We start from the raw sequence: 72,089 nt of genomic DNA on the forward strand, positions 1-72,089 counted from the left end.
ATAAAACAGCCCATAACTTCTGAAAACTTTGTCTGATATTCATTTTCTTTGTGAATTTTTATTCACTGGTTTATGTCGATTGCAACGATATCTCATTTGTCAGTTTTCAACATTCTGTTCATATCTTATTTCATAGCATATGTGCAGTAGTTTTTTCGCTACTACTTTTGCAAATTAAGTCTTTTTTATGCCAGGCTCTGCTCACATAAACTTTGGAGCAATCCGCACAGAAATGACCAAACACATTTTTGATATTCTCTGCCATTCCCGAGAAATACCTGTCCAAAGTTGACTGTCCCTGTGACATTGTCTCTTCGTCATATTAAATTATTATGACTGTATTGTAACATGTTGTGCATTCCTATACAAACATGTTTTTCTTGAATTAAACTTTAACTCTTCTCACTTAAACTATCTGATTCTCATATAAATTGTAATTTTGTTATTTCTGCTCTGCAATGTCATGTCTGCACCTTCCTTCCTCCATTTGAATGCTTGCAGCTCTGAAAACCTTGGCTAGCTACACTGCCTGTGTAGCTCAGTCTATTAAATCGCATGCATCAAAACTCAGAGGTTAAGGGTTCGAATCCCATCTGATGCATGTGTTATGTTTTTCTATTAATATTTGTTTTGATTTTATTCTCACCTATTATTCTCAACCAGTCTGTTTTCCATGTTCTGCACGGCTTGTAATTTGGTGGCCAAGCATCATCACCAGTTCAAAAATGCAGTAGCGGCCATTTTGAAAAGTACAGTATTCAGTTTTTTTGCTACTACTTTTGCAGTGTTTGTTTAATTGTTACACAATTTGGCTCAGATTATCTTTGGACCGAGCCACATAGAAATGACCAAACAGAATTTTGATATTTATCTTTGTTCAAAAGTAATACATTTGTCAACAGGAATAACTTTTAAACCATTTAATCAACTAAACTTCTATGGAGAATATTTGATGGGGTAATCTATGCCTTCCCAGTAGCTCAACCAAATGCGTGATGGGCATGAAATCCAGAGTTTGCGGGTTCAAATCCAGCATAGGGCAGCAATTAAAATGGTTGACAAATTTGTGTCATGTAGAGTCAAATGTTCGAACAGGTTTGATTACCTACAGGGGATTTAAAAAAATATTCTGTTCTTAAGAAAAATCTCTCCAAACTTGAACATACACATTGTCACTACAGCAATCTAGCTTAAGCAGCTAGCTGTATGTATGTGGTCTCCCCTGTAGCTCAACCAGATGAGTGACAGGTGTGAAACCTGGAGATCATGGGTTCAAATCCTGGCTAGGGCAGCAATTGAAGTCTCTTACTTAAGAGTCAAAAGCTTCAATTCATTATTTGTATTTTACTTTATTATTTTTACAGGTTTTATTTAGTTTGTGCTCTTTTGGTTTAAGTCTCATGTGTAACATGTATGATGCTTTGGTGGTTCAATTGTTTTCTAGGTCAGCATTGGACTAATCGGTCCTTCTTTCAGCATGCAAATAAATATTATACTTCAAAATTTTTATTTTTTCATTATGTTCATTCTCATCTGAGTCCTGTGTGCTGATAGTTCCCATACATATCTGCTACATTGCATTCTTCAATTGCATGTCCTTTCAGCTTCGTTGCGTGTTGCAGGACCATTGTTGCTTGGCCCCGTATCGCTGTCTACAGCTATATTTTTATTTATGTTTAATATATAGGTCCCATAACATATACAAGGCCTGTTAGACAAGGCTGTTTGTCTTTGAGAGGTCTCTGACACTCCTGTTTCTACTGGGCCCTGTGAATACACTGTAAAAAATTATATAATCAGCAACCCATGGCAACATATTAGGTTTTTATTTTACTTTAACTTATTAAAATAGGGTAATTATATTTCAACTTATTTTTTTTAAGTTATACTCAACTTGATGTTTAAGGTCAGTTTAATCTAATGTAAATTGAAATTACTTTTTATTTTGATTCAACTTTTGATTCAAATATTAAGGCAACCCATATTTTACAGTGAATCCCTTCGAACCCCTTAGGTCTCATTCACTAAGCATGTGTACGCACAAATTTGTTTGTGAAATGTGTGTTTGTACGTTTTAATTAACAAATCATGAATCAACAAAAATGTTCATACTAAAATTTCTTCTAAATGTTTGCAAGAATGTAAGAACAACATAGACCACACGTGTGCAATAATCATGAACAAGGAAAAAACCTATAATATATATCTCTGTTATATATTTTTTTCCTTGTTTCCTTGGCCAGCTTAAATGTACAACACACATTGAGAAAAAATAGGCCTAATCAATCTAAGCATGCAACACAGGTCTTTATCCAAGTCATATCAAAACTTAATAATTTTAATAATTAATTTAATTTGGTAATATCTGTAATTTTTCCCAGGATACAGGATGAAACAAAGGTGTCTTTATTGGTATTGTCTGACTGGAACTTGAATTTTCAATGTATAGACGGTTTCATCGGATGCACGTGATACACGTCTGTATCCAAACTTTACTTCCGGTTTCGTTTTTTTAATGGTCTGACTAGTTGCTAAACTGATCTCTTGAACAAATGCCTCGTCGAAAATAACAAATGTTTTATTTCCTAGGTAATCTATGCATTGTTTTTTTGCTTGTTATATAAATAAATTATGTTTAAAGTACTTTGTGGTTATTTATTATTAGCGGAGTTTACCGGAAGTTACGTGCGGACCGTGACAGCCGCTTGTTTATGTTGTTACTGCTGAAACCGTCTATACATCAGCACATAGTTTTCAAAAATCTACTTGAACCCTTGTGCATTGTTCCAATTCTCTACCCTTTTGTGTTGTTTAAACGGTTGTAAAAATGTATCAGATGAATTTTCATGATTTAACTCCTTAATTGCCAAGTTTATAAGTGATGTCACTGATTTGTGGGGGAAAAAACACATAAAATGACTGATTTTCAATATAAAAAGTGATTGTGGACTGGATTTTTGTTCCACATTTTTCACAGTTTTGGGCATGCCAGAGTTTTTGAGCAGCATCAGATTTTATTTTTTTCTCTCTCATTTATGGTTTCTGGTAATTTTTGTCCCATTGACTTCCATTATAACAATGTTTTTTGATTGCAAAGCCCTGACACCATATAATCATGCATTCTTGTGCAAAAAACAGAGCTTAATTTCTGGTTTGTACATTGAGTTATATGGACTGCAACAGCATATTGTGTGTGTGTGTGTGTGTGTGTGTGTGTGTGTGTGTGTGTGTGTGTGTGTGTGTGTGTGTGTGTGTGCGTGCGTGTGCGTGCGTGCGTGTGCGTGCGTGTAGGGTTAGTTTTAGTATTAGGAGAGAGCACCTCCCTCGCGCACCAGTTGATGCTGCACTGGTAAGAGAGATTTAGTCTTCTGCAACTGTCCCTTCAGACACAAAGCCACAGAAACCAGCAGACAATCACTTTTTATATTGAAAATCGGTAATGTTTTGTTTTTTTCCAAATCAGTGACACTTATAAACTTGGCAATTTTTCTAAACATTTGGTAGTTTTGATCAGTTTAACATATTTATGAAAAAAAATTGAAAATAATAATCTGATACATTTTTTACAGCAGTTTAAAGGCAGGGTAGGCAGGAATTATCTAAAAAACTTTTTTACAAGTTTGTCTAAACTGTCTTTATATACAAATGCATAATTAAAATGTAAGTACTCTGAAAAAGAGAGTATAAAACTCGAGTGTCTGTAGACCTCTCACGACTGTGTTAAACACAGTTCATTATTTCCATCCGGGACGAAACATATGATTAGCTTGCTCAAATATCACTCTCTCTCGCGACCATGGCTCCACCCGTTGCTATGGGATCTGCCCAGACATGCGCACACCCGATTGATTTGAACGTGCACAAGGCAATAGGTAGAGCAATAGTACAGCAGAGAAATAGCATTCACAACTCACAGAAACTGCATTCACATCTTACAGTACCTGCATATCCAGTCAGCGAAGGCAAAAAAGGAATAAACGAAGCAATCAAACGAGAGTAAATATCGCGTGGCTTTTCCTCGAGTCGATGATGCGGTAGAGGTATTGTCTGCAGAGTGTAGTCCTCGTCAAAGTCAAAAATGCTTTCATCACAGAAACTCTTCCATGCAAAACACTGGCTGAGTGAGTACTAAAAGCCATCCGTTTATAAAAGCCATCTGTTTATATTCCTAGTGATAAAGTTAGGTGTATTATTACATGTGATTGTGACTTGATGTTATTACATGCACCGCGCTCCTTCCTCTCCGCTTGTCTGAGGTAATTCGCGCGTTCATGTGTTTTGGGGGCGTGGCTTAAGAAGAAACCCAGAAGGGAGGGGGTGGAGTGAATGGAAAAGTTAGCTGTGTTTAAAACAGTGCAGAGAGGTCTACAGACACTCGATTTTTATACTCTCTTTTTCAGAGTACTTACATTTTACTTATGTATTGATATATAAAGTCAGTTTAAACAAATTTGTAAAAAAAGTTTTTTTAGATAATTCCTGCCTATCCTGCCTTTAATTTAGTGGCAATTTTTGGTCACTAACAACACGAAAGGGTAGTAAATTTGCCCACGGTATATTGTTGAGTTTTTGAAAAATTTCAAAGCATTTTCCTAAAATATGTGTTTATATAAGATTTGTCACCAAAAATCATTCCATTTGCTGAAACACAGAGAAAGTTGTGGCCAAATTAAGACAAAATAAATAAATAAAATAACCAAAAATGGCCCAAACATGACACTGCTTTAACTGAACCTGAACTATTATTTCAACTCACTCCACTACAGGTTTCTTCTGACCATTTATCATTTGTAAATAAACAGTGCAATGAATGACTGAATACCTAATAATAATCACAAAGTAATCACGGTTACTTAACAAACCACAATGAGCTGCAACTCCCACAAACTGCATTGAGAATCAAAGCAAATCATCTACACACAACTTTGCTGTAGAGAAGCAGCAGTTAGTAAACAAGGTTCATTCATTTTTCAGCAAGGTATCTAGTCAAATAGTACTGGACTGGTACTATTGGAACAAATAAGAGTCAGCAAAGTGTTAGCAAAATCTCTACAGGTGATCACATAAAATGTTGTTATATACACTATTGTATTTCTGTTGTGCCCATACAAAGCATTAGAGGGCTAACAATGTACTAACTGTTTTTTTTTTCTTCAAAAACAGCACACCTATAAGCTCTTTGTTCATTTACTTTTTCTGCAGCGAAAAAAACTTGTAGACTACTTTGTGTCTTTTTACTAATGAAATGGCTAATGTGGTTTCTTTTTTCATCCTCTGATTAACAAATTTTAACTGGCAGAAAATACATTCAATAGTGACCAAGTTTAGGTTGTAAGGACAACATTCTTTAGAGCAAAGGTTACTTTGATGTTAATTTGGAGGAGTAGTTGGAATTAGAAAAAAATTATTTAATACATATGAAATGCTATTTTTGGTCTGCCTACCTATAAAGTATAATTTTTGATAGCTCTGACACCGTTTTTGAGCGTTGTCTCCTGAGAACTCGGATCGTTCCTGTTTTGAAATGACAAGGGTTTTGCGACCCTGATTATGCACTTATAGCATGTTAAGCAACTGCTCATACTTTATTAGTATTATTACTATTACAGTATCATTAAAAACGAATGCGTTATTGTCTATGCGTATTAATATAAAGTGTTACCAACAGATAGCGAAGGAAAGCACGTTGTTTCCCGGTAGAGATTGATGAGCATTCCCCTCCCCAGAGCTCCTGGTGTTTCTATAGTAATTTCCAGCCAATGATCAGTTGGTGTCCACATCCCCATCCTCCTCACCTCAGCACCAATCAGCCACACACAGCGACAGGAGACACCTCACCTCCAGTCTTTGCCTCACAGACAACAGGCACAGCCAGGACGCCATTACAAACGTAGACCTTTCTTTTGACTTTTTCTTTCATCAGGAATGGTGTATCCGTCCGCAAAGATGGTGTTACTGTAGCGATCGCCCGATGCGAGTTTATTGTGTATTCAACGCAGTAATGTACTGCTCCAGTGTCTGGATTGTCTGGTAGGTGATGCGCTTTCATTTTTTCTCGCTAAGCGATAGCGGCGCATGCTTTTTGAATGTCTGCCGTTTTATTATTTATTTCGAGGGCTTTTGAAGGTATCATAAGTCTTATTGTCCTATTTGATATTAATATCTCCGCTGTAACTGGTACCACAGCAATACTATCGACCGCTTTCGGTCTCCTCCAAGTACTATCAACTATTTTATGATAGTATGTCATGAACTTTGTTTACCGCGTAAAATAGGCAATTTAAATAGCAGGACAACAATAACAGGAACCAATACTGATTAATTATAAACGAATAATTTCCATCAATATTGCATTGTTAATTAACACAAGACATCTCGGCGGTTTTGATGTTTGTTACCCTTATGTGTCTTTGTTTTATTTTACTGTTTGTTTTCAATGGAAAGTTTTAAAGCAGCATGTGTCTCCTTAAAAAACTTAATTAAGAACATCAGTGACTTTGTGTGTGTGAGGTATCAGATCCTCAGATAAACAATAACAGGGTCTTCTTAACACATTTTAAGTTCTTATTGTTTTTGTCTTTACTGTGGTGATTGGCTTCAACGCTTCATATGGTAGATCTGTGAATTGCTGTGGTTTTACAATGTGATGTGCTTAGGTAGTCAGCGCGAGAGAGTATAGTGAATGGTAATGCAAGCAGAGAAAGAAGTGTCTAATGGGCTTTTATCTGTGGCAACAAAATCCAGTCAGAATGGGAGATCGGAAATGGATCTCCCCCCCACACACTACAGTTGTCAAGGTTTCAGACTTGGTTGGAGTAAGTCAAAACATCTTTGGGTCACTGGGTAAATAGAAATGGCAAGATTTGTACGTTATTCTCTAAAAATACATGTTTATAAAATCTAAAATTGTTGCATTAAGGCGCTATTTCTATTAAATCTAAGTTCTAGTCCTAATAAATAACATTTTTGACCCCAATACAATCTGTTCATTTAGATGTGAAGCACATTAGGTTACCAAGTTTGAGGTTTCTTTTATGAAGAATGTCCTGTTTACATTAACTTTACATACAGATAAAGCAGATTTGCATTCATGTTTGTCTGGAATTTTAACATTTCTCTAATATCTCTATTCAGAATATGAGATTGGTGGCCATATTTCATAGAGATGGCTTTTAAACATTTAAATGGTATCATTGTAAAAAAATATTTTTTTTCTTGATGTATTGAAATAGTAGTGTGTCATATTTTGTCAAAGTATAATGCATACAGTAAAATTAAGATTAACATCCCAACTCTCAAACAACAGTGATACATTTTGTTGTTAGAGCAATACTGCAATGAAAATTATGAATGCTTGTCACTTTTTTCTGTAATTGTTGTTCTCTTGTTTTAGTGGAGGGAATAAACCAGGATGGTAACGTGTTGTGTCTAACCAGCTTCACCTTGCCAACAAGCAGCTACCCACTCTCCAATATTTTACGTGAGATCTTAGCAAGTTAGCAACAGTCATGTCTAATATTAACAATTCACTTTGCATCGAGAGCGGACAAGGCACAGACGTGTCACTCTTGCAAAAGGATAATCTTCAGGATGGTGGATTAAGCCAGCTGTTTGATTACAATGCGGAAATGGAAAGGTACAGGTCTTTTGCGAACTTTTATAAAACCAATGGGGCATTTCCACAGACTGCTAAGATTGCCCGCATAACGACACCAATTTTTCCCAGCGCTAGAATTGGCGTGTCCCCTTGGAACTGTGATAACGGCATGCTCTGGGGAAGGAAATCAGCGTCAATAAACCCTAATAGGACCAGCATGCATAGAAACGACTCCCCAAGGCCGGGGAAACCTGGCGTGCCGCCAGAGACGCTGCAAATGGCAAATAATAATTTCCTCTCTAGCTTATCCCCTGAACACTGCAGACCTTTAGCAGGAGAATGCATGAACAAGCTGAAATGTGGTGCTGCCGAGGCAGAGATAATGAATCTCCCGGAACGCGTTGGAACTTTTTCCGCTATTCCGGCTTTAGGGGGCATCTCATTACCTCCCGGGGTCATCGTCATGACAGCCCTTCACTCCCCCACAGCCTCGGCAGCCGTTACAGACAGTGCGTTTCAAATTGCCAATCTGGCAGACTGCCCACAGAATAATTCCTCTGCATCCAGCGGAAACCCAGCGAAAAAGAAAAGGAAAAGGTGTGGGGTCTGTGCACCCTGCAGGAGACTAATCAACTGTGGAGTGTGCAGCAGTTGTCGGAACCGTAAGACGGGTCACCAGATCTGCAAGTTTCGGAAATGCGAGGAGCTGAAAAAGAAGCCTGGCTCATCACTAGAGGTGAGACAACGGCTCAGACACCACACTCCCCCTCCCCTCCTCCTTTGCCGTGTGCGCTCAAAAACATTAACCTTTCCTTCTAGTCACGTTTCTAAGCCCTTGAAAATTGTTTCCATGCCCACCCATGCCTGAACATCCCCCCGGCTTCTCAAATCTGCCTACCCGCCTTGCCTAATTGGCAGTAATTAGGGGTGTTTGTGCGGAGCGCAAGCTGAGCTTGGCTCAGACACCCCTAATTGCTGCCAGTCAGGCTGGGGCTGGAACGCATCCGAACAACCCTGGGCTTGGCTCTGCTCCAAGCTGAGCTGGGAAATGGTTTTCAGCAGAGAGCCATCCTTCTCTGCACTTGGTCATTTTAACCAATTATAGAAACCGTCTCCTGACGAGGCCAGTCGATCTCCCCCGCAATCAGAGCAATATGAAAATTCCTCTTCCTGTTTTGCTCTGGATTCCCTTTCAGAGGTCCTTATGAAATAGCAAAAACATTTATATGAATCAAACCAATGAAGCACTTCTAAAAAAATATTTGAAATGCTCTATTTTCAAGGGCTCAGATAGAGTGATTCCTCCAAATTTTTGCACGTTGTAAAATGTTTAATCAGCTAGCCTCTGAAAAAATACATTAGAAAATAAACATTTTGTGTATTGGTGTACACAGTTTGTGTTTATTTTAGCATAAGAGTGGAAAAACAGAGGACATATTTCTTAAATCACTAGAATTTAGTGATTAGACATGGTATTTAAATTTTGGGTGAAGAAGTGGGCAGTGCTAAACCCAGGTGTGAAGACATTCCTTAACATACTATATAATCATTATGCCAAAATAAAGTAGTTTTAAATTTTGCTGGCACCCATTTGACTGAATATTTGGAAATGGTCTGGATATGCCAAAATATTTTTGACGATGACATCAACTTGCAGTGACATATTTTTGTGACATACAGTTATACTACAACTATATATAGTATATGTAATAGTATCACTTATATTTAATGTGTGTGTGGTGTTGTAACAGCTAAGTATAGTATGCTTAGTTAAGTATAGTATGCATTGTTCTACAGAAACAACTTTACTGTATTCATATAAATTCTGAAATAATTTTTCAGTAAATGGTCTTTTTTGGGACCATGGACTTTGTTTTGAGGTCTGTAACACATATGATTCAAAAGGTCATAGACTAGGAAATATTATTATTTATGATTTTCAAAATTGTTAGTGGAATCTCAGTATCATATATTTTTTTTAAATGTAATGCGAGTTTACATTTTCTTATCTTCTTTGAATGGGCTAAAGGTAAACATATTTTGTATGCTCTCTGTGATGCAGGGATTCAAGGATTATCTCTAAATTTCCCCCTAGACTACTTAATTAATAACGGTTATATTATATTTAATCTATGACAGAAGTGCAGAGAAATACAGGTGGAGCTGGGATGTTGAGGGATGCTGGAAGAATAGGCATGGGAGCAAGCTAGGCGTCTGTTTATGTTTTCATGATAGGATAAATAAATAAGCACTCTCTGATAACTTTTATTCACTGTAGAGTATTCTACTTGTTGAGTTTGTGTTTTAATGAATTTCTTTATTTGGTCTATATTGATTGATACAGAGATGGATTTTATTATTAAAGAACTGCAAATTATTAGTAGGACCGTAATACAGGTTTAAAGGATATTCATAGCTGTAAACGGTTAAAAGCTGTTTTAAGATTAGAATTCTCTAACATTGCTGTCCTATTTATTTTAAAATCTTTAAATCTGTAGTAAACAGTGGAAAGTTTATGATAACCATTGTAGAGCAACCTGACCAAATTTATAATGCAAAATCTTCAGTGTGTCGTATTCATTGTGGACTATTTGATGCAGTGGTCTGCATTTGAAGACAAATAAGATGATCTGTGTTTCCTGTAAGACTGATTAGCATAATTTCTTCATTATATATATATATATATATATATATATATATATATATATATATATATATATCAAACCAACATGTGCGATGACCAGTACAGAACAGCCACATGCCTTTATAAAAACCATCTGCACATAGATTCAAATATCCTCATTCCGTTTAGGTTTGTAGTTTATCTCCAACTATAAGCTTGCTTGCCTTGGACAAAGACATAAGCACAACACACAAACACTCTGACTCACACACAAACACCCATAGACCCAACTGATTGCACCTTTAGCTGCTAACAAAATGATAAATTCCCAGTAAGCAGCTGGATGTGACTGTCAGTGTTGTGCACCTGGGAATCACCCAGAACTAATTATATCTTAAGCGGCGGTGGAAGATGCAAATTAGAATTTTACTTACACCCCTGAAATCGGAGAGCCAATTTAATCTAATACCGCCTTTAATTTAGCGCGCTAATGCAAGGCCCTGGAGGATTACCCCGTGTCACTGTTCTCTCTCTCTCTCTCTCTCTCTCTCTCTCTCTCTCTCTCTCTCTCTCTCTCTCTCTCTCTCTCTCTGTCTGTCTCTCCCAGACAGGAGAATGGATTAGTCTAGCAGAGTCATCTTATCCTACCTAATGTTTCCCAAACTTGCTGTGGGTCTAGTAATGCTCTAGGTTATTTAAGTAGTCTGAGCATGGGCTGAGTTTTATTTACAAACGCATGTTGATCATAAGTGACAAAAAATGATTGGGTTATCTTTTAATCAACTATAAACACTATTCTATTTCTATGACACTGTTTTTCTGAATTGCTAAAACACTAAACCCCATTCTTTGAACCCCATTCTTCAGTGGCCTGAACCCATCTGTCAAATCATTCACTCAAAAACCTTAAACAAGTTTAGGTAGTTAGACACTGTTTGCAAAACTCCAAAACTCACCCGGTTTACAGCGTATTAGTCACACAAGATACATTTTTAGGATTTGTGTACGTAAATTAATTGTTACTTTTGGTGTTATTTGCAATGTTTATGTTTTAATCAGGGAGGGTAAGGGATTTATAAAAATCTGAGGTTGAGGTGAATGTGTCTGCTGCATTCAGTTAATTTCACCGGTATAAATAAATTTTTGTAACATTAAGCTACACGGTCAGCGTTATTTCTCTGAATAAGTTTAGGTAACTTGTAAAGATAACATAATTACAAAACTAGCAAATTATTGCATGCACATACGGTACAAAGCATGATTATTTATTTCGATTTCAGAATGCGCACGTTTGTCATTAATACTAAATATGCTGCGATCTGTCCGCTGATCTGATACTGTAATAAAGATGAATGTATACAACTTTCAGTAAGTAACTATTTGTTTAGGCTGCTTGCGTTGTAATAATGTACAAGGAGACTTCAGATATAAAAAGGGAGACTAGTAAAGTGATGTTTTATCATTAAAATCTGATAACTTCCATTGATTTAATAGAATATTTGGGCATACCAATATGATGGTGCGCTGGCTTCAGAATTGTGATGTCATACGCAATCCAGTCATTCTTATAGATCAGTGGTTGTAACCTAGTAATTAGATTGTCTGGCTTGTAATGCCAGTTTGAGGCTCACGGCTGGCGGGTTGTGACCAAGGCTTTGAACCGGTTCAGGGAACGAAAATGAGACCCAGAAACTTTTGATGTTTTGAAAGGAACAGAAACGAAACCAGAAACTTTCAAAAAAGATATGTTCCGGAACAGATTTATTTATTTAAAATAATGGTAACCGGTTAATACCGTTATTTTTTCGTTCTTTGACAAGATTGCTGTGCAATACTCGATGAAGTTCACTTCCGGTTGTCGTTGACTCATCAGAGAAATGGGAAGCTTTCCACCAGCAAGTAGCCTACTAAAGTCTCTAATGCCCAATCATAAGAGGTAAATATTGTAGGCTATTTATGTCCAAAAAACCTGCATTTTTCTACATGTAACAAAAACTGCAGTATTACTTAAAAAAAACTACAGTTATCTTGTGTAAGGGTAACACACAGTTAAAAGAAAAGAATCAGGACCATTATTTGTACTATTTTTATGTTACAGTTTTTCTCGATTGTTAACACACTATAACTGATTCAGTTAGCCAAAATTCCCAAACCAATAATTTAGTTCTCTAAACATAAACACATTTTTGATTTCAGACAAGTTAATGTCTTTTGCAAAAATTACCTTTTGAAAACTGACTCAAGCAATCACAAGCTGAACACAATCAACACACAATTGTGCATGTGTTAACACCATGTAGCAAATTTAATGACAGATCCAACAGAATCTCAAGTAATATATAAAGTGCCACTGGTGATTATTTGCTTTGGAAAATAGACCATAACAATGGTTAAACAGCTAAAAGGTGTATGGTTAAAGAGCTGAAAGATGTGGGGGAAAAAGAGGACGGGACCAAATAAATTTTTTTTCTGATGAAATACAAGCAACACTCTTATGTTCTTGTACATGGGATGACCATCAGGTGAAGTTGGCCAATGAGTTTAGCTGAATGTAAGCCGTTATACAGTTGCATCATTCAAACATTTGGAGAAGAAGGTACAGTACCTGAAGTTAGCTGAACACACTGCAGTAATTGACAGGGTTTTTAAACTATGGTACTTAAATACAGTATACAGTTGAAATTTAGATGAGAGAACCTTTATTCTTCTTTCTATGTATCCATGACATGTGAAGCAAAACATCAAATGTTTTGTCAACTTTGTTTCAGTTTAGTCCAGTGATTTTTACTGTAATAAAGTGTTTTATTAAACACTTCAATGAACACTTCTGTGTACATTTCTGTGTCGTGTGCTGTAGACCCTTACAGTAAACTCATAACTTTACAGTAAAATTGATTTTTTGCTCAGTGCTGCTATAGTTCGACCAAAAAACTGCCATTGTTAATATGGACATTGTTACAGTTTTTCTAAATTTCTAAAACACTAAACCCCAATCTCTGAACCAAATTCATAGTGGCCTAAACCCATTTTTCAAATCATGCATTCTTTTTGCAAAACTCTAAACACAAACTCCTCACTTAAACACACATTTTACATGGCAATGCACTTATAAATGCTAAACACAGGCAGTCAAACGTTAAACACAACTACAACACAGCTGTTACCAACCAAACACAACAACTCAAAATTGTACACACTTTTTATCTAATGGTATTTTTTATTGTGTGAGAGGCAGATGAAAAGTATGAGGAAGAACAGAACACCAGAGACGATGCAATTGGCAAAATTTGCAGTTTGATTGCTGACTTTTTACAAAATACAAGTGCTTCTTACAGTAATATTGAAAACTTACAATGACTTGCAGTACTTACAGTAAAGTATTCACTATATTACTGAACTAAACTTGTGATGACAGAAATAGAGATTTTTTAAGAGTATTTGTAAGTGTGCTGTTATATACAATAAACATGCATTTTTCTGTAACCAGATGTCCTGGATGTTGTGGTGTGTCCTTATTTTTTTTTAAAGTAGTGTCTAATGGATGCTCTGTAGTGTTTATTTTATTGACTCATGTGTGTATGATCTGAAAACTTGGTTTGAATTTGAGTACAGGTAAAATGGCTTGGAAGAGATTGTTTTATTTTACTAGAAGAGTCAGGGATTCTGTGAATTTAGTTGGAAAATTTGGATTTGTGTTTAATGTTTTGAGTAAATGAGTGCTGGTTTTTATAAATGTGTTTTGCAATTCAGAAAAACTGTAACATTAAATAGGTTTGCCTTAGAGAAAGCATTAACAATACAGTAAAATTTAAACAATATATTTTAAATAAACACTTTTTTAAACATTTTAATAATAATGAAGAAGAAGAAGAGATTCGTAGTATTTTGACAGCTTTCACCCCAGTGGAGAGTAATTATGCGAGGAATCTCAGCTTAAATACTGTATAAATTATTCAATCATTGCTTGAGGAAATAAAGTACAAAGCAAAGCTTTTTTTAGTTTTTACCTGTGAAGTATATTGGGAGCACGAAAAGTTTTGTGTTGCAAACCCCAAGATATAAATAAAACTTCCAAAATGTGCATAAAAATATTTATACTTGTTTAAGGTAGGTTTTAATATTTGGTTAATATTTAAGTTTATCCAAATAAATTTACAACCACTGATTGTAAGAACCTGAAATGCCTGAAAGTCAAAAATGACTCAAAATAATAAAAAAGGTAATATCTCATTGATTTGGCATTATTTTGCACTAAATTAATACTTTAAATTTATAGCTCATTCACATTCAGTATTTCAACTATGAAAACAGATGAAGACTCAAATTTTGGAAATATGCTCACAATGGAATGATATTCAGTTTAACATTTTCTAAACTGCATTTAAGCACCCTTGAAGAGCCCTTTGCAAAGGGGATGCCACATAAACAGTCGCTGATAGGGATGGTTACTTCCAATTGGAATTCACCCTGTACACTCTAAAAACGTTTACTATGATCTACTCAATTTTTTGGTGAAACATTTTTACTCTTAAAAATATTGAGTAAATTTGAACAGTGTAAATCTAGTATATTTCAATAATTACAAAAAATTGTTGTATTTACTTAATGTAAGGTGAAATTATTTCATACTGAACCATAAATGATAGATGATAAACTAAGCAATTGTACACACGCTATTTTATTGAACATAAGTAAAACAATTCAATTTTATTTATACAGCGTTTTTCACAATTGTTTAATTGTTTCAAAGCAGCTTTACATTAAAAAAGCAGGACAAAACACAGAAATATCGATGGACAAGATAAGAAGCAGAGTAAAGCGGCTAAGATTAAATCGTACTAGCAAGCTTAGTATTAATGGAACGTATAGAAGAGTGTTTTAAGTTAAGCAGATGTCAGCTGACTCCCTATGGGTTAAAAAAAACTCCTAGGATAAAACCCTATTTAAAAAAGTCCTAGAAAAAAGAGAGAGAGCCAGACATATATGATCCTATAGAGGATATACTATTAGGTACTATATTATAAAATAAAATTTTATGAGAATTAAAATATATAAATAAATCAGATATCGGCTGGGCATCACGTTGAAAGAAGGCCAGTAGATCAGTGGTGTGATGACCTTCCTGGCAGCAAGAACTAGGTCTGTTAATCTCAGTGTCCTTGGGATCAAGAAACAAAATCCTATCAGCATAGGGGCCATTCGCATGTAATGCAAGTGTCATTCAATATAATGTGGTTGAATATCTGCTCGGTTCCAGACAAGCTAACTATTGCGGCATAAGTATATTTACTAGACAAATTATATGAATGCTTTGTTAAAGAGATATGTCTTTAAATTGATCGACTGTGCCAACTTTTTGAACATTGTTGGGTAAATCATTCCAGAGCTTAGGGGCTAAGTAGGAAAAGGATCTACCACCTTTAGACACTTTTGATATTCTAGGAATAATTAAATGACCAGAATTTTGTGACTGCTTTATAGGTGATTAGCAGTATTTTAAAATATATGCGATATTTAACTGGTAACCAGTGTACGGGTTGCTTCGCCCCTGGCCCCCACATGTTAGTTACACAAGAACCTGTGGGCGGGGCTACAAAAGTAGTCGTTGCCATTTCAACGTTGAAGGTGGTGTTTAAAATCTCTACATCATCACATATTGGGACATTCCTGAACCAACTGTTTTCTGGGCTTGGTTCCAAAAACTTTTATATTTAAGTAACAAGAACATTTTCAGGTCTGAAACTTGCAGGATGTTCGTTTAAGTACGATGACCTCTTATATAACAAAAAAAATCTAGTTAAAATTGATTCTTTGATTCACTGCTCTTTCTGTCAGGTGTATTTTCAATCAGCTTTTGCTCTCCCGATCCCATGGCTCTGCACAATGTGCTGCTATGTTGTCACCTAATTTATTGGTTTTACTGCTACCAATTAGGACTGACACATAATCAGACATGTCTGGTCTGTGCCCTTACTTGTGATGCCTGTCGTCTCCTCTGACCTGGCTTGATTTAACATCCTCAGTACTGTGGCCAAAGGTGGCTGTTTTCTAGGATGGGGACGGGTGGTGGATCAGTGGAGGATGGTCAGTGTGTGAAAGTGCAGGTGCTGGGAACGCTAATGTGTGGCACTCTAAATTTTTAACAGGTGACTATAAATAATTGATGGCAGCAGAGGCTGGAAAGTTAAATGGTTCCTCATCATTGCAGTGACCTGTTTGAAAAGATGCAAAGAAGCAAGGGGCCGGCGGTGATGATTAGGCCCACAGGGTACATAATATAATAACATTTCATGCGTTTGTGTTCAATATAGGATGCATTTTAAAAACATCACCTACAAAAATAAAGAACACTGATAGATTTCAGTGTATTTTTCAGGTTAGATATGTTTAAATTATGTTGCATTAGATATAGATGAATCTAGTCATCAGGAATTACAAAATTCATATTACATTTAAAGGTTGATATTTACTTGAAATATCAATTTGACAAAGCAACAATAAATTGGTCCTCTTATTTGGTTACACTTATTAGCCTGGGCCAATAAGATTTGGGTTTGGATTGGGGATGACATGTACACCATGCAGCTGTTGATGAGAGTATGCTCAATCCCATGTTTGTCTGAGTGCTAAGGTGTCAGTATAAAGTTGGTTTGTGGTGGTCTATGTGGATGGAAGCGATGCGTGGTTTGTTTTCTGTGACAATAAGCTGAGGAACTAAAAAAAGTAATCATGGTGTTCTAGGTGATTGATTGTTGCGTAAAGCATTTTGCAACATTTAGAAATGCATCAAGCACCAGGGTTTAAACCACCCATGACCTTGCCTGGATTAGGTCATATATCTGACAAACGTGGTATTGCTACCTTGGACAAGACATTGGGCCTTATTTATGAAAAATATTTATGAAAACCACTTTTACACATGTGTAGTATAGTAGTTCATACAACTGGACAGTTTACACCAAATTGATTTATGAATGATTTGGGGAAATTAGTTCAGCTCTTGTTTCATAAATAAGGTATGTTGTGTTTATGCGATAACAAGATTTTTGACTGCTACAAAAACAAACTACAACGCAGGAGCTACAGTACCCAACTACTACCCACAATAAGAAAGGTTGAAGGTATATTAAAGATTTATTTAAAATTCAAAGGATAGGTCCACCAAAACATGTTTTTGTTTCAAGCGAAAATAAATGTTTTAAGGAATAGTCACAATGCTGTTTACATTCAATGAAACTCTCAATGACCAATAGGTCAATGACCAATGGGTCAGTGGGTGTAAAGCACAAAGAAGCACTATAAAAATAGTCTACTTTGTAAAAAAATGCAGCATGAAGATAAAGCAACTTGGTTTTGCAAGTCAATTCAACATATTATTTTAAGTTTTTACTAGGGCTGTCAAAAGATTAATCGCGATTAATCGCATCCAAAATAAAAGTTTGTGTTAACATAACCAATGTGTGTGTACGGTGTATAATTATTATTTATATATAAAAACACACACAATTATGTATATATTTAAGAAAAATGTATTATATTTATATATAAAATATTTATATTCATATATAATATAAATTATATAAATGTATATACAGTATTTAAATGCAAATATTTCTTAAATATATACCTGAATGTGGATGTATTTATATATTTAGACACAGTACACACACATATGTTATGTAAACACAAACTTTTATTTTGGATGCGATTAATCGCGATTAATCTTTTGACAGCCCTAGTTTTTACTAGTTGACATAACAAAGTTAACCATCATTTACCATTTATAATAAAAAAAACATTTAGTAAAGTTAATATTTGCTTTATATTTTGAATGTTTTGAATCCATATGAAGAGTTTCGTTGCAAAACGAGATAAATCTAGTTCTAGTTATTTTTGCGACTGACCTTATTAAATATCTATTTGTAGGAGTTTCCCTTTAAGACGCAAATTTATGGGAGCAGAGTTTTTAAATGATTCATGCAGCACGATTTACTAATGTTTGCGCGTGTTTTACTGGTTTTTGCACCATTATTTAACACAGAAAAAAGCATATCTTAAATTATTTCGTGCTTAAAATGGCTGACAATGTAGCTGACAGAAGAGGCATCAGAGAGCACGTGGTACAAGGCAAAGGATTTTGTAGCATGTAACAGTTTATTTGGAAAGCCAGAGAAACATATTATTAAAAAATATTCTTTGCCAAGCCATTTTTTTATTTGCTGTAGGAAATAAAAGAGTAGTCACTAGGAGAAGTCACACAATACCAGATGTTTCAAAACGTATTGTAAACCTTCACTTTTCAGTGTCCTATGACTTCGTTAGCTGTGATGTCCGTGGTGCTGAACTCAAGCACACCTCTCTGCTTATTTGAAACCCTGAACTAATTTGCGTTGCTCTTAGTAGATTGCGTTGGTCATTATGGAAATCACCTGTTGCACCTGTGTTATTTAATTTGTGCCTTTTTAGTAATTAACCCGCAGATATTACCACAACTATCGGCGCTATTTTGCCCAGTTTAGTAAATCTGGCTTGTAATCTACTGAAAATCTTCTCCATAGCTCTCCTTTACACAAGAACAATGCTTTAATAAAAATGTTTTAACTTTTAGAGCATTTTGATAATTCTACAATAGTACACCCTATGGGTGACTAAAATAACCAGTGTGAGAAAACTGACATTAGACACTCTCAGGGTTTTACAGACAAAGGGAGGTTTAGTTTAATTACCTTAAAATATTAGTGCTCCCCAAGAGCATGTCCACCATCGCACACATATGCTGGTGAATCTGTTTAGAGAGGAAAGCGGGTCAGTGTTTTGCATTTCAATTTAACATTTCAGAGAACAGGCAATCTGTTTAGATCGCTTAGCCTTCGCACCAATACACCCACATGGCTCATCGCTATGCTGCACTCACTCGCTCTCCTGTGCCGACGCCAGTGACTGACGTCCCGCTGCCACTCTTTAAAAGGCCTGCGGGCCGCCACAGGGAGAGAAGCTTCCCACAAAATGTCCCCTGACAGTCTTTAGAAAGCACCCCGCCGCCACAGTCTTCCTCTCAATTTTTTACCCTCTTTTTTCTGTACACTCTGTTCTTGTGTCTCTCCATCTTATTCCAAAAAATTAATGTCTTATCCTCTTTTCTTTCTCCCTCTTTATCTTAACAATCAACAATGACGTCAGTTACTTTTCTCTATTTTTGTATTGTTTACCCCTGTTTATTGGGTTGCGGCATATGTGAGCAGTGATCGTATAAGTGCTATAGAAGTGCTCTTACAGAATGCTGTGTTGACACTGTCATGTCGAATACTTACTGAATACTAAGCAGCTTTAAAATATAATAAATATGTTTTCCTTAATCAACACATTTGAATCCTTGCCTGGAAGATATTAAAGATATCTAGGTTTTTCATAAAACGTAGTGCAACTGTAGAAAAATTCTTTATTTTAATTTTTTTGTCTACTTGTCGCTTCATATAGAGTATGGTAGGGATTGGGATAAAGGCTAGAGGTGAGAATAGATGATGATGCAAACCAAATTTGATTTTAAAAGCTACACTGTAAAAAATTATGTTTTAATTTTTAACGCATTGTGTGTGTCATGCCATTTAACGCGTTATTTCGTGTTAAAATAAATGAAAGGGACAACACATGCCGTGCCAAAAACAGCGATGGGAGCAACGCGCCACAAAGCAATTTCGTTACTGTAATTCCACTACTTTTAGCGGTAATGAGCATGTAACAAAGTATTTTTTTTAAATCAAGTAACGCAGTTACAATTAGTGAAATTTAAATGAGTTGGTTACTCGCGTTACTCTATTTTGTGAAAAATGAACACTTGCAGACAAGACATTTCTGATCTTATGTCACAGGACCGTGGTGGACGGCACAATGAATAATAACACAAAAGGTTGTAATGGTTTTGTTCTGTGTTTACTTGTGTTCTGTGTATTTTTGTATTTTGGACTTTTATTTTGATACCCTGCTCTGTTCTGACTTTTATTTTGATATTCATCATGCCATGTCACAGTTCACACTTCCTGTCTGTCTGTATATAAGTCACTTCCTGTACACCAGTTCCTGGCTGATTATTACATCGCCCCATCCTGTTAGTATCTGCCTGTTACCTGAATTCTGTTAATCTGTATCTGTATATCTGTATCCTGTTACCTGTATCTGTTCCTGTTTTGACCCGTGCCTGTTTATCTGGATTCTGATTGCTTTGCTGCCTGCCCTGAACCTTAGCCTGTTTGTGGATTACGTTTGTTGGATTAACCCTGTTTGGATTTGGTTGCTGGCCCTTATTGGATTTTACTTAATAAACACCTTTTGCACATGGATTCACTTCTTCATCGCTTTCTTTAAAGCTCCCGTTACAGAATAATCAGCCACAAACCGGAATCCAGCAAAGGTTTGTAATCTCCCACCAGCACTATGAAACCTGTTTTTGCACTGCTTGCACTCCGTCAAAACCACCGGCCCATTGAGGATTATGTAAGTGACTTTCTGGAATTATCTAATCAAGTACATTTTGATGAGGACACACTGAAACCCATTTTTTACAATGCGTTGGATGAATGGTTGCGTCTGTGTATGCCTCATGATATGTCTGCCTGGTCCCTGGAGAGTTATATTGACTTTGCCTTGCTGTTGTGTGGTTCTCCGTTCACTGTGGGTGTGGTGGATAATGAACCTGGGAATATTCACCACACACCTAGCCATGTTCTGCCCGTTCTGCCCAAACCTGTTAAAGTCATGCCTGATCACAAAATGGCCGCCACCATGCCTGCTCCCAAAATGGCCGCCACCATGCCTGCTCCCAAAATGGCCGCCACCCTGCCTGTCCCTAAAATGGCCGCCACCCTGCCTGTTCCCAAGATGGCCGCCATCCTGCCTGTCTCTGCACTCGCACCTGTTTTGGAGAGAGCTACTGTTATCCCTGCACCTGAGACTCAGAGGGCCATCATCACAACCACACCTGCACTCATGAGGGCTACTACTCATCCAGCACCTGACGTCCAGATGGCCACCCTGCTTGAACCGAAGACCACAGAGGTATGTCTCATGGACTCTGTTATTTCTGAATTTGCCATAGCCCTGTGGTGCGTTTGGTCTGCCTTCTGCTCTGTTGTTCCCGAGGTTCCTCAAGGCCCTGAATCTGAACCATCCGATTCATCTGACCCATCTGATCTGCCCGCCTCATCTGAGCTGCCCGTCTCATCTGAGCTGCCCGTCTCATCTGAGCTGCCCGTCTCATCTGAGCTGCCCGTCTCATCTGAGCTGCCCGTCTCATCTGAGCTGCCCGTCTCATCTGAGCTGCCCGTCTCATCTGAGCTGCCCGTCTCATCTGAGCTGCCCGTCTCATCTGAGCTGCCCGTCTCATCTGATTCGTCTGTCCTGCCCGTCTCATCTGATTCGTCTGTCCTGCCCGTCTCATCTGATTCGTCTGTCCTGCCCGACTCATCTGATTCGTCTGTCCTGCCCGACTCATCTGATTCGTCTGTCCTGCCCGACTCATCTGATTCGTCTGTCCTGCCCGACTCATCTGATTCGTCTGTCCTGCCCGACTCATCTGATTCGTCTGTCCTGCCCGATTCACCTGTCTTGTCTGATTCACCTGGCTCAACTGACTATTCGGATTCATCTGGTCCACCACCTGGGACATCGCCACCCTGGGCTTTGGGAGCTTTCCCAAGTTTTTTTTGGGGGGGGGTAGTACCCGGACACAGGGAGGAGGCAGAGGACACCAAGGCGGAGGCCGAAGTGTGCTCGGACCCTTCCTTTCCCTGTGTTCCAGGTCTATTCCTGCCCCATGACCCAGGTCCAAGCCTGCCCCATGACCCAGGTCCAAGCCTGCCCCATGACCCAGGTCCAAGCCTGCCCCATGACCCAGGTCCAAGCCTGCCCCATGACCCAGGTCCTAGCCTGCCCCATGACCCAGGTCCTAGCCTGCCCCATGACCCAGGTCCTAGCCTGCCCCATGACCCAGGTCCTAGCCTGCCCCATGACCCAGGTCCTAGCCTGCCCCATGACCCAGGTCCTAGCCTGCCCCATGACCCAGGTCCTAGCCTGCCCCATGACCCAGGTCCTAGCCTGCCCCATGACCCAGGTCCTAGCCTGCCCCATGACCCAGGTCCTAGCCTGCCCCATGACCCAGGTCCTAGCCTGCCCCATGACCCAGGCCCGCATCTGCCCCATGACCCAGGCCCGCATCTGCCTCATGTTCCTGGACCATACTGGCCATATGACCCAGGACCTCTCCTGAACTGCCCTGCCTTCGCCAAGAGGTCCTGGCCCGCCCGCCCACCCTCTATTGGACTGTATGTTTTGTTTGTTGGGCTCCGGGAGTCGCCCTTTAGAGGGGGGGTTCTGTAATGGTTTTGTTCTGTGTTTACTTGTGTTCTGTGTATTTTTGTATTTTGGACTTTTATTTTGATACCCTGCTCTGTTCTGACTTTTATTTTGATATTCATCATGCCATGTCACAGTTCACACTTCCTGTCTGTCTGTATATAAGTCACTTCCTGTACACCAGTTCCTGGCTGATTATTACATCGCCCCATCCTGTTAGTATCTGCCTGTTACCTGAATTCTGTTAATCTGTATCTGTATATCTGTATCCTGTTACCTGTATCTGTTCCTGTTTTGACCCGTGCCTGTTTATCTGGATTCTGATTGCTTTGCTGCCTGCCCTGAACCTTAGCCTGTTTGTGGATTACGTTTGTTGGATTAACCCTGTTTGGATTTGGTTGCTGGCCCTTATTGGGATTTTACACAATAAACACCTTTTGCACATGGATTCACATCTTCATCGCTTTCTTTAAAGCCCCCGTTACAAAGGTGTGTTAGTTTAGGGACTAAATGCTCATTACCGCTAAAAGTATTGGAATTACAGTAATGAAATTACTTTGTAACGCGTTACTCCCATCACTGTTTTTAACACAACTTGTGTTGTCCCTTTCATTTATTTTAACATGAAATAACGTGTAAAATGGCATGACACACACGATGTGTAAGAAATGAACACATCATTTTTACAGTGTAGTGTCAATAGCAAGGGCATCACAACTTAACATGTCTCTTAACATTTATTTATTTTGACAAAAGATGAGTTGCTACAACTTATAAAATGAAGTTCACTTATTAATTAATTAACTATAATTTATAAGTTAACAACTCATCTCTGGTCAAGATGAATAGTAAGTTAAAATCACATAAATCCAAGTTGATTAAACCAAAAAAAGTAAGGCAACAAAGATTTTTGCAACCTGATCTCAAGAATTTCCGTGGCATAGTCACGGAATTTTGTGCTCATTTTTCCGTGGCATTCTCACGGATCTCCGCATTTTTCCGTGGCCCTGCTACGGACTGTCTTTTTTCCGTGGCATTCTCACGGATTGGTTACTCAACTGTAATCAATATTTAAAGTGACATACTAACGCAAACACCAAATCTAACCCTAAACCGAAGCGAAAATGGTTTGAAAATAGGAAAAAGCAGTTGAGTAACCAATCCGTGAGAAATGCGGAGATCAGTGAGAATGCCACGGAAAAATGAGCACAAAATTCCGTGACTATCCCATGGATAGTTATAGGTGATTAAAATACTGCAATGACAATGTTCAGTAAACAATGACAAAATGTTCATTTTTGGGTAAACTAAACCTTTGGTGTATATTTTCACTTTATTGTGGAAGTGCTTATTAACAATTAACATTTTCTTATTGTAATCTGTTTTAACATATAGTATACCACTATTACCTTTGCAGATCAATATATCATTCTGCCTTGTGCTGCTGTTAAAGTGCTGAATGATAAGCCTTGAATCCGTGATGCTTAAACTAAATATAGTTCAGTTTAGTTTGATTGTAACATTTTTTGTGCCTGGCTATCTTTGTGACAAAGGTTTAATACAAATGTGGTAAATTGTGGAAAATTTTGTCTTACTGTATGGGCTCCAAATGTCTTTCACCATTTTTTTATTCCACTACAATTCTATTTCCCTCATTCTCTCTTATAGTCTCTCTTCGTCTTTGTAAAAATATGTCATGACATGTCACTGAGTATCTTATACAGTTGCATTATACATTTTATTCTGTATCAGCTAATTCACAAGCCCATCATCTGATATTCACAGACACACTGTGAGATCGTGTTTTAAATGTTGTTTTGGTGTAGGCACTGATTTCAGTTGTAATTATTGCCTATATTCATAAAAATTCATTCAGTTTGCTGAATGCAAATATTGTGATGTAAGGCATCAAGAAATCAACTGCAGCATGTGGAAGGTTTAGATGAGCGTTGTGTTTGGTACAGCCTTGAACTGTCCTTTTTATATGCTGCTCAAACGTCTGGGATATTGGCTACCAACTCTGAGATGAGATCTCCTCCTGTGAATGTTGGTGATGGATTGCTGTACTTTCCAGGTTTGAGCTCGGCAACGCCCCAATATTCCTGCAGAATAGAGTGACAGGCAATATATAACACATCAGTTAGGCGTGAGTGCGCCAGAAAAACTTTATTTTTCTGTCATTGGAGGAGCATTGAATTTTCTGGCCTCCACAGCCTTGAACTGTTTGAATCCATTTCTCCACTTTTTCTGTTAGTCTGATGTCTATGTTTTTCTAAAGTCTTTTTATTGCTTAATTTATAAAGGAATATCACTGAAAAAATATTTGATGCATAATTTGTGCTGTTTTTAAGACAATATATGACCTGCATTGACAGACTTTTACTAAACAGTATAATTCAGGGTTTATTAATTGCCATTGGCAATATTTAGATATAATATGATATTATATAATATAATACAGTTTAATGGTTACATATGAGGTGTATACGAAATTCCTATTTATTTTGCACTATTAATAATCAGTTGATTTACTGTATATGCCTGGCCAATATAATGACGTATCACTGCTCTTTAGTAGGAGCTTTGGGACTGAGCAGTTAACACAAACAAAATATGTTTACAGGTTTAATGGTTGAAGCATTCTGAGAACACAATGCTATTCTTACGTTGGAAGGATAAGCCAACGAAGGAAAAAGTGAAGGATTATTTATTTATTTCTGAAAGAACCTGTCAGAATTTCCTCCAAAGAATTGCAGTCATGAATGGTGGCCTGGTTCCTAGTCCATACGTTAATAAATAATGGATATGTCAGGGCAACGTATGGGGTGTGCGTTATAATGAGCGTTCTCGAGCGCATCAGCACCCTGCCTGGACTGGTATTCATCTTCTGAAAAGACAAGGGGTCTCAGCCACTGTCACTGAATCCCCCAATCCCCCTCCCCATTCTTTTCATTGTCAGCTTCTGCATCTTAAACTGTACTCCCATTTTTTTACACCAACAAAAAACTTACTCAAGAGTGTAGAAAAATTTACAAATGTTAACTCTGTAAACACATGGACAGTCATTGTTATCACTGTACTGCGATATCTCCTTTAAACAATTATCAGAATATTGCAGTCATTTTTGTCAATTTTTTAAACTCTGTTTCTTTGACAACAGTGCAAGTGGCTATGTGGTATTTTTTAACTACGGTAAATTTTTTTGTAAATGGGCATTACTGTAAATGGGCATTACCTCAACAATGATAATTTTTTTAAACTATCTCCACACTGCTAAAAGGTTGCAGAACCTGATGATGTGTCTTTAGCGTATGTCAGCGAGTATGTTTCACTATTAAACTAATCCACGTTGACGGCCGAGTGCTGATCGAATTTGAGGCTCTGCAGCGCCTGCTATTATCATCCTCACGGTCTTGAGTGGTTTATCTGTGGCCTCCACGAATCCCCATATCAAGTCTGCTGGGGGTGGGGGAATGGGATTGAATGAGATATGTATGAGAGACAGAGTAAGACTAGTGTATGTGCAGATTTTAACGAAACAAGGTATTCTTGTGTCCGAATGTCTATACATACGTTCACTATACGTCTGTATTTTTGCCCTTAGATTAGGGTTTGATAATGAGTCAGCACTCTTTCTCCCTCATCCTTTCCTTTTTTCTTCTACTCCCCCCAACCTCGATCAGAGCAGGACATACCCAACCCCTGTCATTAACTGCACCTGCCATCCCCAATCAGTGTCAATGAGTGTTAGGACCCCCACCGCATTCAACTCTCTCATTCAGCCTTCCTGATTTCCCCTTTAACGTGTCATCCTTTGTATGAAGGAAATAAGATTGCATTCTTTACTCAGTGAATCTCAATCAGATGAATGCAACCATACTGGGGATTCAAATACATTAGGATTTACAGATATGGTACATGCAGTATAAAGGTAACTGATCATTAGCAGTTAATGTTTCGAAGGATAATCAGTGTGATAGCTTAGATTATTTCTAATATCACATTCCGAGTGAATAAACTACAATTATAGTCATAAAATTACTATAAACACACAATAGGAAAATTATAGTGCATATAGTAATTTTAGTTGGTATGTTGCTTAAGCCTATACAGACTGTAGTTAGAATAATAAACTATATAACTTGCTGGAAAAATTGTTTATTCTGATAATTTATTATTTATTAGTCTGTTTTATGAAATTGCTGTTGCCAACACAATTTCAAGGCAAAAAACACCTGTTAGATGCTCCTCCCAATTTTGTGTCTACAACTTCATTAGGCATAGTAGATGTACAGTAGAAATTTTACTTTTATTGTGGTATACAGTACAAAAAGAGTCCACTGTTTAAATATTACATGATTATGGCTATATCAGACACCTAACTGGTCATCGATCTATTGTGCATCGGTCATCTGTCTGTGGTTAATTAGATATAAACATGAACAATTTAATCATTTACTGACCTCCTTGTGATTTTATGCTGCAGAACATAAAATAAGATCACTTTGACATTGTATGGACACTTAAAGGAGCCTTTCACCCGTAGAAACATTAATCTTTATTGAAAGTGTGTCATATTTGTAGTCGAAATATAACATACATTTTGAATTTGGTGCCTACTTGACCGTGAAAAGGGGTGTTTGTAGTTTCACCCCCTCAACAAAGATATTGGACTTCCTGCTTTCAATGATGCAAAATGATGATTTTTACATCATTTAAAGAAGGAAGTGCAACACTGAAATCTGTATTTCTCCTTTCTCAGCGGCAACTGTGGTCTGACAGGTTAAGCAGGCAGATTTATGTATGCCCTGTCGGCCAGCTTAGCATTTACCCTGGTGTCTTTTGATTGCAGATGAGACCTCAGTTACTTGCATATCCGCACCGTAACACTACCCCCTCCATCTCATGTTCCCTCCCCCTCCTCAGTCTGGGTGGTTTGATGGAGTGATTTTGATGAAGTGCGCAGGCGGAAGAGAGCCGCCGTTGAGCTGTGCTAATTGAGCTCTCTTTGTGCCTGGTCACAGCAGTGAGGCGAGGAGAGACGACTGAAAGTGAATTTGAGCAGCACTCAGGAAGCCTCAACCAGATCGATAGTGCGAGACTTAACAAAACGCAGACATGCCGGCCATGCACCTCAGGGTCATTACCGTCTATAGCAAACCACATTTCCACTAGGGAGTGATCAATGCTGAAATATATGGATCTAGAAAAAACATTCTTCTCTTATTTTATCTACCGCCTCAAAGGAGGTGTTTTTCATTGCGCTGTTATTCCAAGTGTCTTACAATTTAACACACTTTATAAGTACTGTATGTGTGTTTCCTTGGAATCAAAACCAGCTTGGTGTTGATAGTAATATGCTACAGTATAAAAAAGCTACAGGAACATACAGCACGAATATAATCATCTTGCAGTAAATCAAAATTACAGTCGAATGTCGGAATGACACTGCATCAGTAGTTAATGCTATGGGAAACTTTCCCGGTATGATGATAACCTGAAGGCCATCCACTGGCTTGACGGTAGAATTGCTTACTAAAGCACTGCGTCATTGACATCTTAAGAGCAATTTATACTTTTGCATAGGACCTATGTCGTAGTCTGTACGCCATATGTTACACGGTGGTTTTCATTTATACTTTTATGTCATTGTTCGCCTCAATGTGCATTAAACATGGAGATCGCTAGAAGGCGATTTTTCAAGCAAAAAACAAAGAAGAAGCGGGTTGTGCATATTGAAGCATCAGTAGTGATGGAGGTAAACAGACTTTTGTTGCAATTTAGGTTGTTAATCATAGCTCCTCAACTTGGTTCATCATTGTTTTACCATCGCAAACAGAAATGCATCTGAGAAAATGCGACACAAATCTTTTTGACTTGCGTGAGGGGTTTTAGCAAACCAATCACAGTGTCTCTGCATAGGCTATGCTGTACAATCAGCAGAGAAGTATAAAGCCAACTTTAAGCACAATTGATGCTTTTATCCTCACACCTAAGCAAGAATTTGTATTGTGAGGCAGGTCTCAGGTAGCCTGGTCCAACCAGACTCTCGTACATTCATTTAATTTGTACAGAGAGTCTGGCCACGCTCCATTGCAAAGCATTACTTCCGTTAAGGAGGTTCCTCTTTAAATTTTAAATCTTAAAGTTTTAAAAAAATCTTAAAGTTTTTTAAAATTTAAATCTACTGGATCTGCCCAGAGTCACTCTGAATCTGCCATAACCAATCGCTAACGTTTGGTCATGACATATGTCATGCGCCGAAACCGGCCGGAAACAACAAGTCCAAATGATCAGACCAACAAAACTTAGCAAACATTGTTCTTGCTCCGGCTTTAACTTCTGTATATTCGGCAGTTTTGCAACAACGGACCGAATAGCTTTTCTCACGTCTTTCTCTGCTGCCATTACTGAACTACAACTCAAACTGACGCACAACCTCAACGTCATCGTTCTAAGCCACCCCCCTCTGTTCGCTGATTGGACCTGCAGATTATTGCAGGAGAAAATGAAACTCTACACAGCAGTCCCAGACGTAGTACTGAAGCTAAATGAAAATTAAGCAGAAGCACGTAGGAGGGTGGAGCCAGGCTAGGTCTCAGGTCTTCTGCCTTTTTATCTCCCTGTTAAGAGTTCCAGTTCCATGTTGTTGAATTCTCCTACAGGTGTTTATGTCCTAGCCCAGTATTTAGTGTAGTTGTTCCCTTTGAAGAAGGGAAGAAGCAGCTTGTTGTTTACATTGTTGGAGAAGCATCAGCAGTGATGGAAGTAAACAGACAGTGACTTTTGTTGCAGCTTGGTTTGAATATCACTCCTCAACTTGGCCTATATTTGTTTTTACAGTTGCAAGCAAAAATGTGAATGAGGATATGCGACACAGATTTCTTTTGACCTGACGAGGGGTTTTAGTCGACCAGTGCTGTTACATTTTTGGAAAGGTGCATGCCAACCTATGCAAAGCTACACACAGCTTACGACGTAAGTCCATTGTGGAACTATAAATCCCTCTTAAAGTCTGGGTAAAGTCATTTCAGAGCATTGTTTTTAAACACATTATAAATGTTAGGAATGTATTGCTGAAACACGTTACAAAGACTCACCGCTTTCCAAATTATTATGCACATGCCATTTTTGTTTATGTTTCCAATACAGTCAGTAAGTTTACAAATTGAAATGTCAACAGATACTTTTATACTTTGAAAAATATGCAAAATATGCTGTTCCAAATTATTATGCAGAATGCACTTTAACAAAATGTATATGATATAATGGGTTCAAATTTTCAAAAAACAGATATCTGTCAAATTTGCTGCATGGACAATGTAAAACAAATGATGTATTTACAGTTACATAATAATATATGAGCCTATCTTTGACATAACTTTAACTTTCCCATACACCGAACTCGTAAATCTATGCATAGTTTTTGTCTTTATTTCACTTGAATATGCTAGTACTGCATCCCAAAGTTATATGTTTCAAATTATAGTGCTGTCCGCCTCACAGATCTTCCATATAATGATGCTCCACAGGCTCTAAATAGGACTAAGGTCAGAGGATGATGGTGGTCACACCTTGATTTCTTTTTTATTTTATTACCTTATGAATTAAAATAGTCAGTGGCGCTTTCTGCAGCATTGGATGGTGTATTATCCTGAATGAATGTAAAATTATTTGAGAAGACATTTTTCCTTTCGTATCCCATAGTGAAAACGCTTAGGTTACTCACGTAACCCCGGTTCCCTGAAATAACGGGAACGAAGTATTATGTCAGTTGCTAACGCTATGGGGGAAACTCCTGTTTACTCCGCGATTGAAGCCTATTGGTTAACGTCTGTAAAAAAACAGACCAATGATGTCACACGTCCTTATATAAGCACGGGATCAAGCGTCAAGAGCTCATTATTATTCGACTGAAGCACGCAGCCGAATAACACTCGCTGCTTAGACGTTTGTAGCACGGCCAGAGATGCAATGCTTCGTTCCCGTTATTTCAGGGAACCGGGGTTACATGAGTAACCTAAGCGCTCCCTTTCAATACGGTTCACTTCGCATTGTGTCAGTTGCTGACGCTATGGGGGAACGTAATCCCATCACGCCATGCAAACACAATGGACTGAAGCTCCTTACCGGAGAGACACTGTATGTGGCCTATACCCAGCATATTCACAGCTTTAAAGCAAAAGTGTAAGCACCATATAAAATGTTAACGCGCATACGGTGGGGTATTAAACGCACCGGGAAGCACATTACATAGCACAAGACGGCGAGATCACAGAGTCCAGAGTCACGTTGGTGAGCTCACTGAGCGCACCCAATGTACACATAAAGCGCATGAATGCGCATGCATGGTTAAGCCGAGAGAACCTGCGCTCGTAGGGCAGGGAGGTCTAAGCTGTAAAATCTGACAAACGTAGACGGCGAAGACCAGCCGGCCGCGTTGCAGATATCAAGAATAGATACTCCTGTAAACCAAGCCCATGATGAAGCCAACTTCGCAGAGAGTGGGTTCTAACATCCTAGCTTATTGAGAAAGGCGTGAGCCAGCGCAATGGCTTCAACGATCGATCCAAATAGCCACTGTAGTAACCGGCATACTTAGTGAGTGACCTGCGAGGCTTACGAACGGGCTGATCTGACTATAATATGCGGCAGAACAGTTCGTAGCGTGGGATTATACAGATACCACAATAGTGTGAACCCAGGTGAGCCCTCGAGCGCATCGGGGATGCATATACAGTAGGTAATATTATAGTGCACAGGTCAGTGAGCTTCCAAGCGCGCCGTAAATGTGTACTGACCATAAATTGCACGGGCACAGGTGAACACTTGAGTACATCGTGAATGCATATAGATGAATCAGAGTGTTATAGTGCACAGGCCAGCAAGATTCTAGAGCGCGCCGTCATGTGTTCTGATAATAAATTGTGCGCACACGGGTGAACCCTTCAGTGCACCGTGAATGCGCATAGATAAATCAGTGCACAGAACGCGCCGTGAATGTGTACAGATATGATTGATGAACGTAACGGTGGGTACCCAATGCACCGTGAACATACACAGATGAACAACAATGTATGTGTCACAAAGGATAACACAGCTGTGTATACAGGTGAGCTTCATCAAGCGCATCTTTAGTGTATACCGAAATCTTATAGCGTGCATATGTGAGCTTCTCTAAGCGCACGGTGGACGCATATACTTAAAAACCATATCGTGCATACAGGTGAGCTTATGGGCGCACCTTTAATGCAACAAACCCCAGTAGTGCGCAAGGCAGGGATGTCAAAGCTGTAAAATTGACAACGTGGACGCCGCGGACCAGCCGGCCGTGTCACAAATGTCTAATGAGAAACCTCTAAGACCATGCTCAGGGTAGAGATAATCCAGAGTAGATTAACCACGAGTGAGCATCATTGTTACGGGAGGTGATAACTTCACCAATCCATAAATAACCTGTATTGACAGGTGCGCTAGTGAGTGATCTGTGACGCAGACGAACAGCTGATTGTCTGATGTACGTCAGACGTGTTTGTCATTCAGGACCTTGGACAGTTCCAGAGCGCTGCGCCTCGGGCACCGTCCACATCTGAGAAATGACAGGCTTATGAATTAATGCGTTCCACACCACAATTCGTGGGGGTTTAGACTTTTCACTGTCACCGGACAGAAATAGATCAGACTTTGCATAACGACGCCACGCGAGAGGGGTCCTAGCAGCTTGTGTCAACGTGTCATAAGGCACGTAGGTCATGTCTCACGGATGCAATCTCCACACGCCCGTCGTAACGGGTTAATATGTCTGCACCTTGGTGGTTTAAGCATAAGATGTGTATCACTCTGATTGAACATAGCTATAAAGCGATGTAATGAGTTTATAAGGAGATGACTCGTCAGCTTGTACAGGGGGCGAGATCTCAACCTGGCTGGGTGAATAATGAAAACCACCATAGTTTGCTTGACAGCGTTATCACAATAACACGGTCGAGAGTGCTGCAGTGCTAAAATCATCCCCTTAAATGGACTGTATGTACAGTACAAGGTGATTGATATGAGACAAACGTGCGTTTCACGTGGCGAAGGCTGATTGCCGTCGCAAGGCGTGACCAATTCCACAGCAGATGCTGGGCGAGCTCGAAACGATAGCACTTCATGCAGCCGTGTGTAACTTAAAGCACAAGCTTCCCGGCCGTCAGCTCGGGGCGGGACCTTTGCTTAGTCAAACTGAAGTGGTCTTATGAACAGAATGCCACAATATTCAGCTTTCTGGGACTCGTTAGGGGGGTACGTGAGCCTGCCTTAAACGAGATGCCATGCGTCTGACTGTGAGCGCGCTCTGGTCTTAGGCTCGCTTCCGAGCGTCATAAACAAAACTCATTGTGGCGGGTTGCAAGCTCGCTTGAGGTTGATATTACCCTTAATTTCTCAGAGTATTGGAGCAGAGCGGAGGTGTGAGCGTCTTAGGATCCACTGATATAAACCAGCCATAAGGCCGAAAAACGTCATAAACCGCTTGGCTGTAAGCTTTTGAGTGGCCGTCCGGAGAGGGCGTGATTCAAACGCTTGGAGCCATGAAAAAGTCTGAGGCTGCCGTCTCTCTAGGAAGAGAAAATGACAGCCGTAAGACCGTGCTCGCCTCCACCGTCTGTATCGTAGTGGAAAAACTGAGGCGGGCTGCGAGCGAATTTAAGCGAGAAACGTCTGAATTATTGTTTAGAATCCAGCCCGTTGTCCCGGGAGTGGATCGCCAAACCGGGGTTTTTCGGCGAGCGTCAATACAATTATGGACGGCGGGCCGTGTGTGCGTATATTGACTGCTTGTCGGTAAGGCAAAATTGTTTAGAGACATCGTATAGCTGTGGTGTGTCAATACACAGTATAGTAAGCACAGAAATTGCTCTTAGAGAGGAATTCAATACCGTTTGCCACTACAGTGAGGTCGCATAACCGACATTATTACATGTGAATGTTTCTGGATAAACAGAGCACACAAAAAACATTTCAGGGCAGTCCAGCCGAGGCGCGACTTAACCCTTCTTCTCCCAAGACAGTCTGTTCTCTGTCGACGCAGCTATGCTGTGAGTAAGACCAGAGCTTGGCCGTTCCGGTGCACGAGCCTCTGTAGTGACGGTGACCAGAGCGGCTCACAGCAGAGCAGTATGTCTAGGTGGTTTGATGTCAGACTGAACTTATACACAGCGAGGAAGTCTGCCGTGAGGCCCGCGGTTTTGCTGTTTTTTAAAAGGGCAGAAAAACCGGGGTATATAAGAATGTACCTATATTCAGCGCACTGATATAGGACAGGACTGAATAAGGGGCGGTGTTCGGGCCTCAGCCTATTATCAAACAACTTTGTTCTGCCTCTGATTCCGTCTAAGCCAGAGAGAAATGACAGGGCAGACAAACATAGTGAGCTCTACCGAAGTGAGACAGAGTCAGGCCGGTTGTTAGGCTCTTATAATAAGTGGTCTTGGTGCTCCAATAGCGGCGTGTTTGCCCTATCGAGCAGACGAATGAGATCGTGCCACTCCAGAAGGGGAGGGGCATGAAGCTCTGTAATTGTTGAACACTAGATAGCTGCACTTAGAGGCAAGGAGCCGTAAGACCGCGTGCTGACTCTAAGAAGCCGCTAAGAGACCTCGCTACTGCGGGGGAAGGAGCGAGGGACTCCGCGAGCGTAGAGCACGAATGGCATGGTGTTATGACAAAAAAACAGGGGTCAGACCCGCCCGTGTTTGCTTGTCCTATGCATCTCTCTTACAGCTCCGCCCCTTGTTCATCTCAACAAGAGAGGAACAGCAGAGGGGGCATGTAACACAGATAGAACAGCCATACATCGTATGAGCGGTCTTCACCCGGCAATGCACTCGGGGAATTAATATGAGGGTGCCAGAGATCTCGCAGCTGGCTGTGTGAGGAGCGAGGGACTCTGGGAGTGTAAAGCATAAACAGTTGCGTTGTGACAGAACACAGGGGGGGGTAGCCCGTGTTCGCTAGTCTATGCATCCATCTTAGTCTCCCGCCTCGCCGTTTGTTCGTCCCCATGAGAGAGGAACAGCAGGGGGAGCACGAAACATAGATAGGATAACCGTGCATACTCGGCGTGGGAGGTGCCAGACCGGTGACGCGCTCGGGGAAATTCATAGCAGAGAGGCTCACTCGAGCCGCTGTGCTGGACGCTATTACAACAGCGTCTGCTCTTTTAGCTTATAGCTTATATTAAAAATATTGATCTTACCGGGCGGCCGCAGGGGAGACCTCGTCAGGCATGTGTCCGCTGCACAGGGCTCGTACCACGGCAAGCGAAGGCTATCTTCGGTTCTCAGCCGGAAAGCAGCAGGGGAAGACGCTAGGCCTGGGTTCCACTGCAGGGCTTGTGTCAACGGCGAGTAAGGCTTTTTCTTCTTCGGAGTAGTGAGAGGTTCGCACTGAAAGAGAAAATTAATGAGCTCTTGACGCTTTATCCCGTGCTTATATAAGGACGTGTGCCATCCCACGCGTGGGCTCAAACGTCATTGGTCTGTATTTTTTTTACAGACGTTAACCAATAGGCTTCAATCGCAGAGTAAACAGGAGTTTCCCCCATAGCGTCAGCAACTGACGCAATGTGAAGTGAACCGTATTGAAAGGGAACCATTTTTTAGGAAATCTACATATCTTCTCTACATATCTTCTGTCAAAGGTCCAGAATTTAAGTCCTTAAATTTAAACCTTAAGTGTCCTTTTAAATTATGACAGCAAATACAGGGATGGACAATACTGATAATCCGATGGCCTGGGACCAGCGTGCACAATGCTCTTCCCCAATCTGGCCAGTGTGTGACTGTCACGAAAGCTATTATCATTTGCACGTGTTTTGACGCCCAGGGCCGTACACAGACCTTTTGAGAGTCATGTGCTGAAACTGAAAAAGGGCACCTCCCCTAAATAATCGTCTCAAAAGCTTTATATTTATTCATTATTAATGATTGAAAAATTAAATTTTAGGATAGCTTGGCATTATACAGTGCAAAGGATATCTGGCCTTCTATATGTAAAGTTGGCTTCAACAATTTGCCTCCTGGGTGGTTGTCATGTGTTTGTAAATTGCTCTTGTGTACCTAAATTTGAAGATCAATGAAGATCAATAAAAATATGTTTGTTTTATGAGCATTTTTTTTAATACAGAAAATTTAGGAGACCAAACAGAAAATTTGGGGCACACGTTAAATCAGCCTGCAATTATTCACATGTTTCCCAAAATAACTGCACTACTGAAAAATACTAAATAGACTTAACTCTATGCAGTTACTTCACATGTCATTATGCACATTTGATAAAACTATTAGAATAGAAAGTTATGAACCAAAGAATCATACAACCCCCTTGACTAATTCTAGGCATAAGATGAATACATATTCAATAAGTTATATCCAGATAGCATATTGTAATGAAATGAGTAACATGGCAATATTATACTTGTATCCTTTACACGTTTCTCATCTTCTATACAGTTTTCCTTAACTGGGCATCTGATGTCTAATGCAGGGTTCACACCGGACGTGGTAGAGGCGGCAAGCGCGAGTGATTCACATGTTAAATCAATGCAAAGACGGGATTAGGCATCCTGCGGCACGGAAGGCGCGGTTCGCGCAAATTGAGCATTGCCGCTGAAAACACGCGAGTTGAAAAATCTTAACTTCGGCAGATTTCCATGCCAGGTTAACCAATCAGGACCTTGCTGTAGTAGTAACATGATTACAGGAAGCGAGAGGAGTCTCAGAAGCCCCTCCCTTGATGCAAATTCCCGCGTGAATGTCTCGAATAACTAGAATTTCACGCGTGAATGAAGCAAGTAAACTCAAATGTTCAAGCATCCAACTACACGCGAATAGTGTGTTTTTGCCGCCTCTAAGGCGGCTGGTGTAAATGCACCATAAGATCTTTGTTCACATCTATAATGTTTTTGATGTTAATGTAGGCTAGAAGTTCTCCTGCTCTCTCTCTCATCTCGGCAATGTCTAATTTTAATTATTTTCACGGTTATGAATGAGATGTGTTGACTTTATGGGCTACGTAGACCCATCGGTAGATTCAGCTGAGCGCATGGTGACATAAACGATTGATGCAGCATGCAAATTAATGGTAAAAAACAGATTGTGCATTCCGTATTGTTGTCACACGTGCCACCCGCCCAATCCCGTCTATGGATAATCCAGCCCTGCTCAAATTGATAAAATATGAGCTGTCATAGACATATTAGTGTTTCTTTCGTAAAGAGACAACATTGTACTCAAACAACAAGATATTTATTTACCATTGCAAGACGTTTAGCTGCTCTGCTGTGGAAAAAAATAAATAAATAAAATAAGATAAAACATCTCCAAATTAAAGGGCACTTTGGAGTGTAGGACAAACGGCATGTGCTCTGCACAGGTTGAGCCCTACCTGTGCACGTGCCTGGAACTGACCATTAAAAAATGGCTTCATTCTACAAACAATACCCCATGATGACAGATGACATGATGAAGAAGTTTGATTAAAATCTTTGCAAATTTATTTCAAATAAAAAACACAAGGTTTTGCATATTATATTGAAGCACCTTTTGCAACAATTACACCCTTAAGCCTTTTTGAGTATGATGCTAGCTTGGCACATCTATTGTTGTGCGGTTTCTCCCTTTCTTAAACTATATAATATATATATTTTTAGTTTATAAATATAGTTTCTCTAAGCCCTGTCTTGAGACAGAACTTCTGATTCTGGCTATATTTCTAAGATAGTAGTAAGCTGATTTGCTTATCGCTTTTACATGACTACTGAAATTAAGGTCAGACTCTAAAGTTACACAAAGATTTCTGACTTTATTTTGTGTCTTTAGACCCCTAGAGTCAAGTTATGTGTTAACCTTGGGAGTTTCATCTTTATTTCCAAATATAATTACATGAGTTTTGTCTTTGTTTAACTGGAGGAAGTTTTGACGCATTTAACGGTTAATTTCATTAATGCACTTACATAGAGAGTCAATGGGGTAACAGGGATAAGTATATATGGGTGTCATCTGCATTGCTGTAGTAAGCAATTTTGTTATTTTTCATTATTTGACCAAGTGGGACCATATATCAAGTAGCACTAGCATTGATATTTTACCTGAATCAGAGTTTAAGCGAATACCATTTATTATCTGTATGTGCACTGTCTCTGTCACTGATTTTGCCAATAAAAGGAAGATTTGAGATTGGTCTGTAGTTGCTAAGTATGATTTTGTCTAGGTTACTTTTTAGGAGAGGCTTAACAACTGCTGTTTTTATGGCCTTTTTGTAATTGCCTGTGAGCAGAGAGGTATTTATTATTTTTAAGAGATCAGTTTTGTAAACAGTTAAGTACCTTTTTGAGAAAAGATGTGGGGAGCGTGGCAAAGCTGCAAGTTGATGCTTTAAGATTTTGTACTATTTCTTCCAAGGTTTTTAAATCAAGTATGTCAAATTCTAAGAAAATTACTAATTTCTGAGGTTGTTATAATGAGATCTGACTGATCACAGTTAAATATGAGGCCGTACTCACTATTCTGATATTACTGATCTTCTTAAAAGAAAAGGTTGCAAACTCATTGCATTTGTTGTCAGAGCATTTCATGAGGAACTTGATTTTACTCTCTACAGTAGCAAAAAGAGTGTGAGTGTTGTTTATGTGGCTGTTTATAATGTTTGAGAACAAGGTCTGTCTAGCTGTGCCTAGTTCTACATTGAAAGCACGAAGACTGTCCTTATAGATGCCATAATGTACTTCAAGTTTTGTTTTCCGCCACATATGTTCAGCTTTTCTGCATGCTCTTTTCATACTCTGTACTGCTGTTGTGTTTCTCCAAGGTGCTTTAGGTCTGCCAGTGATCATCCTGACCTTTACTGGAGCTATAACATCAATAGCACCTTTAACTTTTAAGTAAAAATTTTCAAGAACATTAACAGAGTCTGCTGAATAGCTTGGCAAAATTGATAAAGCATTTATAAATACCTCACTGGTGTTCTCACTTATGAATCGTTTTGACATAGACAGATCTGGCATCAGTGGCAGGACAGATCAATAAATCAAAGTAAACACATAAATGGTCAGATAGCGCTTCATCCTTGATAAAAGTGGTTGAAATGTTAAGACCCTTGCTAATGAGCAGGTCGAGAGTGTGTCCCTGATTTTGTGGGTGGGATTCATTCAGGACTGTAGCGCTGCAGATGTCATCTAACCAGGTTTTATTTAGAAACATGAAGTCCAGGATGGTAATGGTGATGAGATCATCATTAACTAAAAATTATTTGTTTTTAGTGAACAGATGTTCAGAAGTGTTTCTTAACAGTAACTTAACAGTAACTTATTAATACCAGACAAAGTGAACACGTTGGTATTTCTGTCCAGAAACATTGAAATTTAAACATGGTCCGCGTAACGTTATGTAAATCCCGCGTCTTGGTCTGATTGTTGTTTCCGTTTTCTTGTTCTTGACGTTCGCTGAATTCTGAGTTTATATTTTAAACTTCCGCTTCAGTGCAGTATAGCCACAGAGCTATTTGACAATGATATATTTTTTTTTTATTATTATTTTTTTATATATATTTTTGGATATATTTCAAATATATATTGTAATTTTGATGATTATAACTCAGGAAAATCCCAAATTCAGTATCTCAGAAAATGTGAATATTACTTAAGACCAATACAACGAAAAGATTTTTAGAAATCTTGGCAAACTGAAAAGTATTAACATGAAAAGTATGAGCATGTACAGCAATCAATACTTAGTTGGGGCTCCTTTTCACTGAATTAATGCAGCAATGCAGCTTGGCATGGAGTCGATCAGTCTGTGGCACTGCTCAGGTGTTATGAGAGCACAAGGTTGCTCTGATAGTGGCCTCCAGCTCTTCTGCTTTGTTGGGTCTGGCATATCACATCTTCCTCTTCACCACCCCATTTTCTATGGGGTTAGGTCAGGCGAGTTTGCTGGCCAATTAAGAACGGAGATACCATGGTTCTTAAACCAAGTACTGGTAGCTTTGGCACTGTGTGCAGGTGCCAAGTCCTGTTGGAAAATGAAATCTCCATCTTCATAAAGTTGGCCAGCAGCAGGAAGCATGAAGTGCTCTAAACCTTCCTGGTATACAGCTCCGTTGACCTTGGACCTCAGAAAACACAGTGGACCAACACCAGCAGATGACATGGCACCCCAAACTATCACTGACTGTGGAAACTTTACACTGGACCTCAAACAACGTGGATTGTGTGCCTCTTCTTTCTTTCTTTCTTTATGTCCCCTAAGGGCAATTGGTTGTACAGCAAGACCAGCACATAAAAGAACAATTAACAATACATTAAAAATGTACATTTAAAATAAGAATAAGGATAAAAATACACAAAACAACACAAGACCAATCTACTACCTGCCACCATATTCTCCCCGACTACATAAATTTAGCAAGGAGATAGAAGTAGGAATAAATGAGTGTTTATACCTATTACTCCTAACAGGAGGAAATCTTAACCAAGATCCAGAAGGTAAAAGCTGAAACTCAGAAAAAAAGAGGATGAGAAGTTACCATTTGGATAGACTGGGCTTTTCTGACTACCTGTCGATTATATAATTCGGTAGGATGACTCTACTGAACTCCTAAAATCTTACTGCTAGTATTAACTATTTTCACCACTGCAGTCTTTGCCCTCACCCCAAGACTGCCATACCAGCACAACATAGCAAATGTTAAGACAGACTCAATATAAGCCTTACAGTATAAAACATAGTCATCAATTCTTTATCACATTAAATTTGGACAATCTCCGTAGACAATACAAACGTTGCTGGCCCCTTTTACAAATCTTCTCCACATGTACATTAAAATTCAACTTGTTATCTTCTCTCGTCATTCAGACTCTCTCCCAGTTTGTTATTATTGCAGTTAGTGGAGGCTGGGCTGTCTACAGAGATCGCTTTTTTACAGTTTGATCAGCAGACAGGAAGCAAGCAGATAGTGAGGAGATGTTTGCTGTATGTAACAAAAAATGTTTTATGGTCTAAAACGCGTGAATTCGCTTAGATAACCTTTAAGAGTGTCTTGACACAAGGAATGCGACCGCTGAATCCCTGATCTTGCATACATCTGTGCATAGTGGTTCTTGAAGCACTGACTCCAGCTGCAGTCCACTCTTTGTGAATTATCCCTATTGCTTGTATACATTTTTCTACCACATGTTTTCCTTCCATTCGCCTCTTTATCAATGTGCTTGGACACAGAGCTCTGTGAACAGCCAGCCTTTGTGTCTTGCCCTCCTTGTGCAAGGTGTCAATGGTCTTTTTTTGGACAACTGTCAAGTCAGCAGTCTTCCCCATGATTGTGTACTGTAGCCTACAGAACTAGATTGAGATACCATTTAAAAGCCTTTGTAGGTGTTTTGAGTTAATTAGCTGATTAGAGTGTGGCAGCAGGTGTCTTCAAAATTGAACCTTTTCACAAAATTCAAATTTTCTGAGATACTGAATTTGGGATTTTCCTTAGTTGTCAGTTATAATTATCAAAATGAAAAGAAATAAACATTTGAAATATATCAGCCTGTGTGTAATGAATGAATGTAATATTGCACCCAATACCTTATAAAAACCATGGTTTTACTACAAAAAAAAGGGTAACCATGTTTTTGGCTACAAATACTATAGTAAATCATGGTAAATTTAGTAAGTGATGGATTGTATTAAGTTGTTATTGAACTCTGGTAAAAGTTCTGTTTTGCCATTGTAAATATTATCCCAGAGTAAGAGTCTGGTTGGCCAGTAGAAAGCACACAAGAAGAACTGCCCATCGTTGTCTCGACTCTTATTTGTGTTTTTGTAATCATTGTAGTACAAACACAACCAGGGATGAGTGTGGTCAACATATCATTACTTTGTGGTTGATTATAGACTTCATTACTCCATCACGTGTTGTTTGTGAAAGCAGCACAAAGGAATGCCTGGCCAGACGTGTGGTCGTGCGAGTAATGAACTTGCTGTGCATAGATAGATGCGAATAAACAAGGTTTTAGATGTAACTAATATGTACGTTTCACATCATGCCATTACAGTATGTTTTTTCCTTTGCTGTAACAATATTTTGATGCATGTGATAGTACCACTGATATGGGTGAAATGTAAAAGTTAGGCTAATGGAATTATCATTTGTGAATTTTTTGAAATTGAGATTTATACATTATCTGAAAGCTGGTGCAAAAAATCTAAATATTGTGAAAATTGCCTTTAAAGTTGTTTAAATGAACTCTAGCAATACATATTTCTAATGATAAATATTTTTTATATATCTATGGTTAGAAATTTACAAAGTTACTTCATGGAACATAATATCCTAATGATTTTTTGGCATAACAAATCAATAATTTTGACCCATACAATGTATTGTTGGGTACTGCTACAATAATACCTGTGCTACTTATGGTTGGTTTTGTGGTCCAGGGTCACATTTATAAACCAAAACGGTGACATTAGTGTCCACTAAATCAATACTTTAACAGCTGTGCACCTCTTTAAGTCTTTATAAAAATAATTACTGTACTGTATATGAAGCAATTGCTTTGTTCAAGTCATGCTGATTCTTTTCTCCTGTACTCTGTCCTCTATATTTTTTCAGAGAACACCAGTTAACAACGGGGAAGCATTTCGATGGTTCTTTTAGTGCTCTAAACAAAGTGACATTTAGTGATGTCACAGACTTACCACTAAAGGAACTTTCGGGGCTTCAGGAACCCAGAACCAAATCCAACGGTGGACGAAAGAGCATGAGAGACTGGACACGCAAAAAGAAAATATTCATAAAACTGTACTTTCATTTCCTGTGTAATTATTATTGTACATTTTGGCAGTATCATAATGTAAATTTTTCAGTGTCAACAATGTTTTTCAATGTTATTGCTGTGCAAGTTGCAGCCACTCTTATGTGAATGACAAAGTAGACAATCATTACAAACAGGAGGAGTGTCAACACGGGCCAATAATTACACATATATCTTAGAAACAAATCACTTTTTTAAATCTGGAGCAATAATCATAAAGGTAATTGTTCTCTGCCATTATTTTCCAGTGTTCTTTGAAATGATCTTAAAAATACCTCTTTCACATAAACCAACCATTTCAGGGGGACACGTTGGGTCCTTTATAATTATTGTGATGTTTTGTAATTGACACACTGTGTACTGACAGTAAACAAAAGCCAGTAGATTTCTTTCTTTTCAGATGTGTTGATTTTATGTGGCATATTGCAGTGCCGTAGTGCACTTTTAAAAGTCTGGTTACACTGAGAGAAGTTGATTTATTCTGCATTCTGTTTAGGTTTGGTTGAAACTGTTTAAAAAGCTGCCTAAAGGTAGGTAGAGAACCAGAACTTTGTGAACATCACAGTAAGAATTGTGATTTACATTTTAAATGCTCACAATGCTACACATTCCAAAATGAATTATCCAATAAGTTGCTCATTGTCTTTACCCGTATGTTGCATGTGTAATGTGTTTTTGTTTTAAAGATAAATAAGAATTTGTTGTTGTAATGCCTTTATGTGTTGAAATAATAAAGGAAATGAAAAAGAGTTGAAAACAAAATTTTATTACAACATTTTGGGGTGGTCTCCCAGACAGGAATTAGCTTAAGCCAGGACTAGGCCTTAGCTTAATTAGGAAATATAACTTTAACAAACATGCCTTACTCGCCATATTACTTGTGTGCATTTTGAGGCAAAATGTAAGTGCAAGTTGTTTTCAGTTTGGACAGATCTTACATTTATTTTAGTCTAGGACTAGTCTAATCCCTGTCCGGGAAACTGCACCTTTAAGTTTAAAATCTGTTATATACACGGTTAATACACGGTTTATTCTTATTTTAATGCAGCCATTTATTTATTTATTTAATCTCAGAGATTTCATCTCACTGCAATTGTAACACAAACCATCACAATGGATAAAGGAGGAAAAAAGAGAAAAAAAAAACAGAAGTCATTGTCAGTCTAATCTTCCCCTAGAATGCAAAAATGTCACATGGAGAAGAGAGTTGCTCCCAGAGGTGTTAAGCTTTAAAGAGAGACTGAAATCCCATGAGGTTTGTAATGCATAGAAAGGGTGTGTGTAGAGTAGGCTGATGGGTAGATGGTTGTTTGGGACAATCAGGCTTTAGATATTCTGAGAATGGAAACATTGCTAGAGGTGTGGAAAAGACAACAAATGGGCAAACCCAAACGTGGAATGTATGGAAATGGGTTTAGATAATAATGTCATAAATGTAGTATTGCTCTAAGTACATTCTGTGGATACATACAGTATTTTATTAAATGCACTTTTGAAGGTATACTGAAAAAAGTGCCTTAATAATTAGGCATATTATTGGCATAATACAGCCTACACATACAGTGCAATGTTTTCATTAAATGCCAAATCAAAGTTCCATGGTTTTCTTTTGAAACAAATTGCAATTATTTGTTGTTATCCCAGTTAACCCCAATTTAAAATGGTAATTTTACTCATAAGATTTCCAGAGAGTACTCTACTTTCTACAGCTTCTGGACTGTATTCAGCAATTAAAATTATGCAACATGACAATCCATATAAATAATATGCAAAATATTGTAAAAAAAATACTTTTAGACTAAATTTAATGACGAAAAACAAAATTTAGCTGTAATATTTAGCTAAGTCAAATATTTTGCATGCACTCCTGTGTCTGCTTATTGTAAGTAATCCTGATTGACACAAGTAATGGGATATCAAGAAATTTAATAAATACGTATATATACACTGTATGTCTTTAATTTATTATATGTTTATCAATAATAACAAATCCTTATTTGGTCCCACACTATCTACTGTAGCTAAGTGATTTAAAAACCCTATAACAGATTCTAGCAACTACAGCATTATTATTTATTTGCATCATGTTTTTTGTAGAAAGTCACACAAATGCTGCTTTGCAGAATTTAGAAATCCCACATTTTTAAACAAAAAATTTTAATGCAAAAATTGCCTGTTATAATGAACAGAAATAAGAGCTAATTTAGTTTTTATTAGTTTCAGACCTTTTTTGTATCCTATTAATGAAATGTGTTGAATATATTCATTTTCAGCACGCTTACGTAAGGTTCCAGGGAGTGCTTGAGCTTACCCCAGCATCAGGCAATAGTATGGGAAACATATTGGGTGTCCAGTCCATCACAGGTTAAATCTGAAGTATATTACGCAAAGAAAACATACTGTATGAGCATCTGGCAGCACAAGGTCTGAGAGGGAATATGTTGTTGGTAGCAGACTTATCTATGCCAAATCCCCCCAGAAGGCCATCAAAAAGATGTTGAATGCTTAGATTAAACCACATCAGAAAAAGCTGTAATACTCTGTTCCTAAATTGATCCACACACTTAAAGGTATAGCGGAGGATTTTCTCGAATTTTAGAAAAGAACCGCCTTCTCCACTTTTTAAAAAAAATGCAATTGTGCAACACTCCTGATTGACAACTAGGAGGACCAATAGTCTTGATGATCTACCCGGAAAAAGAAAATCCTCCGCAATACCTTTAAATTTGGAACAACAGGCTTATGAAATCACACAATAACACAAACTGCATAAATAACTACAAAACTATGCATTTGTGGTTGTTTTTGTGTCATTTCTGCACACACTTTCAAAACATTAAAATTTACTAAAACTATTGTAGTGAGCAGCACAAAACTGTGAAGAGATATTCAAGTGATGTCATGTGTAAGTCTGAACTGTGTCTCTGAGAGGAGGCTCCTGCAGGCACGGCCACCCAAGGGACGAAGCAGTCATCTAAGTAATCCCTCAGGGATTCTTCAGGGAATGCTCATGCTGTGCCATCTCTCATGTGCAAGGAATGCTGACAATTGCACCACAGAAATTCCTAAAGCTCCAGGGAAGTTTTTATCTTATTATTAGTGTAATAATTTTTTGAGGGATTGCTTTTTCAGACCTTCCTAATGAGATTAATGTATAAGGTAATATGAGTGAAGTAATTTGTCACCATTTATAATGACATAAAATCATTGAAGATGATTATACAGTACAAAACAAAAGGCCTGTTTTACTTCATGCAGCCCTGCAAGAACTGACAGGCGGAGGATGTCAGAGTACCGCGAGAGTGTTTCAAAATTAGACTTCTCCATATGATTTCTCGAATCCCTCTCACGGTACCTTCACATCATCATCCGCCTGAACTTGCAGCGCCACAAGAACTTGAATAAGCCTAGATATAAATGTTTAAAAGCTAGAATCATGGACAAACCCAGACATATTCCAGGGAATTTTAACGTGACAGAGAAGGCTAAACTGAGTATGAGGGAACACAAAGACAAGCCACAAAAAATACGTGAGGGACAGTGGAAAGCTGGTGCGTGCCTTCCCTTGTATTATTTAAATCCTGCATTTATTTCACAGCAGACATACTGATGCAGGGAGACCAGGGTGTGTGTGTGCGTCAGAATCATTCCCTGATGAAGGTGACAAAGTGGAAGTAATCGGTAGAGCTGTGATCCAGCGTGACAGCCCGAGCTGTGCTGCCGAGGAAGGGAATTAAAAATAGTGAGGGCAGTGAGTCTGGCTTAGCGTGCTTATTAGGACAATACATAGCCATACAAGCAAACACAAAGAGTAAAATTGATTATTGATTCTGATATACATTATATATTGATGACCACATATATAGCCACTGTCAAGTGAAAATCTTATGTCTCCTTATTTTGCTGTTTTTATTCTGTTTATAAATCATTACTATTGGCACTCTTTACATCTGTCTGTAGGTTTTGCAAACATTTTACCAATGCATTTTTTTAAAGAGCTTGTGACTAAACCTCTTAACTTCATTGGATCCTTAAACTGTCTGTGAAACCTCATAACTCCACTCCACTTCTACTGTGAATTAAGTTTCACACAAATTTTGGGCACATTTCGCATATACGGACAAATAAATAACTGGTTTGAATTTACAGCACTAATTTTACCCAGCAAACACTACATATATAAAAGGCTAATGTTTTATGTATTTGAGTATTGGTGAAGAGTGTCTTAGTCTAGCATCGGTCATTAGCGTCTTTCACACAGTAATTCCCGTAAATTACCATGAAATTACAAGAATGAATTTACCAGTAATAACAAAAATGTGCTGTTCACACACACATGATGTTCTGTCTTTTTAACAGTAAGACATTAATTTAATTCAATTTTATTTATATAGCGCTTTTCAGATTTGGTTAGCACAGACCTCCCTGCCTGATACTATCAGGAAGGACCTGACCTATATGCCCGTTACACCAGGCCGTGCGTTTCATCCAGACTCCCTAATGACACTTGATAAAGCGGAGCAAGCCTAGCGTAGAAGAGAATAAGTACAAACGCACATTTGGTCCTGTTAAGGCAACTAGACATTCATATCGAGGCTGTCAGCCCCCTCATCATCCTCATTTTAGTCGACCAGGATCATGGGAGTTCAATAGAAGATAAAATACCTATACTCAGAGGTTTGATAACAGTTTCGTACATCAGGGAGAAATGCACCACAAATTAAGCGAAACCGCAGGTGCTCAGGCCCCTATGGGGGAAATGCATAGCAATCCTGGGAGAGTTGCCGAAATCTGCTCCCAGCTATGCCTGGACAGCTGGGAGAGAAAAATCTCAAATCGTTGGGTACTCGCTAGTACAATAAAAACAGATACAGAATCAAGTTCTGGCAACGACCTCCTTTGTTTTCAGGGATTCACTTAACTGTGGTCAAAGACTCAGTCCAGGTGAAAATTTTATCCAAAGCACACTGGGTTTTATTCAAACTATTTCCTCGTGCCAAAAAAAGATGATGGTCTCTGACCCATCTTAGACCTAAGACATCTGAATGCATACATAAGTGTTGCCATTCAGGATGCTGACCACTGCCCAAATCCTGGAGCCTTAAAGAGCCAAACGAGTGGTTTACACAAGCCTTAAGGATGCATACTTCCATGTAGCCATTCATCCAGATCACAGGAAGTTCTTTCATTTTGCTTTCCAAGATCAAGCATATTCAGGGTCCTTCCTTTTGGCCTTTCCCTCTCTCCCTGTGTATTTACCAGTGTGGTGTCAGCCGCCCTTTACCCTCTTTAGGCTGTGGGTATAAAGATCCTCCCATACCTAGACGACTGGTTGATCTGTGCACCAAGCCGTCACCGGGTTTTAAGAGATATAGTGGCTGTTATTAACCATATACATGAACTCGGGTTCTGTATGAACCACGAAAAAAGCTATGTTGAACTACGGCAAGAAACAGTATTTGTCTGGTTAGTTTTCAACACTTTAACAAAGACAGCATCTTTATCCCCACAGAGGGTAGCAAGCTTATATGTCCTGTCACAATCTTTTTCGCTTTAGCAAGCAATTGGAGTTGGCATAGTTCCAGAGATTACTGGGGACCATATCGTCAGCAATAAAGGTGGTGCCTCTGGGACTGCTCAAAGCACAACTACTGCAATGGTGGATCAACAAATTTCAACTCCACCCCAAATTACACATGCGAGTGAAGTTGTAGGTCACACAGAAATGTGTTTAGGCTCTGCATCCATGGATAAGGGTCAAGGTGTTCCTTTGGGGAATATACCAGCGAGGAAAATGGTGGTGACAACTGATGCTTCCCTGACAGGCTGGGAGCTGTCTGGCCAGGAAGATCAGTAAGTGGCTCATGGAGGTTCCCTTGGACCATGGAACACATCAACGTGCTGGAGCTGAGAGCAATCTAACTGTCTTTGAGACACTTTATTCCGTTCCTACAGGACAAGCATGTCCTTGTAAGGACCGACAATATGTCGGCAGTTTATTACATCCATCATCAAGGAATCTCCAGGTCATTGCGCTACCTCCAGGAAACCAGGAGACTTCTCTTTTGGGGCCACCGAGACTCGTCTATCTCAGGGCAGTCTACATATCTGGAGAAGTGAACCAGGCAGCCAATCTTCTCTCCGAACTGGACATTTCCAGGGGGAATGGCGATTACACCCGGAGGTGGTGCATCTGATATGGGCCTGATATGGAAAAGCCCACACCGACCTGTTTGCATCAGCCGAGACAACTCATTGCAAGACTGTCTGGATGCACTGTCTCACGAGTAACCGGGAGGTTTATTATACGCTTTTCCTCCCCTACCATTGATTACTCATGTACTCAAACGTGTGGATCTGGGATATTGCAGGATCTTACTGATCACCCCGAAATGGCCAAAGAGACATTGGTTCCCACTTCTCCTATGTCTGGAACAGGGCCATCCTTGGCCACTACAAATCAGAGCAGACCTTCTCTCTCAAGAGGAGGGTCAGATCTGGTACCCGAACCCAGCCATGTTACAACTCCTACTCAGCCCTTCTCTTGTTAGCTAGAGGAGACAGCAAAGAAAACCATAAACAATGCTAAAGCACCTTCCACTTGGGATAACTACTCAAGCAGGTGGCGTGTGTTCTCTAACTGGTGTCAGGACAAAAACTTATTTTATGCTTTCTTCAGTCACTTTTAGACTCAGGAAGAAGAGTCAACACAGTAAGAGTTTATGTGGCGGCTATTTCTCATTTTCACAGTATGGTGGAAGGTTTATCAGTTGGTAAACATATGTTGGTTACTCAATTTCTCAAAGGGGAATGTTGACTCTATCCAGAAAAAAGGTTGAGGTCACCATCCTGGGATCTTCCCATGGTTCTACAATCATTCACTTGAGCCCCATTCGAACCATTGGCCCAAGTGACTGACATGGAAAACAGTTTATCTTTATCTGTTTAGCAAAAAGAGTGGGTGAGTTACATTCTTTAACAATAGGTGAAGACTGTTTGAGATGGAAAGCAAAAAGTTCTTAATAGTTGCACGATCAATCAAGTGATCGAACTTGCAGCATTTCAACCTGAGCCTGGTTTCTCTTGTACAGAACTTGATCTTTCTACCTCATGTCTAGTTCAAGCACTTTGCACATACATTGAGCAGACACAGTTGTTACAACATTCAACACTGTTTTTGTGTTTTAATTAAACATTTTGGAAAACCAGCCTCGAAACAGCACCTATCCCATTGGATAGTAGACACTATTGCACACACATACTCCAGTCAGAGCTTACCAGTCCCAAGGAATCTCGTATCTCATTCTACCAGGAGTCTGGCCACATCCTGGGCAGCACTGAAGGGGGTGGCACTTATAGACATATGCGCAGTGGCATCATGGAGTTCACCTTGTACCTTTGCCAGGTATTACAGGGTTAATGTGGCAGACCCTGTTACGCTTGGGTCCACAATTTTGCTCTTGGCTGCTAAGCAGGGATGTGAAGAAGGAGAGGCTTCCATCCCTCATGAACTTGATGGCACTAGTCATCCAAAGTAAAACCGTGGTGACGAACTGAGTGAGGTCGAAATAGATCGGAGGTTATGACTATATCTATGGATCCATGAGACCGAACGATGACCGTCACAATTTCTTGTCACTCGGGATCAGAGGTGTATTCTACTTAAGTATTTTAGTTACTTTTTCTAAGCATCTGTGCTTCATCAGAGTGTTTGTCTTTAAATAAATTACTTTACTTTACTAATAAATGTTCACTACATTCTAAAGCATAGAATCATACTGTGTATTCCTTTAAAATTGCATATTAAAATTGATTTAAACCCAATTACATAAATATTGTGTACTTTTACTTTTTGAGTAGAAGTACGAAAAATACTTTTTACTTAAGTAAAAGTAAAAAAATGTACTAGATGTTTAATGTACTTAAATATTAAATATAAACCAAAAACCTGAAAATATGAAATGTAGTGGAGTAAAAATTATGATAATATGCTTTGGAATGTATGTTTTCCAAAGAAAAACACTAATAAAATATGAATACTTAAAAATTTACTTTTATGTAGAAAGTAAAAATACTTATAAGTAGTATACACCTCTGCTCGTTCCAGGTAAGAGGAAGTGTTCGGTCATCCGGATGTCTTATAGGGACCCAACCACTTGGGGTCAGTCATCTGACATTGTTTACATTAGGTCTTGAGGAGAGCTAGCAGAATGGCGTCATTCAAGGTAAGACCGTGGTGACAGTCATCATTCGGTCTCATAGATCCATAGTTATAGTCATAACCTACAATATAACTAGGGTTGCCAACCGTTCCGTATAATACGGAATCGTCCCGTATTTGACACATAAAATTCTTGTTCCGTATTGAACTGATACGGAACGCAGTTTGTTCCGTATTTTATGAAATTTAATTCAGTGCAAATACATGACAGACACATAGCTTATAATATGTCAGCCATGAACGAAGACCGCGTCATTTGTATAAGAAAACCCTGATGGTGCGGTAATTTCTCCCTTTGTTTGTCTTTGATCAGCGTAGGGTTTTAACATCTTGCAGCCCCATCAGCTTTTAATTGGTCGTTTCAGTCATTGTGATGTCACGTATCATAGCAACGATGACGACAAGTGACAACAGCGGGAAATGTAAAAATGACTGCATCCGAGCAGCCGGCGAAAAAGAAATGAGCACAAAAATATAGAATTAAATGGGAAAATGACTACCCGTGGCTGAAATGCGTGAGGGACAATGAATACAAGGACAATTGTACCATATGCCGTCGCGTTTTTTCTGTTTGTCACGGCGGAGTGTGTGATATTAAGCAGCACGCATGAGGAGATAATCACAAGAGGAGCGAAAATCTGCGGGCACAGGATGGAGCAATGTCAAGGTTCATTGTCCGTCAGTAGTCTCCAGAGGCTCATATGGTATTTAATTATGTGGATTTTTAAAATTCAAATATAGTTGATAAGAAAGTGTGGTCTCCCTCTACTGTTCCTGTGTCCCGCTTCGTCCCGTCTCATAATGTGTCAATCATTTCTGATGGCTTTATTATTAAATAATTATGGATTTAGATAGCTCAAGGTTTAAAAAGTGGTGGGGTCTTTGAAGAGGGCGTATTATAAACTATAAACGTTTTATGAACAGAACCATGGTTCATTGTTGGCAAAATGATCATGATAGCCTTTATATTTCACATCTATGTGGTTCAGTCTTGTATACTTATTAGGCATAGGCCTACTTTGCTATTCATTAAGTATTTAGGCCTAAGAAGTTGTATGAAATATATTTATCAAAATTTATGAATTAGTTTCCACTATTTTCACCAGAAGTCTTCATTTCAGGGGATATTTTTTTTCATAATTCTCTTCCGTGGGAGAATGTCACCGGACCCAGTAACCTCAGCCCCCCCCCCCCCCCGTTCCTTATTTCCATTTCAGAAAGTTGGCAACCCTAAATATAACTTCATGTAGTTTGTATAGTTCATATAGTTGTTGTGATACATATTTACACAGAATGAAACGTTTTCTGAGTAAACAACAACTTGACCCCCGTTGTCAACATTGTCAATCGGAAACACAAATTTATTCAAACATCTGTCTACCGAACAACCTACTGTAGCTTAATTTGTGGAGGACGAAGAGAAAGCATCCATTTGAAAAATGAGCCAGTAGTGGAGAAATAAAAACCTTTAAAAAATATTTTTTATGTGTATCCCAACACTGGCTATGTCCTCCTTGCTGGAGTGTGACGTGATTTGTGTCATGTGCAGGTGCATTGGATCACGTACAAACCAATTGAGAGTGAGGAGCTGTCGTCATGGTACAGAGCTCCTCCCCCTTTCCGCCATGTTGGCAGGATTCCGGCGGCAGAACATGATTTTTTACGTGTGTTCTTAGCTCGGTAGTAGAGTAGTTTTTCGCAATTCTGCACTGTTTTACCATGCCTCGCAGTTACTGCTGCGGGAAAAACTGTTCCAGTACCTCACGCGATACATATGGAAGATATACGAACAATGGAATACAGTTTTTAAGTTACAGAAATGGAGACCATTATGCATAACAAAGACATCTCAAACAATGGCATATTTGCATTAAAAATGTCATAATTGAACGAATAACACTTACAATTGTCATAAAGATGCATAAAACCTCCTTTATATTCATGACATGTGTCATGTCATGAGATAGGGTAGCATTTACTTTTGCATTAACTGTATCAAACTGCGACAGCTTTCGGAGGTAATAAATAATTGATATCCACAGACATTTATTTAGATGTTTTAGAGAAATAATGTTTATCTAGTAAATGTTAATATAACTTAGGGTAAATCTTGTTAAAAGTTAGCCACATGTGGTGGCTGTGCTTCAGCCTTCAACCCGGTAAGTGAACAGTAATATGAACGTGATTTTACGAGGTATAATGATAAGCATACATAACAGAAAAACTCATTTAATTCAGTGATTTTATTTCCCACAAGCATTCATTCGTGGCTGTTATAGTCACAATTTTTTTATTATTTTATTCATGCTGGGAGCACGAAGGTTTTTTTTTTTCGTGTCACCCAGCACAAATTTCTATAAACATTTTTTTGTGTCTGTGGCATGACTTTCTTTATCATGTCATTTTATATTTTTTATATATTTCCTATTTTTAAATCATTGTCGATTTTGGGGTTTGCGTTAGGATGTCATTTTATGCATTGGTTTCTACATGTCTTTCTTCCGCTTTTTAACTATTTTTGCTTGGGGTTATAGAGTTGGAGTTTGGGTTAGGATGTCGCAGAAAGTGATTCTAATCCCAACCCCCAAGTGACAATAGTAAAAAAGATATTGTATAATACAATATTGTATATAATTTATTACTTGTGATTGTTATTATTATAAGGGTTTGTTCAGTTCAGTAGTGTTCTACTTGTGTCAAAAACAGAAATATAACCGTAAATAAAAATCGGTTCAGTATATCAGTTATTGGGCACATAAGCATCCAAATATTTGGCATTGGTTTGGTTTAATAGACTACCTTAAGTGACCATCAAATTCAAATTCAAATGAAGATGCAGACACCATGCAGTCACATTCACTAAATAAACAAACTTATAATGTCCATGAAATATGAGATTCTTTGTTCCTGTCTTCATGCATGGCTTCCACTCTTTTTGTGGTGGGCGGTGAAGAATGTTGTTACTAGGCAACAAGCATAACAATGACACAGGTGCTCACTCTATAAGGGAGGGGGGTCCTCAATTCTCTCTTTTTCTCTCTCTCTTTCTCTCTCTCTCTCCATCTCTTTCCTTCTTCTCTTTCATACACATACATCACATCTCACACTGCTCTTAAAGTTTGATATTAAAAAGAAATTCTAATGAAAATCAACAAGGGCACCAGCCAAAACCTTAAAGGCTGTTAAAAAAATTTGTGCTTCACATTGCACCCCTTCACCGAAAAGGAAAGCTTTCTTTTAACTGATTTTTGTCATTCTCTCCTTGTTCCCCTTCTTTACCTTTGATTACAAAAGCTGCACCTAACTGATTCATTTTGCCTTTAATTCTTTCACCATCCATTTCCCATTAACTCATCCTGTTCGCATTGACCCTCTCTGTTTCTCACGCACATTTGTAGCATACCTGATTATTTTCCTGATCTGTTGAGTGTGAGTGCAAAACATCATTGGTTCATTTCCCAGAGAACAACATACAGTACTATTAAAATGTATTTTAAGTCACTTTAAATAAAAGTGTCTGTTAAATAAAAAATTTAAACGCTATACACTTATAGCACCCAAAGCTCTGTGGTGTTTCTCTGTGCAAGCCCTACTTCTCATTTATCAATGAGCCCTCCTTATATGCAGACTCTGTATACCTTTGTGTGTCACATTTATATAAGATGACAAAATTGTATAGTTTTATCTTGTGGCAGAAGATGTGGAAAGGCAAAGACACAGGAGGAAGAAAAATACATCTCAGAAGACCTGAGAAGAAGTCACACTTTTTTTTTGCATATTTCACAAAATGATAAAATTACAGTAATGATAGCATATGTCGTAAATGCACCTGTTATCTATATTGGGTATCCAATCTTTTTCTTTGTTCTTCTCATTACACACACATCTATGCTACAAATTAACACTTAAAGTTTGTTTGTGGGACCTACCGTTACACAAAAGCGACAGGAGTGCAAACGTTAGAAGTTATCCCATAGGTGGGGTTAATTGTAACAAACAGAGGGTTTATTGTAACACCTGCTAGAAAATTTGGTTTAAAAACAAATAATTCAATAAAATTCTGTATATATCGTCACTGTCCAATGAAAACCACATACGTCCATTTTGCTGATTTTGAGATTTTTCAACAGATTGAATGTCCAGATTCATCAGAATCATGTCATCTGATTTTCACGTATATCCATTTGGTGTCAAAGCTGTCAATCATGTAGCGTATCTCGTGCCCAGTGGAAGCATCTCGCTGGTCTCGTGAAGTTTCATCGAAGCTCAGCACTGGATAGCCGAATAAACATAGCCTGGTGAGACAATGACATTATGTCGCGTGAAATTGGCATTATGGTCTTAGGGCGGTTTCACATTTGGTGCGATTGCCTGGTCCGAATCCGAGTTCGATTGCTCCCCCCCTCCCCATGCCCCCCCTGGACTGTGTTCACATATTATTTTTGCATCCTAACTGCGGTACGCTTGCATCATCAAGCTGCAGCCGGTGCGTTCTCATGTTGCTTGGCAACCGCTGTAAACGAGAAGGCGACAAGCGTGATTGACAAACTGCAAGCAGAGAGATTTTCTGAATGCCTCCGCAAAAACTGATGTTGGCGGACAGACCGTTGTCATCGAAACGACTTTAGTATGTTTGCGGCAGACAGACGCAAGTGCGTTTCTGTATTATTTCTTTGAAAACAAAACCAAAGGTTTAAAAAAAATAAGAACAAAAGTCAAGCAAGCAGTCTATGCATTTTGTTGTCAAGGTTAGTGCATGCACACAAACACACACACCTGTTTTGGTGGGACATTCCATATAATACATAATTAACAGCGGTTCACTTCCACAATTTGGTACGATTGCGGGTGCGCACCCGAGTTCGGAAGACAGCGTTCACATCATCCAAATGTACCAAACTCTGATGTCAATCGAACCGGGGTGCGCACCAAAAGTGCTAATGTGAAAACGCCCTTAGAGTAATTGTGAAACACGCATGTCTTTTTGAGTTGCTGCGCCTTTCTTCTCAAATGTGTTTTATAAATCTTATGCCAGGCCGCTGCAGCTCAGTCGTCTTTAACTTCCAAAATTCACCAGGATGCGCATTCTTGCCTTCACGCAGGAGCTGATCCACACGCACAGTGTGTGTGTGTGTGTGTGTGTGTGTGTGAGCGAGCCAACAAGAGAGAGGCAGCGTAGCGCTGATTTGTATGCTTCTGATACTTTTGTCATTTTCTAGTTTGTTTCACAAACCGCATCTCCGCTATTTGAAGGAGTACTCGACATGTACTCAAGGATTTTTTTTAAAAGAATAGAGTTATGGTGACAGCCCTAAATTCAATGTAGAGATATATGCAGTATAGTCCTACAAGCATTTAAAGTGTTATAAAAAAGAATTAACTGTGTTTTTTAGCAGGTAGATCTTGTCGGCTTTTTCATTTTAAAAGTAGATCACCACACAAAAAAGTGTGGACACATCTGGTCTAGCATTACCATGTCAGTGTATTGATTCATTGTCCCTTCATAGTTTGCAAGAGACATTTAATGAATTTATAATTAATAGTAAATAAACCAAGTGTATTTAATAAACTTAAATGTAGGCTATTTAACAAACTGTGTGTATTAATCTGTAAATATGTAACGCGACTTGGCCATTCTAATTAATGATCGGAAGAACGCGTATCGACCACGGTTACTTTAAAATATGCACGTATGTCAATTTAAACTCAATTTTGGTCAAATGTGGATTATATCATTACACTGGCAAGAATATGTAAAGATGCCATACCAGATATGACAACTGCATTCAACTGCTTTTGAAATACTGTGTTTTTTTCACTTCCTGATAAGTAACCATTTTGGACATACGTGAGTTTCATCGGGCAGCGACGATATACTAAAGGTGGATAATGTTTATATATTTGCCTACAATAGATAGATATTCACACATTCATCCATCCATGATCCTTCATCTAACCATTCTTGTATTAAGCATCAATGCATATAAATAGATTTTTTTGAAAGGGCTGCACAATTAAAACAAAATATTATAATTTTGAGTTATTTTCCCCTGATATTGTATTAACAGTTACATCTTAATTAATGGTATTTACATTATTTTCATTTTATTATCATTGTATACTGGAGGCTTAGTTGTAACGCTGTGTTAAAACTAAACCCCACTGTGTGCTGACATGTTTTAAAATGGTATTAAGTGTTAGGTAACAAGACAGTGATAAATAATATAAGGTTGGATTTGGTGAATTAGGGGCTGTCCACACGGAGACGCGTATCACTGTATACGTATAAATTTGTTATCGTATTGGCGTTTCATCCACACGGATCCGGCATTTTGGGAGACTGAATCCGCTATTTCTTGAAACCAGGTTCTAAAGTGGATAAATCTGAAACCGACACCCTTGCGGTTTTGTCTGTACAGCCAATCCGTATATTTTGTAAAGCGAAAACGTCATCACATCACGTGTCGGAAGCGTCACACGGCAACAACAATAACGGCGGACTACGTCATTGTGTTCGTGCTACAGAAGCTACTAAAGCCTACTAGCTTTATTACAGCAAAATCTATTGCTTCTATGTAATTGTGGTGACCAACAAGCGATAATGGACAACACCATACGTTGGTTATGCGCATGCTCAAAGTCTTCTCCTTGTATAGTGTATATCTGTAGCAGAATTACAGCGCCCCATACTGGTCCGGCATATATACTACACCGCTTTCAGTCGGTTTCAGTGGTTTCGTGTTTACGGATTATTTTTTTAGAGCAAGGAAAAAAAATTATTGGATAGGGAATGCACCGGCTTTGTGTGGACATAGCCTTACACACCCAACTCAGAAAAAAAACATAAGATGAAGAAATTTACTGTTATGCCTCCAAAACACTCTTTGTTCAATATCTTAAACAAAACACATCAAAACTTTTCACTAATTCACAGGAGATCATCTTCTGACAGTAAGAGAAAAAGACCAAAAGCACAGATTGCTTAGCCTTGTATAAAGTAGCTGCATTACAATTAACCCTCCGTTAGTTTGTGCCCCGCTCACCCCTACTTTAAACAGAAAGGGGTGCACATACTTCCATTCAATCTGATCAATGGCGATTTTAATCTGCTTGCCAGTCAGCCTGCCACCCAACTGTTTGATTAAAAGAGGGAAGAAATATGACGTTACAGATAAAACTGTTTGTCAAAACGTCTATGCATGAAATGGGAGGGGGAAAATACACACAGAAATAGTGTAGAAAGAGACATGCAAGAAGGCACTAAGGGATTGAGAAGAGGGGGATGGTGGTAAGCTGACCTTTTGCAGTGCTTCCTCTGAATGATTGTAACCCTTAAACTGAATCAACATGTGGCTTATTCCTCTTTTGACGGCCAAACTGTGCTTTTCTGTTTCTTCTGTTTTAAGTAATGTTTTACAGTTTTTTTTTCTTTTTTGGATGACATAAAATACATTATATTTGAAATTACATTAATACAATTTTAAAAGAGTTCCATCTATTAAGTCATTTTCACTGGCAGTTTAGTGCAAAACAGTCCGTGGTTCACATGAAAAACTTGTAATGTGAAAGATGTCCTGCGGAGCCAGGAGCGCATTGGGGTACTGAAACCGAAACTTCCTGAAGGAGGTGGTCTGAGCTTGGTTGCAATTGAACTGTGGCGCGTGAATGTAAAAGCACCTCGGACTTGAGTGCGCACTCATCAAGGAAGTAAAATAACCTTTCCATGTGTTTTAGCCAGTGACGTCGATAGTTCGTTTCCACAACAAACTATTAACATGAAAACTGATGAACTCCGCATTTCAAAACACATACCTGTATGCGCAGCTGATGCTGTCTTTTCTTTGCGTGATTATACCAACACATTAAAAAACAAAGGCTGTGTCCAAAATAGCTCCCTATATGCAGAGGTGGGTAGTAACGAATTACATTTACTTTGTTACATTTACTTGAGTACATTTTTTGGGTAACTAGTACTTTTAGAGGAAATTTAAGGATGGGTACTTTTTACTCTTACTCAAGTACATTTCTAATGAAAAAACTGTACTTTTACTTCGCTACATTCGGTGGCGTTACTACGCTACTTTCAAATGGTAATAATTAATAAATATATATATTTTTTTAAGTTTATATGGCTTGTTCGAAAGTCTCGCGAGACGTTAAAGAGTCTGCATGCGTTGCGAGGCAGCGAGGGGTGGCTACGTATCACCCTTTAGTGCGCGTAGATGAAAGAAGATGACGGAGGATGACCTATGCAAGCTATCGGAGGCAGATCACGCGTGGCCTCAAGTTTGGTCTATGTTTATGTAACAACAGTTTCTAAAACAGGTACAGGTTGCTCTAAATACCTGATATTGGACCAGTGATTAGGTTCGTTACAGGAGGGTAAGTAATTAAGGCACACAAGTACACAGATAGTAAGTAGAAACGACTGAATTGTATTTTTGTTAGTGCAAAATAATACTGGAAACAAATGTATCACAATCACAATAAAAATAAAACAAATAAAAAATGAAATAATTGTCCTTTTGTTCTTCTTTTATCTTTGAGCTCTTTTAACTATTTAAATAGTTTACTTTCTATTTGCTTCTAGTTATTTTATTTATGTTTAAGTTGTTTAGTTTCTATTTTGGTTTATAGATATTTAGTTTCACTAACTTTCAGTTTAATAAGATCTTTTCTTATATTTGAGTTTTAGTGTTCTCCTGTTCAACCTTTTATATTTTACTCATAGAAAAGATTTCCCAAAATAAAACAATCAAAATAAAGAAAAGTGCATCATTTAAAAGTACATCACCACAATAGTTCAATTAGAACAGTTTAACTCTTTGAACAATCAAGCAATATCAGTCAATATTTTCTCAGTCTGTGTATAAATGAATGTCCTTTTGTCATCCGAATGAAAAGATATGTTGGTGTATGCAAAAGTCCTTCAGTGTAGATGAGAACTGTGTTTCAACAGTCAGTAGTGCAAAGAAATCAATGAAGGAAAATCGGATTTCCCTCCGATCAGAATATACACAATGAAATGAATTCCACCTGATCAGTAGTAAACACTAATCCAAGGGTTTGCAAAGGATTTCTCCGTCTGCAGTTCTCTCAAATCAACAGTTCGGTTGGGAGGCTCGCCATCACGGTATATGAAGGGTTTGATCCAATCACACAAAAAAACCTGACCTGTTTATACAAACAGCATCTTAAGTTTCAAAAGCATTTACACCATATTATTTAGAACATCTCAATATACACTACACGTTCATCATTTAACTATCATTCTATATGAAAATAGTATTCAAAAACCTTTAACATCTCATATTCAACATATATACATACTAGAATATGTAATCATGTGCTGTATAACATTTATGTGCTCAAATGGAATATTATATTACATTTCACACTTCTTCAGAAACTATTTCACACACAAAATCATTTTCTATATCATTCAGCATATGTAAAATATACAAGAATATGTCATCATGTGCAAAACAGCATTTAAGTGCTTAATTGGAATATAGAACTTCAGTAAACATATAAACCATTCAAGTTTTCAATAGTTTGAACAATATTAGTTTGAAACTCACCAAATCCGGGGGGTTTCATACACTTTTATACCCGCATTGGATTTTACAGGGGTTCTCAATCAGGAGTCATCCGCGACAATATCAATAATCCCGTTCTAAAAATCACCCAATATAGTTAAATAATAGGTCTACAACATAATATGCATTATATTATTTGAATATCAGAAAGGATTATTTAGATATTTGCCTTAGATTCACTTTTGTGTTTCTCTCGCGATCAGCAATGCGTGTCTCTCACTGCTCTGCGTCTCACGTCTATGACATCACACGCAGTCTCGGCTTAGACTGATTACATCACTTAAGCATTTAATCATTTTTAATCAATTTATTATTTATTATTTTAAACTACAATGACTTTAATCAGCTTTTTTGTTTAATACTTTTAGCATTTTATTAGAATTAAAATTATTTGAAAATTATATTAGTTTCATATATTGCCGAATTCTAACCCGTGTTACACCCTCCCCTCTTAAATCTATGCAAGTCCCTTTGCATAGCTAAGACCTAAGACTTTGGACCTTGGGGTGTCTTATAGGTTTGGGATGTTCTGCAAGTGACTCTACAAAAGCAGTGTTCAGTCCTTGCAACAGGGATTGGATAATGGATATCATTGGGTTTCCCATTTCTGGGTAAGTCAGTCTTTTTGACTTCTGCTTCACTCTTTTGGACCTTCTTAACTGAATTTCATCCTCACTTTCACTTTGATCTGTTTCTTTCACAGGTTCAGTAAGTTCAGTAGATTCAGCTGTTTCTGCTCTGCTTCTCCTTAATGGAACATCAGCTAAATTTTCCTCAACTTGGACAGCTTGTGTGTTATTGTCCTCATTTCCATCAGGTACATTCAGTGTTTGCTGCTCTACTTGAGGTAAGTCGTTTCTTTCTTCCAGGTTTTCCTTTACAGGTCCTGTTCCAAGGGATGAGGTCTGGGTTTCAGGTAAGTACTGAACATCAGGTAAGTGTTCCATTTCAGAAGAATCATTTTCTCTGTGTACATTTCTTGCATTCACAGTATCTGAACCATGACTTGGGACAGAAGTTTGAATTTCAGAATCAGAATTATAAGAAATGTCTTTAGGTTTCCTGACCACATTGTACTCTTTGATGAACCTTTGTGTGGTAAAGGTTGGAACTTCAGAGAATTGGGGTACATAGTCATCTTCATCGGAACTTTGATAGTTCTCCTGACATTCGTCGGTTTCCTCATCTCTGTTTTGTCTAGTTGCCCGCTTTTTCTGAGGTTTTGTTACATCAGTTTCATCTTCCATCAGCGGGGATAAGAATCCACAGGGTAACAACAAATCTCTGTGTAATGTTCGTAAGGGACCTTCTTGTCTTTCGGGTTTCACTGTATAGACAGGTAATTCACCAGCACGACTCACTACAATGTGTACCACGGGATCCCATCTGTCAGCCAATTTGTGTTTTCCGCGTATTCTCACATTTCTGACCAGGACACGATCACCTTCCTCGAGAGATGACTCAATTACTTTACAGTCGAAACGGACTTTGTTTCTCTCTGCAGATTTGGCTGCATTCTTCTGAACTAATTTATAGCTCTCTTGGAGATGAGATTTCAGTGATTGCACATACTGTGAGTGGAACTTAGGATTGTCTTGACTTACTGTAGTGTTAAAAATCAAATCAACTGGCAACCTTGGTTGTCGTCCGAACATTAGTTCGTACGGTGTGAATCCTGTTGTTTCGTGCTTTGTACAATTATAAGCATGTACAAGTGGTTTCACAAATTCTTTCCATCGGGTTTTCTCTTGAGCCTTCAAGGTACCGAGCATTCCTAGCAGCGTGCGGTTGAAACGCTCAACCGGGTTCCCTCTAGGATGGTACGGTGTAGTTCTGACTTTTCTGATACCAGCAATTTCACAGAGTTCTTTGATCGTTTTGGATTCAAAGTCTGGTCCTTGATCACTGTGGAGTTTTTCAGGCACACCGTAATGCACTATGAAGTGTTCCCACAGAGTTTTTGCAACCGTTCTGGCTTTTTGATTTGGGGTGGGAATCACGACCGCATACTTGGTGAAGAAGTCTGTTATTACCAAGATGTCTTTGGTGTTACTACGGTCGGGTTCCAATGACAAAAAGTCCATGCACACTAACTCTAGTGGCCGGGTAACTTGGATGTTCACTAGTGGGGCGGCTCTATCTGGTAAGGTTTTTCTGCACACACAGCGATTACAGGTCTTGACTTTATTTTCCACATCCATGGCCATTTTGGGCCAATAGAAACGGGACCAGATGAGATCAAGGGTCCGTTCTATTCCCATGTGACCCATATTATCGTGTAGACTCTCCATGATCATGGCTCTTAAGTCAGGTGGTAGAACAAGCTGGTAAGTTGTACAGTCTCCTACGGCTCTTTTGCGATAGAGAACTCCATTCTTTAACTCAAGTCTTTTCCATTCTCTCAACAGGAAAGGAAGTTCTGAAAGCTCACGTCTAAGTACAGGTAAAATAGTACATCCTGACTCCAATTGAATAATTATTTCCTGCATGGCTGGATCATTTCTCTGTTTCTCTCTCAATTCCTTTTCTGACATGCTGGGAACAACAGAAGATCCTTCCATTTGCTCATAATCTTTAGGAATTGCATCTGGGCTCATGGAAAGTGACTCAACAAGAGTGATACAATTACTGTCACCGGCTTCGCATAAGGAATGTCTTTCACAGACTGCTTGGATTGCATCCATGGAAACAGAGCTGGAATCTGTCATTTCAGGTGAATGGTACAAAGTAAACTGGCGTATTCGATCTTGGTCCTTTTGAGATGTAGGATCATTTACCAGATCACCATGAGGTCGTCTCGAAAGTGCATCCGCATCGAGGTTGTTCTTTCCAGGTCGATATTGAAGAGTAAAGGAAAAAGTAGACAAGGCAGACAACCACCTATAGCTTGTTGCATCCAACTTGGCTGAAGTTAATACATAAGTAAGGGGGTTGCTGTCAGTGATCACCTTGAAACTGCTTCCATAGAGATAATCGCAAAACTTTTCCGTAACCGCCCATTTCAAGGCTAGGAATTCTAGCTTGTGAGCAGGATACCGGGCTTCACTTCTTGACAACCCTCGACTGGCGTACGCAATTACTTGTAGCACTCCCTCTTGCTCCTGATAGAGTGCTGCACCTAGTCCAGTAGTGCTCGCGTCTGTATGTAGCACATACGGCAAACCAGGATCTGCAAATCCCAACACTGGTGCTTCGGTAAGCTTTGAGATGAGTGTTTCGAATGCTTGCTGACAGTCAGCTGTCCATCGCTCTTTGAAAAGTGCTTTGGGGTCAAGGTAAGTCCTTTCCTTACTTTTCATCCTGCAACTCTTCTGAAGAGGAGGATATCCCACAGTTAATTCATTTAATGGCTTCACTATCTTTGCATAGTCCTTTATAAATCGTCGGTAATAACCGGAGAATCCCAGGAAGGAACGCAACTCCTTCAAGTTCTTCGGACTTGGCCAGGTCTTGATGGCTTCTACTTTCTGGGGATCTGTCTCCACACCACTTTCTGAAACGATGTGACCAAGATACTTTACTGACGTCTGGAAAAACTTGCACTTTTCCAACGAAAGCTTTAATCCATAATCTTTCAAACGTCCCAAAACATGGAGAAGACGTCTTTCGTGCTCTTCTAGGGTATCTGAGAAGACAATCAAATCATCCAAGAACACTAGGACTTCTGAGAGGTTGATGTCGCCCATGCACTTCTCCATCAGCCTTTGGAATGTGCTGGGAGCATTCGTTATCCCTTGAGGCATCTTGTTAAATTCCCAGAAACCTAAAGGGCATACGAAAGCGGTCTTGTGTTTGTCTTTCTCTTCCAGTTCGATCTGGTAATACCCAGATTTAAGATCAAGCACTGAGAACCATTTTGAACCTCGAAGTGCTGAAAAGGTTTCCTCCAAGTTAGGTAAGGCATATGCATCCTTGATAGTTTGCGTATTCAACTTGCGGTAGTCGATGCAAAGTCTTATGTCGCCGTTCTTCTTCCTTACTACGACAATAGGGGAAGAGAAGGATGACTCTGATTCATGGATGATACCAGCATCAAGCAATTCCTCTAAATGTCTGCGGACAGCTTCAAGATCGTTGGGATGGATTGGTCTTGCTTTGTGCTTGAAGGGGGTTTCGTCGTGTAATTTGATGGTGTGTTTTACTTTGCTTGTTTGTCCAACATCCATGTCGTGCAATGCAAAAACTTCAGGCATGGCGCGCAGTTTCTGAGTGATTCTTCTTTTCCACTCTTCTGGCAAACTGGAATCACCGAAGTCAAAGCAAAGTTCTTTGGTGGATTTTGCATGGACACTTGACTCTGAACAATCAGGTTGCACAACATTGTCTGACATCACTTTCTGCAGTGCATGAATATCCGCAATCACACTTTTCCCAGGGATGATGATATCATGCTCGGTCTCGTTCTTCAACACCACTGGGACTTTATGTGATGGATGCCGAGGTAGGTTAAGTAAACAAGTGGCAACTAGCAATCCTCCTGGAAAAGGTGAACGTGAAGGAGGTTCCATCACAGCCCATTTTTCAGCTACTTGTCCCGTTACACTAACCACTCCTTCAAGAACAACATTTTGACCCGCAGGAACAACAGTAGGGGTAACATCAGGAAGCCTAACGATTCCTATGCTGCTGTCTATTTTCTGCTGACGTCTGTGTTCGATGGTCTGAAGCACAGCTTTGTAACCAAAGGGGACGGCTTGACAGACTGAATCATTTGTTTCAAGATGTTTGTCGTATGCGAGATCCAAGGTGTTCGTGCCAATTAGCACCTTTGGTTGGGCAGTGCCACCAGTTTCTGGAATAACCAGGGCAAGAGTAGAAACCTCAACGTCAGATCCAAGAAAGTCTTTGGGGAATGCAATTTTCACTTCAACAAACCCCAGGTAGGGTACTGCTTGTCCATTTGCTGCTTCTATTTCCAGCAGGTCGTCTAGAGAAGTTATGCTTAGTCCAGGTAAATTCTGTTCATAAAACGAATGGGAAATAGTGGTCACTTGAGACCCTGTGTCAAGTAGACAAGAGCAAGGTTTTCCTTCAATGTTCACTTGAGCAGTGCATGTGGTACCAATTAATCCTTTGGGTAGACCAACTGGACGGTTTTTAGCATGGGAATTCAAGTTGCACATGTTCACTGGTTTCTCGAGACTATTCTGACAAGTGACAGCCCTCGTACGTCTCGCTACAAGAGCTGGGTGGTGTTTAAAGTTTCTGAGGCACTCGGACCATACTGACTATCCCATTGGACTTGACGTTCTTTTAACTGCTTTCTCTTATCATTCACAAGGGATGGGTTTGGATCATTTTCACAAATTGAAACAACATGTCCATCCTCGCCACATCGAAAGCAATAGCCTGGCTTAGGCCTGTGAGGTTGCTTATGGTCAGCTGTAGGAGGGTCTTTGCGAACTTGTGTGTTTCCTTGCTTTGATTTGCTTAAATTGCTCTTTGGCTCGGAGTTCTTTTGTATTCTGAGCTTGGTCATCTGACTCTGGAGCTCTGTGACTTGTTGCTTTAGCTCAAGAACAGCATCATTTGACGGCAATTCACTTTGTCTTGTCGGTACGCTCCTCTGCTTAGAGAGCTGGCTCTGAAGTTTAGCGATTTGTTTCTTTAATTCGGCCACTTCTGTATGTTCTGAAACTTCATTGTGGTTAAGATCAAGAGGATTAGCAGTGACGACATGAGAACTAGCTTTCTGTCTCTGTACTCCCAAGTGCTGCTTCATGCGACTTTCTTTTGTGAAGTATTTGTTTTCTTCACTTCTCAATTGCAAAAGTAGTTCAGGGAAAGCAGGTGGTTTGTTCCTTTTTTGTTCAAGCTGAAGGTTAGTTATTAGAGTCTCATCCCAACAGCCCCGACAGAATTGTTTCAGGAGCTGTCGGTCAGCTTCATGGACAGGAATACCGCCTCTTTTCATCACTTTGAGAAGGTTGGTGTACAATCGTTGTAAGTACAAGGAAGGTTTTTCCCCTGCATTTTGCAGCGTGTTCAAAAACTTAGCAAAGAGATCATCACCATCTTCTACGGTGTCAAAAGCACTATCAAGAACATCAAGGTAAGCAGCAGGTAAGGCTTTTGCACCTAACTGCTTGACAATCTCTGACGCTGGCGGCAGCAGGCTGTCTAAGATCTTCCTGGAACGATGCAAGTCAGACAGAGAAGGATCTTGGAGAATTAATTCTACGCTGTTCCGCCAGGTATCATAATCGACTTCACTAATCGGTCTGGGAACTTTGCCTGAGAACACTCTTAGCCTGAATGACGCACTAGAGGTTGAAGCTCCCTCACTTTTTACAATGTGCTCAATGATCATTCTTTGGACTTCAGGTGGGTTTACATCTTTTGTCTCAAGTGTGGGTGAGAAACTTCCTGTACTGACTCTTCTGGCTGTATCAGAGTTCCATCTCTCATCTGAATGCTCAGTTCGCTTGGTTGGAAGTGGAATGTCAGAGGGAGAGTGACCAGTAATTTTAACTGACTCACGGTCATCTTCATCTGCTGGATTGTCAAAGACATCAGTTGCATTTGCAAGAAGCTGCTCTTTCAAGAGATCGTCGAAAGTTTTCCCACTGAGCTTTGCTATCCTCTTCAATTCAGCAAAATAATGCGTTGTAGCACTCTCAGTTACTGCTGATGCATAAACACTTGCTAGAAGCTTTATGTGGTAAGCTACGTTGTGTGGGCTATTGAAAATGTAGGGCAACAGGGGTTTGAGAGCCATTATTGCAGAATGACTGCCATACTCTACAATTACTTCTCTATGGTAAAGCGATTTGGGATCGTCTATGGTAAGGTGTCTATGGATTCTACCATATTTGTTCAGGAAGTCAGTTAGATCTTCATCAATTTCTGTGTTGGTTAGTCCCCTAATTATTACTGCATTTTCAATTACAACGTTTTCAAGCTCGATTACTTCCATTTTGACTATTTGCACCACTTAGTTAGATTTTTTTTTCTTTGTGCCTTTTAAAATTTTTAGACTTTACAAACTATACCACTCCTGGCTGCTGGCTCGCCACTTCTGTAACAACAGTTTCTAAAACAGGTACGGGTTGCTCTAAATACCTTATATTGGACATTTTATTAGGTTCGTTACATGATGGTATTTAATTAAGGCACACAATTACACATATACTATGTTTAAACGACTGAATTGTATTTTTGTTAGTGCAAAATAATACTGGAAACAAATGTATCACAATCACAATAAAAATGAAACAAATAAAAAATGAAATAATTGTCCTTTTGTTCTTCTTTTATCTTTGAGCTCTTTTAACTATTCAAATAGTTTACTTTCTATTTGCTTCTAGTTATTTTATTTATGTTTAAGTTGTTTAGTTTCTATTTTGGTTTATATATATTTAGTTTCACTAACTTTCAGTTTAATAAGAGCTTTTCTTATATTTGAGTTTTAGTGTTCTCCTGTTCAACCTTTTATATTTTACTCATAGAAAAGATTTCCCAAAATAAAACAATCAAAATAAAGAAAAGTGCTTCATTTAAAAGTACATCACCACAATAGTTCAATTAGAACAGTTTAACTCTTTGAACAATCAGTCAATATCGGTCAATATTTTCTCAGTCTGTGTATAAATGAATGTCCTTTTGTCATCCGAATGAAAAGATATGTTGGTGTATGCAAACGTCCTTCAGTGTAGATGAGAACTGTGTTTCAACAGTCAGTAGTGCAAAGAAATCAATGAAGGAAAATCTGATTTCCCTCCGATCAGAATATACACAATGAAATGAATTCCACCTGATCAGTAGTAAACACTAATCCAAGGGTTTGCAAAGGATTTCTCCGTCTGCAGTTCTCTCAAATCAACAGTTCGGTTGGGAGGCTCGCCATCACGGTATATGAAGGGTTTGATCCAATCACACAAAAAACCTGACCTGTTTATACAAACAGCATCTTAAGTTTCAAAAGCATTTACACCATATTATTTAGAACATCTCAATATACACTACACGTTCATCATTTAACTATCATTCTATATGAAAATAGTATTCAAAAACCTTTAACATCTCATATTCAACATATATACATACTAGAATATGTAATCATGTGCTGTATAACATTTAAGTGCTCAAATGGAATATTATATTACATTTCACACTTCTTCAGAAACTATTTCACACACAAAATCATTTTCTATATCATTCAACATATATAAAATATACAAGAATATGTCATCATGTGCAAAACAGCATTTAAGTGCTTAATTGGAATATAGAACTTCAGTAAACATATAAACCATTCAAGTTTTCAATAGTTTGAACAATATTAGTTTGAAACTCACCAAATCCGGGGGGTTTCATACACTTTTATACCCGCATTGGATTTTATAGGGGTTCTCAATCAGGAGTCATCCGCGACAATATCAATAATCCCGTTCTAAAAATCACCCAATATAGTTAAATAATAGGTCTACAACATAATATGCATTATATTATTTGAATATCAGAAAGGATTATTTAGATATTTGCCTTAGATTCACTTTTGTGTTTCTCTCGCGATCAGCAATGCGTGTCTCTCACTGCTCTGCGTCTCACGTCTATGACATCACACGCAGTCTCGGCTTAGACTGATTACATCACTTAAGCATTTAATCATTTTTAATCAATTTATTATTTATTATTTTAAACTACAATGACTTTAATCAGCTTTTTTGTTTAATACTTTTAGCATTTTATTAGAATTAAAATTATTTGAAAATTATATTATTTTCCCTCTGTTTCATATATTGCCGAATTCTAACCCGTGTTACACCTACACTACAAAAGGTCAAAAAGAATAGTTTCATAATGCGATGTATGCTTTGTGCACCAAAACGAACTGACATCTCAGCGTACAGGAATTCAAGCTCCAGCCTGAAACAACACGGCGGTAAGTGTCACTTATTTAGTGCAGTGCCTTATTATAATATTATTTCACGCACTGTTTTTGTCATATGCGCTCTTGTGCAAGCAATGAGAATTACTCTAACCTTACAAACAACACACGTTCACATCTGCACATTTCCATATCATTTCCTCATAAAACTAAACAAATTGAACAGCATAATGTTAAAGTCTTGCATTAATAATACGGGAGAACCGGGGCAAAAGTAACGCTGGACGAAAGTAACAAAGCGATTTTCTCAGAGGGCTGATAACATTTGCATCCCAAACTATGACAGCATCTTTGCAACCCTTGACAGAGCTGACAAATATCGCGTTACTTACTCACCATTTTCCGGGTGTAGATCCAGAAAGGTGTTTTCAACCATAAGTAAATTCCAAAAGCGGTCATTGTTTTCTTATAACGCGTTGTGTGTCTCGTTTCATCATTCTTCAGGTTATTTAGTGCTCTAACTAACACATCCTGAAGTTTGACTTCTCAAGAGTTTTTCAAAATAAAAGTAAATCGGGTTTAAATGTGAGGAGATCCTGTCGGGACGAAAGCAACACTTACTTTTGTACCATTTATATTATTCTAATTTTATGTAATTTAATTTTCATAGTGTTCAAACTGTTGAATTTAAGTTTGTACTGTTGGTTGCTTTTGAAACATTTGATAAAACTGAAATTTAAAATGAAAATATAATTTCATTATTTTTTACAAAGATAAATTACAAAATATGTTTGCAGTTACATATTAAAGAGGTCATAGTCATGTATAGTTAATAAAAACAAGTGTAACACGAAAATCTACATTGTTTTGTTGTGTTAAAAAAAACAATTCACCACTTATGTTCAAAGTGAAATTATACTAGTCATTTTACATTTGTTCAAAATTCCACCTGGTATTGATAGTTACTGACCACAGCAAAAATATATCTCTGTCTGAAACATTATCTTTAAAAATTAAAAAAAAATCTGAAAAATTTTACTTTTCGCCTATTCTTCCCTACACATAACCGGACACCTTACTTAAATGTAGAAAATACATACGAATAAAAACTGGATTGTATTTTATTTAATTCCTTCCTAAAGAATCTATATACTTATAAAAATAAAAGAATAAAGTATGTTTTTAAAGAAACATGTTTTATATATTATAATAAATGTAGAGTTGATTTGCAAAAACAGATGAGTTCCATTTGAAATTCTAAAATAAGCATTTTATCAAGCTCCTTATGTTTATTAATTGCACATTAATGGCAATGAAAATAACCTATTCATATAAAAACATGAAAACAAACAGACACACACATTACTTTTTGCTGACTGTAAGCTTGTTTAAAGGCAGATGCAGCCAAATTTTGTTGTGAACGTGAAAATAAAGACACAGTTAACTGTCAGAAAACAGTCAGTGTGTGTTTAAGATTTTTTTAATGACACGTTATGTGATGTTGGAGGACTGAGATAGACTGCGTTACTTTAATCTAGGTTTATTAGTATATAAGCAGAACAATGAGACTTTTAAGGAGAGGTTTGTGAAAGCCCTCCAAGTAGTCTGAAATTCAGGGATTTTACACTTCTTTTTAATCAGATTGGAAGTAACGAGTAACTAACTACTTGAGTAGTTTTTTCATCTAATACTTTTTTACTCTTACTCAAGTAAATAATTAGATTGTTACTTTTACTTTTACTTGAGTAAATTTTTGTATAAGTACTTGTACTTTTACTTGAGTACAGATTTTGGGTACTCTACCCACCTCTGCCTATATGTCACGGGAGACTGTTCGGATCAAGTTCAGACTAGCGATCTTCGTAATTAGGACTTGCAAGTTCAGACTCCTAACGTTGGGAAGACGCGAGTTTGGTTATATTGCAAATGGAACAGCCAAGTATTTAAAGCATCATGAAACACTAACCAACACTTTTTTTTATCTTAACACTCTGGGTTCGACTGCAGCGCCGCAAACTCTTTATTTTTCAATCACTCCGCAAAGAGACTTAGATTACTCTGCTGATTTTGAACATACAGATATGATTTATACATCATTTAAAACGTTAAAGTGTTTATTTTTTTCTATCCACTCCCAATAAAAACAGAATGTTGTTCTTTTCGCAAAATAAAAAAAAATAAACATGATGCGCGTTTTGTTCTCTCTCCCTCAGTGAAGTCCTTTCAGAAACACGTCAGAAAAATTAACTGTAACTTAATGAATAGTTGTCATAGAAACAAAAGACAAATGTCTACATAATGCTTGGAATGTCAGCTTTTAAATTATGTAAGTGAGATCGAAAACAGATATTGTCATTCGGTGTAAACTGTATTAGAAGAGGGAGATGTACCGTCTCTCTCCTGTTACCTGTTTATCTGTAATGAGATGAGATCGCCACACCCCCGCGCCATTGAAGTGAACGAGCAGAAACATCCATATTCATAACTCGTGCCTCCTGCAGTCAATGGATATGCAATCCACAATCTAGTCTCTCCATTCCTTGTTGTTTCATCCGAATGGACCAAACACGACATCTGAATCCCTATTTACTTGCATATGTGTGTCAGTATCTCCAGACGCGAGTGTTTTCTTTGTTCTTCCGCCAAACATTTCACGCGATGGGAACACACATACACAAACACGTGAGTCAGGAAATTCGACACGCTTTTTGGTCTAAGTGCAAATCTCCGCACAGCAAGTTTATTAAACACAGGATCACTCGCATGTGCACACATACTGTACTGCTTTCATGATCGACACGTGAGGGAGTAACTTAATGGCGGCGGCTGTAAACAAACATTGATAAGTTTATCACGCTTGTCCCTTGTTGTGTTTCTACTATAATGATTACAAAAACACAAATAAGAGTCCAGACAACAATAGGCAGCTGGTCTTTTGAGCTTTTTACTGCACAAAAGTAAACCTCTCGCTGGCCAACCAAACACTAACCACCCTGTGTTCGTTTTACAATGGTCAGTACCTTTACCA

At 38.6% G+C, this 72,089-nt stretch overlaps 1 protein-coding gene across 1 annotated transcript; it reads left to right on the plus strand.

Moving 5' to 3' along the window:
• The first annotated feature begins 5,540 nt into the window (after positions 1-5,540).
• Positions 5,541-43,160, plus strand: cxxc4 (CXXC finger 4). Its single transcript, XM_055205319.2, has 3 exons — positions 5,541-6,030; positions 7,394-8,333; positions 42,210-43,160. The coding sequence occupies exons 2-3, from the start codon at positions 7,509-7,511 to the stop codon at positions 42,252-42,254; spliced, it is 870 nt and encodes a 289-aa protein (XP_055061294.1). The 5' UTR covers positions 5,541-6,030; positions 7,394-7,508; the 3' UTR covers positions 42,255-43,160.
• Positions 43,161-72,089: the final 28,929 nt, after the last annotated feature.

Source organism: Misgurnus anguillicaudatus, chromosome 3 (assembly GCF_027580225.2).
Source record: "Misgurnus anguillicaudatus chromosome 3, ASM2758022v2, whole genome shotgun sequence".
Classification (NCBI taxonomy): domain Eukaryota; kingdom Metazoa; phylum Chordata; class Actinopteri; order Cypriniformes; family Cobitidae; genus Misgurnus; species Misgurnus anguillicaudatus.

Bases quoted from the DNA above. Each gene is read 5' to 3' on its own strand.
- cxxc4 (XM_055205319.2), top strand. From the start codon at position 7,509: ATGTCTAATATTAACAATTCACTTTGCATCGAGAGCGGACAAGGCACA. The intron at 8,334-42,209 runs GTGAGACAACGG...ATATTTTTTCAG, and splicing joins AGCCTGGCTCATCACTAGAG to AGAACACCAGTTAACAACGG.